This window comes from Podarcis gaigeae (assembly GCF_964106915.1).
Source record: "Podarcis gaigeae genome assembly, chromosome: 5".
NCBI lineage: Eukaryota > Metazoa > Chordata > Lepidosauria > Squamata > Lacertidae > Podarcis > Podarcis gaigeae.
Window position 1 is genome coordinate 49,175,095 of NC_139681.1, and position 72,089 is coordinate 49,247,183.

The following is a 72,089-nucleotide window of genomic DNA, read 5'->3' on the forward strand; positions in this document are numbered from 1 at the left end:
TAGTAGTCAGGTAAAGGGCTTAAAAATGTGCAGAAGGTATCGGGCTACTAAAGATAGGACAGCAACCTTGATGTAGTCATTTTCTTTCTATCAACAAGGTTCAAGCTATTTGTGCCTGCTAGAGGATTTCGGTTTTGGAAGGAGTCGGTTAAAGTGGGAGGTTGTCCTTCAGATACTGGGATAAGGATATAGGAAGAACCTGCTAGTTCAAGCCAATGGCCCACCTAGCATCTTGTTCTCACAGTGGACCTGAGCACAGCAGTACTGGCTTTCAGAGGTGTACCACCTCGACAAAGAAAGTGGAAGCCTTCTTTATGAAGTGGTTCTGGACTGTACCATTTTGCGTCATAGGTGGACATGTTTGAATGCCCCCTTGGGAAAAGCAGCACAGCAGGAAGATAGCAATGTTGAACCCTTCTCCCTGCCCTAGTGGGCTACAGGAGAAGAATTCAGGCATGTACGCTCTTTTCTGTGGCCTGAAATGGCACAGCCTAAGAAAAGCTTCACTTTCCCCTCTGCTGCAAGCCTCGATCCAGTGGGCACAATGCAAGTGTACATAAATCCCTTGGAATTGAGAAGGCTAAGTGCTAAACGTATTCTTAATACCTACAGCTCCCATCTAAAGCCTCTTTAATGTACCCCTAAATGACCTTAACTTGATTATAGAAAATTACAATTCTCTCAAGCAGGTTTGACAATGAAGATTTGCTCTTGCCTGTAGAAAGCCCCATTCACCAGAAATAGAAAATTTACAAACCACCTAATGGAGGCACACACACATGAAGGAGCTATGTCCAGCAGAAAAGTATGGTATCAGCTTTGCATGTATTGTGTAGCTACGAATATAGATATTGTAGATATATAAAATCTACTTGGAGAACACATTGTGCTCTAGTGACTGATATATTCATATAGAGAAGGTCTGGATAATGGTGTCCATTCGGTTTTGATCATTTTTAACAGATATTATAGCTCTAATCTAGTATCAAGTATTTTTTAAAAACTGCTTTCCATAATGATTACAAACTATATTTTGGAATCATTTACGTCACAAGATACACAAGATACAGAATGGTCACTGTGGCTAGTGTCCAACCCAAATTATGATATACTTGCATGTAGGCTGTTCAAATTAATGTGAAGAAGTAGTCATCATGAGTACTTTAAATATCATTGAAGTAAATAAGACCTAGGTGGTGCTGTAGTGTAAAGCACTGAGCCTAGGGCTTGCCAATAGGAAGGTTGGCGGTTGGAATCCCCGTGACGGGGTGAGCTCCCACTGCTCGGTCCCAGATCCTGCCAACCTAGCAGTTCGAAAGCACGTCAAAGTGCAAGTAGATAAATAGGTGCCAGTCCAGTGGGAAGGTAAAAGGCGTTTCCGTGCACTGCTCTGGTTCGCCAGAAGCGGCTTAGTCATGCTGGCCACATGACCCGAAAGCTGTACCCCGGCTCCCTAGGCCAATAAAGCGAGATGAGCACCACAACCCCAGAGTCGCTCGCGGCTGGACTGGACTATCAGCGGTCCTTTACCTTTTTAAAAAAAAGACCTAAGGAAAAAGAACTTGGAAAGGGCTGCAGTTCATTAATGGAGATTGTGCTGTCTGGCTTAACCTCTGGCATCTTCAGGTAAGGCTGGAGAAGGCCCCTGCTTGAAACCCAAGACATCCACAGATTACCAATGTAAATGACCCTGAACTCTGGGATCAATAGTCTGCCTTGGGATAAGACAATTCTCTGTGTTGCATCCAACCCTTTGTGAATCTGGTAATTTGGTTGCTCTTGAGATAAATACTCCACCTGTAAAAAATATGGCAGGTGGATGGCCTGGGGCAAGGTCTGAATACATGCACAAGAAATTTAAATTTGGCCAACAAAGGCTGGAAAAACAAAGGCTGCTTGGAACAGCCTGCTGCCCTCTCTTTGTCCATATATGAGCAACACGCTGCATGGAAGACACAAGCCAGACACATCTGTGGGTCTGGTGTAAAGGACAAAAATTACTTTAAGGTTACATAGATCCGATCCATTATCGCTGTGTCTGCACATTAACACATCAGTACAAAAGTGGGGTGTTTTAAAAGGCCTCTGAGAATGCCACGATGGCAGTTAACAGCTAAAAGGAACCACATGCCATTAGAGCCCTCTCCCTAATAGGGAGAGACATTTATTTTAAAAGAATCCATTCTTTTGGAGGCCTGGCTTTTAAGGCTAATAACTCACTGTGTTAATCTATTTGATCTACTGGGCTGATCTGCTCCAAAGGTCAGAGACCATGCCTTCTTCTGCTTGTGTAGTTCCAAACATTGTTTCTGCTCTGCAAATAATAATGGTACTGATAATGACACTCCATCAGCTTGCAACAGACAGCAGATAAATCTTGCGCATGTACAGCTGCCTGCACCGATTTCAGCTGGTTCTCTGTGGACCACTGGGGCACAGTCAGACAAGCCACCTGACTGCTTCTGAAAGTAAGGCATCCTCTCTTTTTTTGGCCAAAGTTGTGTTGGAAAACAATCAGTCCCGGTTCCTATTTTTATCTGTTTGTTTGAACTTCTTTATTTGAAGATTTCTCTCTCTCTCCCCCCCCCCCCAATTACAAAACAGCAATACCAACATTTCACACATTCGTTTCAAATGCAGCCCCCAATTTTCTAGGATCAGGTTTGTGAGAAAAGTTAAAGCACTTATTCATTCATGCACCAAAAAAGGCATGAAAATTATGCATTCAGGCGCCAGCTTCCAACTTCCATGCCATGTGAGTAATATAGTCTATTATACTGACTTGCAATTTAGGCTTCAGACTCCCACGCTATACATTGATCTTTCAACCCCAACCATCTTTCCCCTGCAGACTGGGGCCGTGGGTCAACCACCTGCAGTCTTGTGATTTACTGAAGGAGAAGCTGCAAATCCCAGCAGCGTCTGACACAAACTTGCCACTGCCACCATCTACATCTCCCAGGTTTCTTAAGTTACTGTGCTGTTACGAAAGCAGCCACCATCTTTAAAAGAAATAGTACCGCAACGCACAAAACCCATGTTTGTTGTGGCATGGGAGCCCACACAAACATTACCCACAGAGACAAGGCTGCTGCTGCAGTAGAGACAGAAGGTACATGAAATGTAACCATTGAGTAGAACCAGGTTTGGGACAGTGGTTCTTGTGATCTTGAATCAGAGCTCAGAGAGCTACATTCATTTTAATATCTCTGGTATGTCTCTTTCATTCTCAGTCAGTGTATCCAGACAATTGAAGTCATATGGAGCAGACATCTAATGATACACAAATCTTCAGAAATGCAAGCCCAGATTGGCAGGAAGGTGAATAAATATTGCACTTTCTCTGAAGGGTTGACACTAGGCCATCTATTGAAGGATATGCTATAGAAAAGATAGGAATCTCCCTGCCTTTTTAATTGGATCAAAGGGAGGAGTTTAATCATTAGGAACTCATCCTGCTTTCATTGTGGTACAAGATAATATCACCAGGGCAACTACAGTGGTACCTAGGAAGTTGAACAGATTCCATTCCAGAAGTCTGTTCAACTTCCAAAATGTTCAGAAACCAAGGCGTGGCTTCCAAAGAACATTCGCAAAGTGGAACAGTCACTTCCGGGTTTGTGGTGTTCAGGAGTCAAAACATTCGACTCGCAAGGCATTTGACTTCTGAGATATGACTGTATCTGTAAACAAACACTAAACGTCCATAAAAATGGTGAAAATAGTTTATTTCCCAAATTGGTTTTATCTTAAACAATAGCAAATGCAGTAAATAGAGAGTTCACTTGTAATATATATAGGCCAAGTTAGTTGTGACAGATTTAAACCTCATTGATTTCAATGGGCCTTAAGCATGAGTTGGATTGGGATAGCTGATTGTGAGGGTCCTGTATTCTACTGATACTGCTTCAGTTTAGTATCTGAACAGTACAAGTTAAAACTTGGTAATTTAATGAAATTAGGGGGCCTTTTACACATCTTTCCTATATTGCTTTACTGCCTATAACAGGGACAAGTGAATAAGTATATTTCTCATTAATATCACTTCTGTATATGTTCAAGTCATGTGTCCATCCATATTAGCCTGCAAATTTTTCTCTAAAAGTCTGCAGGAAAATTCACATTTAAACATGTATTTTTTTAAAAGGGCCTTTCTCTCAAAATGCACATTTTAAATGTTATTTGCTGTCAAAATATACATTTCAAGTACATGTTGTTGATGTATTTATTTTTTGGGTGGTGTTTGAGCCAAGAGCAGTATCAGAAGATTTGGGAACTAAAAAAGCCATTGGTTAAATTGGAACTGAACATTATTTCAATACTTGCATTTCAAAACAAGACCAGTTCACATCAGAATTCAGAATGAATGGATTTCTCCAGCATTCCTAGCCTACTGTAAATAAATTGTGACATCCTTGCTGCTAACACCTAGAATCCAGCTTTTGCAGTAGTATCACAAACCACCCTAAATATGCCAGTGCAGGCTAAATCCTGTACATCACAATGGGTAGACATGATGGCCTATTTGCAAGCTAGAAACCAACGAGGAAAGGTTTATTACCCCAGTTGAACCTTGAAGGCTGAAGTAGTAGTTCAGACAGGCCCTGCTCTTCATTAAAGTAGTTTACATTTATTAAAATGACTCATTATGCAAAACAACAAGTTGATCATACAGTGGTGCTATTGCCTTAGGCTTATTTGTTTATTATTTTTCCATGTCATTGCATTTAGATCTCCACCCACTTTTATCCAAGGAGCTCAAGGGGGTGCTGATCTTGGGCTTGCTGATTGGAAGGTTGGCAGTTCGAATACCCGCAATGGGGTGAACTTTCATTCCTCTGTCCCACTTTCTGCCAACCTATCAGTTTGAAAGCACACCAGTGCAAGTAGATAAATAGGTACTGCTGCGGCGGGGAAGCAAACACCATTTCCATGTGCTCCAGTTTCCATCACGGTGTTCCGTTGTGCCAGAAGTGGTTTAGTCATGCTGGGCACATGAAAGGGAAAGCTGTCTGTGGATAAATACTGGCTCCCTTGGCCTGAAAAGCGAGATGAGTGCTGTACCCCATAGTTGCCTTTGACTGGACTTAACCATCCAGGGGTCCTTTACCTTTTTTACCTTTTTAACATAGTTCTATCTCTTCCTCATTTAATCCCCACAACAACCCTGTAAGGTAGGTTAGGCTGAGAGGTAGTGACAGGCCCAAGGTCATCCAGTGAGTTTCATGGCTGAATGGGGATTTGAACCCTCGTCTCCCAGGTTCTAGTCCAACACTCTAACCCAGGCATAGGCAAACTCCGGCCCTCCAGATGTTTGGGACTACAATTCCCATCATCCCTAGCTAACAGGACCAATGGTCAGGGATGATGGGAGTTGTAGTCCCAAACATCTGGAGGGCTGGAGTTTGCCTATGCCTGCTCTAACCACTATACTGCACTGACTTATTTATACCCACCGCCACCCCCACCAACAACTCTCCACTTCTTCCTTTAACATTCTGCCGCATCTGAGTATTGGAAACAGACAGAGCCCATTTTTGATGTGGTTAGATTCTTTTCAAGGTGTGAAATTGGTATGTGCCAACAACAAAGGGAAACATTTCTTTTAATATTACATTTTCATTCCACTTGAAACAGTATTGCTCATTGGCGCAAAGCCAAAAAAACAGAGTGAGAAATATTTCAGGGCATATGAGTGTAATATATATATAAAAATTAATCCTGGACTAACAATGGATTAAACAAGTGGGACATCGTTTGTGTTAGATCACAAGGAAGGGTATCAAAAATAGAGGTGATAGTTTTGAAACAACAACCAGCAGTGAAAAGTTTACTTCTAATGTAAACCAGACAGTCCAAAATAATTTGTGGTTTGTTTAATTCTTACCGTTCGTCCTGTGTTCTTTTGAGTAAGTTAAACCCATATAACATCCCCAGCTGGTTCTCATTTTCATTCTGGATCTTTAGTATGCTGAAAACTCTAGGCAGTGTCAGGGAGAGTTGGGGAGGGAGGGAGAGAGTCGTTTTTGTAAATAGAAGTAAGTGCTTTATATGGTAGGTGCATTTGGGGAAAAACATGTTAATATATTAGAATAAATTACTCTTCTGTCTTTATCTCCTTATATTTGAGCAAACATCAATTGCAGGCAGGCCATGTGAAAAGAATGCCTTTAAAATGCATGGCAAGTGTGCACCCACACAAAACCATTACTGTAACAAAACCAGCTGTGTGTAATAGAAAGCAAATGATTTATAGTGTTACTTAAGACACTACTTTATTTTACATTATCATAAAAAGAACAGAACTGAGAATTTGCATGACAAACACAAGGACCCAGCAACTTCCAAATCAAATTTATTTAATTTTGGGGGTGGGGGTGGGGAGGCGTATCTGTGCGTTAATAGGTATTAAGCTACAAAGGTGGATTGTTAAGTATTAAAACAGTATTTCCAGGGAGTTTAGTTGCTGGATGCAATTCCAACTGATCTAATGAAAGGGAGGGAATATAAGTAGTCAGTTTGAAAAGACTCTGAGAATTTAATTTGGTCTCATTGAGGGCTTATTTACAGGTCATAGTTCATTAGAACCTCATCAGCTGGAATCTCTTTCCTGTCTTCTGACCAGATACATGGGTATCTTGATGGACCAGGTTAATGGGAGAGCGCTCTGAGCTGCCTAGACTTCCCCTCTTGATCCCACCAAGCTCAACCCCTGTCCATAACTAAGAATGACACATCACCAATAGCTGGTAGTGAACTAGCCCTGCGTAGAAATATTATTATTATTATTATTATCAATTCCCCAGCCACTCTGGGTGGCTTCCAACAAAATATTAAAATACAGTAGTCCATCAAACATTTAAAGCTTCCGTAAATGAAAGGGATCATGGGAATGAAATCTTTTGTAAGCAATTACTCCATTTCCCCTTAATTCTTGAATACTGTAAGATGCCCTCACACTATAAGGAGACTAGTGGCACTGGTACCTTATTTGCTTATTTCTTTCTTGGTTTATATTTGGCACTTTACATGCTCCTTTTATCCATGCAATCTGGGTGGGTGACATTTTTTTTATAAAAAACAATAAAATGGGATTAAAACTATAATATCAAAATAAATACTCACATAAAGCCAACACTTGCAGCATAAAATCATTCTAAAACAGCATTCAGTCCTAAGAAAAATGATTTGTCTCTTAGAAAGCCTGGAAGGCTAAAAAGGTATTTTACCTGGGGCAGGAAATATTTCAACCTAGGCACCAAGGTGTGTGTGTGTGTGTGTGTGTGAGAGAGAGAGAGAGAGAGAGAGAGAGAGAGAGAGAGAGAGCTCCCATAAACACATTTCTGCCTTAACAACAAGCCATCAAGATTGCTGAACTAGTCATTTACAACCTGAAGCTCTTTGGTGTTTGACCTGCAATAAGAACAAAATACAGAGGGGGGTCAGAATGCCTAAATTTAAAGTACTACAAGGCTGAAGTAAATCATAGGGCGGACTATCCAGAACAGTACTAAAAATATTGTAGCCTTTTGTTAATGATACACAAAGAGTCTGTCTGTCTGAATTTGGGGCTTCCTTCTGAATAAACAATATGTCATATTGTTACTCCCCCCTTTTCTTTATAAGAATATTTAAAAACAGCCACCCCGTAAGAAAAATATAACAGCATACAATCAAATCATTAAAACATAAATTTATGATTTTTGTAAGCATAACATAGAAAAGAAGTCACTAACACTGAATCAGATTCTCTAACAGAAACATTTGTGAAACACAAATGTTTTCAGCAGGAAACAAAATATCAAAATTGTAGATGCCTGCCTGGTTACAGTGGGAACAGTGTTCCAAAATCCTAGTGTCACACAGTTCACATAGAAACCAAACAATCATGAGTTAATGGTGAGACAGGCAGGAGGGCTTATCCAGATGATCACTGTGATCTAGGTGGTAATTCAGGTAATCTGGTCTATGGCTGTTTGAAACTTTATACACTGGAAGTTATTCAAATAGATTTTATTCTTCCATTGTGCTCATTCTACATATCATTATAAAACAACTACATTTCAAAACAAGACAAAATCAATGCACACTGATGCACACAGAAGCTATATGCAGACATTATAAGGCTGCAAACCTGTGCCCACATTTTCCGGGAGTAGGCCCGATTGAAAACAGGTTTTATTATTTATAAACTTCTGGTCCTACACATCCAAAGGATTTCACTTTGAGTATGCAGAGCTATCAATGGTAATATTTTTAATTAAATTTTAACTCAAGCATCTATTGGTTTCTCCAAAGGAAACCTATATATTGCCCAATATAATACCTTACTGTAAAGAAAATACGACAAACATAATATATAAAGAAGATGAAAGATTGTCCCTAGGGAACTCAAAACTTTCTTAAATGAAAATCAATTTATAGTGTCGATTTAAACAAAGTCAGGAAGGAATGCATCATATTTCAAAGTATGAAGGTACATAGAACATCCAGTGTGTGCTTTTGGTGCACTTTGGGTCAAGAGGAATAAGTTTGTTTGTGCCATTATCTCATACATGATATAATTTCAGTGCGCCCTCGCCTGCTAACAGAAGTGTCCCTGTTCAGGTTCTGGAGGTTGAGATGCAGAGCATTCTATTCCCCTTCATCTTTATTCCTTCTCCAACAGTCCAGTGAGGAGCAATGAGCATGCTCAGTCCTCATTGGGTTGTTTTGGGGTTCTTCCCACCCCCTATATAGGATTGTGTGCTTTTAGTGGTTGGGTTTTTGAAAATTGCTTTGTATGTATGCAAACCTGAAGAATTCCCTGAGTGTGCTGGTGCCTTCTACTTGATTCTCACTGTCCCTGTTTGGGCTCTATTTCTGTAAGCACTAACTATCTGAGTTTTCTATTGACAATCCTTCTTTATGGAAATAATATATTGGCTTTCAAAGCTGGCAGAATGCAAAAGGCTGAGGGGGTCGCCAAGAAAACGCTGGACTTAAAGTGTATGGAATTGTCATTCTGAAACGGCTAAGGATTAAAGGACAGGGTGGGGCAGTGTACAGAGAAAGAGTTCAGCTATTTGATGAACACTGTTCTTGTCCTGAATGCCACGCTGACAGCGTGTCCAAGTTCTGTACAACGAAAAATGGTTAAGATCCTTGATGCTTCTTCATCCAGAGCCAATTCCTCCTCTGGTGTACTTGGAGCCTTGTTTTGTTATGGTTTACAGATGTTGAGGGTCATCGAATGTACACATATCAGGAACATAGGAAGCTGAGTCAGACCTGTCTTCCCTGGCCCTACCTGGAGATGCCAAGGATTGAACATGGGACTTCCTGTATGCAAAGCAAGTGCTCTACCACTGAGCTACAGGCCCTTCCCCTAATATTAGAAGAGGGTGTGCGTGTTTGGGTGTGCAGTGATACTGGTATTGACATTGCCTGTTTCTCAGTCCAAAACTGTTTTCTCATGTTGGAGTGGTGGAGTCAGCAAAGACCAGGACTGGCTCTTGTCAGTAAGAATGGAAGCTGCTGGTGGTGGAGAGGGTAGCTTTTCATTCATTTTTCTGTTCCAGTTCCAGGATGGCACAGCTGAGGAGCCAAACAGCCAAGACTTCCAGCACTCTGTCTCTGCCCCAAACACCTCAATTGGGAGCTTTCCATTGGGGGGATAGCCCACTGGCAATTCTTTACTACCCTCTACTACAGTTATTCTCCTCCATCATCACAATTTCTCTCCAGGCCTGAGCTACAACTGCCCCCCTTCCAGCACTCACAAAGAAGTGCTTGTAGCATTGCAACCTTGGACTAAATTTCCAAGGCAAGCAATTAAGGTTTTAAGTAAATTTTCTGTGCCATGATGACCAAAAAAAAGTAATCAGTAGGCACTTTAAGCAAAAGGAATGCTTTGACTAGACATTTTCCTTGTTTCTTAACATTCTTAGTCCAATTCAGCTGGACTATTTCAGTTGGATAAACGTAAGATTAATTTGGGTTGGGTGTAAGGATAAATCTCTGACACTTATAGTTTCAGAAAACTATTAAGTCTAGCTATTCACTTAATTAAAGAATAATGCTTTAAGGACTGGACTGCTATCAACAGGGGACAGCCACATGGGAAAGTTCAGATTGTATCTCTCACTCAGGCTAGGGTTTGTATCTCCCCTTTCTAACTGTTGCAATAAAAGTATTGCTACTCTATTTTGCAGTCACCTCACATATTTGTAAAAGCCAAGGTGGATGTTGGATGGAAGAATCTGACAAAACGTGTTATTAGAAGTAGACCAGATACATAGATGTCTGCTTCTGGGACAAGGCAGTTGCCGGTGGAGTGTATCCAGGATTTGGCATGCGGGTGTTTAGAAGAGCAGCTCTCAAATTCACTCCAACAAATTAAGTATAGAACTCTTTTAAGAAAGACAAAAAGTGAATTCTAATGCTCTTTTCCTCCAACTGCAGGAAGCAGTGTCTCTTTTGTATCCATTGTAAAATGACTATTCAGGCTATACAACTTTCCTTTCTGCCAAACACAAGGCCCTCAACAAATGGTATCAGGATGCAGTGCGAGTCACCAGGATCCTGACCCAGTTGGTTAGTCACTTGGGTGAAGCAGCACCTATTTAATTTAGGCTGATTTTAGTCATATGAGGAAACCGATAAGGTACTGCATGAATTGAACCTAGGCCCATTTTCAAGTTCCAGACTAGGCTAGTAAGAGCGAATGGATATCTAATACTAAATTATGATCCCTCAAACTTCATATACCAATCAAAGGCCAGATTTTCCTGGCCTAAATCCATGGTAACTCCAACACTGACTTTCCATAGAAGGTCCTCAGAATTTATAATAATGCAAATGACAAGATGATTTGGCCCTAATGTAGCAATTTATTGGCCTCAATTAGAGTTTCCCAGTTCAATCTCCAACTAATCTGCCTAAAGCTAATTTATATTCATATGACGAGAACATATCCAAGATTTGTTTCCAATATTCTTCTAACACTTGTGAGTGCCAAAGTAAATTCAGACAATTCCCATGGCCCTTGCAATCATTTTTGATTTGGGGGTCAGAAAGAAGATGCTCAACAAGCTATTTGGAATGAGTGAAACACTGAATCATTCTTATCTTGGCAAAGATTGGGATAGTACTTGCCTCCAGCCAGACCACAGCAGCCATTTTATGTACAAATTCAAGAACCATTTTCCCCCCCACCACATACTAAATTGGAATTTTTCTATTTGAAAAATAGTGTATGTATGTACTGTATGTGGGTCGGTGGGGGGGATTCCTCAGATTATCTGGAACCACACCATGGTCCAAACATGTTCTCTTTGTACCCACCCAATTCATTTAGATTCAGCAACATTCTCAATTATTTCATCATTCAACATCTGTATGACTCTGTTTCTGTGCACTCCCCAACATTCCAGAACTGAAAATTGGGTTGAGTACTTTATATATGATCCTTGTTTTCAGAGCCAGGATCACTACTTCAATGCACTTACACTGTCACATATTGCTGAAGGATTGTCACAGGACCGTACATGGTATTCGCTAATGCACATGTCAGCTTTAGAACTCTTGTAGGTTCAGCTGAGCTGATTTTTAACTCGGCTCTCTTAAGATATTTGTTTTTCAAGAAAGTAAGAATGATAAAACAGTATGCAATGGATCTACACATAGAAGAGTAGCAACTCAGAACACATTCAGTAACATTTGCTATCGGGATGGGCAGTTGTGTAGTGGAATGGAATGGAAGTCTATACTCTTGTCCATACGCATACACACACAGGCTAACTTACCATAAATAAATAAATAGAACACACACTCCAAGCTCCTCATAAGACAAAAAGAAGGATGGTAATTTACCAGAGAAAAAAATGGACTAACAGAAACAGTTGGAATATATATGCTTAGTATTTTATAGTGTTTTGTTTTGTTGGGGTTCAGGAAGTAAGCAATGCATAGACAGACCTTCAAATGCAACCTTTATTTCCCAGCAGTTAGAACAAGGAGAGAACTACAGGAGCCCAAGCAAACCAAAAACACACTAACTTACCCTATTAGCTGACACAACAGTATGCTTGCCTAGTTTACATACCTAATGTGTATATTCTCCATTTTTGAGCAACTACATCACAATAGTTCTGACTACTATTTGAAATAATAATTAGAAATATTAAGATCTAGAATTCTGTGAAATCAATCAAATAATAGCAAATAAATTAGGAACTAGCTCATTCACTTCTTGTGAAGCTTCTACGTAAAACTGTTTTGTTGTTTTAAGGAAACAGCATGCTAGGTCTGCTGAAAACTTAAGATGTTTCGTACACCTGTGAATTTCGGCTTGTGTCCTCTGACTCCCATCTTATTAGTTGGAGTTGAGATGAAGGTTTGGAGTTGCACTGCGATGTTTTATCTCCTTCTGACTCATGCATCGCTCTCCCCCCCCCCCCAGCTCGCATTCATGTAGGCGCAACATCAAAAGCAGGCCTGAACCTCTGTCTGTTACCATACTGTGTTAAAGGATGTGTGGTCATTCTGCTTTTGCTCATGCTGTGTTACTAGTATTTCAAAATTGTCCATAATGGGAAAGTCACTCCCCCCCCCCCATCACTGCTCGTGCTAATAGAACAACTGCCATAGTGCCTGTGGTGCGACTTGAACTGGTGGAGAGACTTGGAATCTGGCAAAACAAGGCCATGCCTGGGAGGAGCTGGAATAGCACATGGCTCAGAAGCCATGCAGCAGTTTCCAATACTGTGTGATTTATCTGAACAGTTGCTGCTGGACCAAACTCTGCTTACACAAAGCTGTAAATGCAAGAAAGCTGTTTTACTATTAAGGCCAGTCACTGAATAGTAATTACTGAAGGGCCACTGGGTAAATTAGTAGCTCAGCTGAGCCCAGTCTGCTGGATTCAACTGGTTAGGTTGTACTAGAGAGGCAGGCCTACTTAGTGAATGAATATAGTGGTCCTCATAAACATCCTTGAAATATACTTGGAGTAAAGAGCGGATTTCATGCTCTTTATTCAGCTCATAGTGGTGAAGAGGAATGGAGTTCCCCCAGAATGTTGCCTTATATATATTATTTACACAGTGGGCCCCATGTGATTGGCTAATTCCAGGATTCTCCTGTAGGCGAATCAGGTTGCAGATTCCCTTCCACCTGGAGCTGGATTGGGTGGCTCCTGTGGACCAATCAGACTGCTGCATTCTGGATCCTATTGTTCTAGGACCAATCAGACTGCTGCCTTTTGGATCCAATTCAATTCAGTACATAACACCGCTAAATCTGTAAAACTGAATCCATTCATGGTAATCTAATTCAGTTGTATCTAAAGATTCATCATTTGATCTATAACCTTACCTTTCAAAGCGTTCTTGGTTGGTAAATTGTGAAGGAGGGAACCCTTGCAAGGATCTTAAATCCCTGGGTCTTCATCCTGTTGCTTAAGGTTGGTTGTTGCCACCAGCTTGTCACTTAACAATTCTGCAGGCTAATGCTATGGATTGGCACACAGTTGAGATGAGTAAATCCCATTACTTCACCAAATTGTGCCCAGAACATTGTTAGGCAGATGTGCTTGTGGTTATCCTTGCATACATTTTCAAGTCCAATGCGGCAAACCAGCAACCCCCAAAACATAAACATAGGGCTAGTTTTATATAAGTCAATGGATTTTTCCATATGAAGTGATTTCAGGATTGCAGAAATAGTAGTCTTGTTAATATGAAGATACTCCTGTATGCCTAAATAATCTAAGTTTGTATGGAGACAGATATGTAAATGCGTATGTTTGTGCTCTGGAGACACACATACACAAACACACACACATACATACATACATACATAACGTTAAGTAAATTGAACCATTGCTGGTTTAGAGAGATTAACAGATGGCTTGAATGTCTTTTGATTGTGCCCATACTGTATTGGGGGCAGGGGAAACCCACTCACGCTGAAGTTATTGGATATCTCCAGTGCAGAAGCTTCAATGGCAGCTGAATCAAGTCTTGGAGTTGATGTGCCAGGAATTGCCCTCTCCTACAAACTGGAGCCCCTTTGAAAATCATAATGAGCTCCAGACATGGAGGAAAAAATCCTGAAAAATCATTATCTTTGAGCTGAGTGAGGCTGCTTTCAAACCAATTTAATTTCACATAGGGTGTATATATGTGCAGAATCATACTTTGTGTCTTTATTCCCATGTGTGCAGATAACAATTACTGATGAAAGTATTTACCCACTAATTCATACATGTCTAATTATTTTGATGGGTATTTCCTTATTCTAGGTTTTCACCATAGAGGAAATATGTATTATTATTTTTCATTCATTAGATAATTTCCCTAACTGGATGCCAAGAACACATTTTAATCTGGGATGTATTGCTTGTGAATGTGAAAGTGGAACAGGAAGATAAAAATAATCATTTTCTTGTTGGATGTAAATTCTAGTTAATGTTGATTGTACATCTCAGTTGTAGACACATGACATACAATTAATTAACCAATTAATTACCAATGGATAAGGCCTCCTTGAACAGATAATTTGTTGATGGAAACAGAAAAACAGAGCAAATGGTTTGAGCTTTATGTAGCTTATCTTCAGGCAAAAATTATCAACATGAAGAATAAAGTAAACGGTAAGAAAAAATAAGTCTTGTGTGGTCTTAGAAGTCCTCCCTATTCATAATAAGTGGGTATAGGATTGGAATACTTGCATATTAGTGTGCTGTCAATTTAATTAATTTACTATAGTTTACTATATTATACTATAGTTTACTAATTAGTTTACTATATTAATGCTGTTTTATTGATTGAGAAAAATATAGTCAAATTCTTGCATTTTCATTTTGAGGTATCAAAATAGTAACACTACCTTGATTTTCAAGGATTAAATCCACCAAGCCCCAGTGTTGGGCAAGCAAGATCTATTTGTTTCAGCTGGAATTGTCCTTATTTTTGTGTAATCCTATTGCAATGAAAGGCACATATGCCACAAAAGTGTTTGGTGATCTGTGTTAATGAATTGCACACATACCAGGTGGTGTATGATTTAAAGTGCCACTTCTACTGTTTGGTCTGTGGAACCAAGTACAGTGAGTCCATGGTTTTACAATTAAAAATGCTTATTTTATTGAATAGCTTTAAGGAATAACATCGTTGCTTTAAGAGGCAATGACAAGGTATTGTCTTGGACATACTTAGGCTGCTGAAAAAACCCTGAGTGGCTGTAAAGGGGAGACAAACACTGATGTATTATTTTGTTCCTTGCATTCATTAGATCAGTTGAAGAAAGATCAACCTTGAAAAGAAATGCAATATTTTAAATATTATGTCTTCACTTTAAAACAGCAGAACTACTTGTCCAACAATGGTGCCTGCTGTGACATCACATGCATTAAATAAAAACAAAATATGTTTCTTCTTCTTCAGTGCTATTGCTTTTACACAAATACACACAATTTTAATTCAATAATACATTTAAATGAAATAAGTCAGATTAGTCAACTATGATTTAGTCAGGTGACATTCCTGTTTTCTGTATAATGTCATACCAGCCTCTCTATACCCTGACACACATTAGCAGGCTTTATTATTCTATTCTGTGTTATGGACTGCCATTCCATGGTTATACTGTTCCAGAAAATGTAATTCTGTTTCTGTGCCTAATGTTAAGAAGTTAAGATTATGCCACCAACATCTCACTCCTAGCAGCACTTTTATACCAGAATAATCCCTGTAATACACAGTACCAATCATTCAAAGTTTTGGAGCTCAGCTTGAATCTCCTTTTTTCAGGTGCTGAGCAAGGCAGACAGAAAGGAGTATGCAGCAACTATAATATGGTACAAATGCTACTATCATTAAAACTCGTGGACTTGCATATTTTGGGGAATTATAATACACTAAAACTAGTTTTTCCTCTGAATTTACCATTCTTAATTGCTGTTATTCCATTTGCGGAATTATTGTGGCACTATAATTCTGCTTCAGAACAGTAAGGTAAAGGTAAAGGTACCCCTGCCCGTACGGGCCAGTCTTGACAGACTCTGGGGTTGTGCGCCCATCTCACTCAAGAGGCCAGGGGCCAGCGCTGTCCGGAGACACTTCCGGGTCACGTGGCCAGCGTGACATCGCTGCTCTGGCGAGCCAGAGCCGCACACGGAAACGCCGTTTACCTTCCCGCTGGTAAGCGGTCCCTATTTATCTACTTGCACCTAGAGGGTGCTTTCGAACTGCTAGGTTGGCAGGCGCTGGGACCGAGCAGCGGGAGCGCACCCTGCCGCAGGGATTCGAACCGCCGACCTTTCGATCGGCAAGTCCTAGGCGCTGAGGCTTTAACCCACAGCGCCACCTGCGTCCCTCTTCAGAACAGTACAGTTCATTAATTCCACTTTTTCCGGTATGCTGAGAATCGTTCTGCTTTTTGCTGTTTTCCTACTTTGGGGGATCTTTTACTTCATTGTTCTTGTGGTCATTCCACTGCATATCAATCATGCCCATTCCCTACAATTCCTCTTTGGAGTTTTTCCACCTTTCAGTTCAGGTTTGGCTCTCATTTTCACTGTAGTTTCTCAGGCCATCATGACCCATAAAAATGTAATATTTAATCTATGGGCAATTGAGTAGGAGTTTCTTTGGCACTGAAGGAGATAATTAACAAAGTTTTACTCGGGGCAGATGCACTGAAATTAAAGGATCTAACTTATGTCATGTTAATTTCAGTGGATCCACTCTGAGTAAAATTTAGCAGAATACAGCCCAGCTCTATTGTGGCAGAAAACAGGTCATGGTTTTAACATACTGAATAATGAGTGTTAAAACAAATCTGTTCACACACAATGTAGACTAGTAGAAATCAATGGTCTTTTAAGACAATTAGTTTCAGTGGACCTATTCCCATCATGACTAGCTTTAACTATCACCCATTGACTTCAACCACCAGGGTTGATTTTGTGCAAATCAAAGCTCAAAATTGTGTGAGTCCTGTGCTAGCACGATTAGCATTCTGTGCTTGCTAAATTTCAAGTTATTTCGAAACTACCGACATGTTCTGCCTTTTGTACACCTGCTATTTCCAACATTCTCCGTTTTGCTGTTCTGGGATGTCTGCTGTGTAGTAAGCCGCTTTGGGAACGCAGCTGGTCGCGGGATAGCGGCATAAAAGTACAAAACCGATCGGCTCGAAAGGACTATAAGCACCCATCGGGAGGCTTCCCGCGTCTGCCCCACCATCCGACGGCGGTGTTAAGAAGACCCCGCTCTGGGTACATAGAGAGGCAAGACCGATCTCTCAGTCCTGGGGGGAGCACTGACTTTAAACGCCACGCCAGACGCGCGCAGCGAGAGAGATGTCCTACAAAGGATGCTCAGCTGCGCGCACCCAATCTCGGCGCACCGGTGCCTTGCGGGGAATGCTCCGCTTGCCGAGGAGCCCCGTCCTCCTTCCTCTGTATGCCTTGGGAAAGGATATATATTTTTTTTGGGGGGGGGAGAGAATAAATAAATAAAAGCACCCCCACCCCAGTGCGCGGAGGCAGCTGCGATCTGGGCATGGCAAAGCGGGAGTAGCGAGGAGAGGCGCGGCGGCGGCGGCGGCGTGAACCCTGCCCTCCGCCCTCTGACCGCCCAGGGAAAGAGGCGGCGCTGCTGCTGCTGCTGCTCGTCCTCTCCCACTCAGCGGCGCCGGCTCAAGGCAACAATGGGGAAGGCGGAAGTGGCGGCTTCGGCCCGGCGGCCTCGCAGCCACTGCCCAGGGGAGGCGGCCGGGCAACGCTGAGGGGCCGGCGGGGCGTCTCTCCCTCTCGCTCCCGCGGTAGGACGCGCCGCTGCTTCGCCCCAAGCGACGCCTCCGTGGGCGGGAAGCGGCGGCTTTGCCTCTCCCTCTGCCCCGGCTAGGCTCCCCCAGCTGCTTCAGTGAGGGGGGGGGGAGGCATTAGAGAACCGCAAGGGGAAGCAGCGAGACAGGCCTGGCGCAGCCTCTCCCGGGCGGGCGCAGGTTTCCCTCAGCAGGAGCCCCCTTTGGCCACCTCCCAATGGTTGTTTTTAAATGCCGCTCTCTTGGGGTTTCCCCGCCCCATATCTAGGGCGTTGGGTTCATCCTCGAGGCTGTGGGGGAAGCGCAGAGGGTGTTTGCGAGGGAGGGAGGGAGGGAGAAGTTCCCCCTGGGGACTTTCTCCCTGCTTCTTTAAATCCTGCAGTGCTGCTTTCTACCCTCTCCTCCACCCCGCCACTTTTTAAAAAGCAAAGGGGGTAGCAGGTGGAAATCCCGCTCGCCAGAGTCAGAGGAGTGGGCTTAAGATATAAGCTGTGTCCTGTGCAGGGAAACAGGGCTGATGCTAGAAAGAGGGGGGGGGGGCAGTGCAAATGAATACTGAGGGCATAATCGAAGCTACAATCTTGCCCCACTTGTTGTTAGGAAGCTGACCAAGGAGCAGTTGAGACCCTTGTTTCTGTATGTCCTCAAAGGTCTGTCAGCCTAAAGTGAGCTGCCTTAGTATTAAGTGTACCTGCCTGTAGAACAGGTTACCTGTGTCGCTGTTGCTGCTTAAGGGTCACCGTGGTCGACAGTATGCTGGCTGAGCAAGCCCAGAAGTGGTTCCCAACTCATGTGCAGGTCACAGTCCTGCAGGCCAGAGACCTGAAGCCGAAGGGCAAAAGTGGCACTAATGATACATACACAATCATACAGTTGGGAAAGGAGAAATACTCCACTTCCGTGGCAGAGAAGACCCTGGATCCTGTATGGAAAGAAGAGGCCTCCTTTGAGTTGCCCGGATTGCTGATGGAAGGGAATCCTGAGAAATACGTCCTCTGCCTGATAGTGATGCACAGGTCACTTGTTGGGCTAGATAAGTTTCTGGGACAAGTGGCGATAAACCTGAATGATATCTTTGAGGACAAGCTAAGAAGGAAAACTGAGTAAGTGTTATTTTCCTATATATGCTGGGAACTTGTTTTGCTTTAAGGTTTACCCACATGCTCCAAAAACCAGTTTATATGCAGAGCAGTATTAATAGGTATATGACTGTATTATCATTTTGTGCTTACCCGTGGGCACCTAGCCTTTCCTGATTTTGAAATTTATATACACACACTTCATTACTGATGTGTGGTCATACATAGTAATTATTCCCAAATGGTAGGTAGGGTCTCATCAGCCAATTGGGGGCTGAGGATTGCTAGCCTGTCAACAGAAGGAATTTGGATGTTACAGAACAAGCTGTGCAGGAGTTTCACTTTGGATGAAACCAAAATGCTAATCTGAAATACAGAAGAAAGAAAATCCCACGGGTATACCTCCATACTATGAAGTTTGCTATTTGGGGAATAGCCATTTGAAAGAAATGGTTTATTTTAAAAATACTGTACACCATTTTGGCCTACTCTGTTTTGTAGGTTCACTCTGTCTTCTGTTCTTTCACTCATAAGTTTGGTTGTTCTTCTGTTATTCCATAACACATGAATGTCTGAACCGTTACATGCTTCAGTACAGTACTGTGCTCTTTTACATTATCCCTTAGGACAATAATCAGTTTGTTCCCAATGAAGCCTTTGGTATTGTAATTTATAATGGCAGACACAATATGAGCGTGTGGTATCTACTTGTGTGGGTCATACAGCTTTTGGTTTATTGGGATGGTATAACATCTCATAATAACTAGTTTTCCTAGTTACAGGTAGGTAGCCGTGTTGGTCTGCCGTAGTCAAAACAAAATAAAAAAAATCCTTCCAGTAGCACCTTAGAGACCAACTAAGTTTGTTATTGGTATGAGCTTTCGTGCGCATGCACACTTCATCAGATACTAGTTTTCCTAGTTAACCCTTGATTCCAAACTTGGAAGTCTTAACTAATTCAGAGTTGGTTTTTTGCACTTAACTGTTGCTATTACATATCTGTCCCCATAATGCTGTCATGTGTTTAACATCTCCCTCATTCATGTGTTACATGTTACAAAACAGCCTATATATATAATTTATTATTTAATAGGCAGTGAATTGTGTCTAAGACTCTTGACTGCAATGCTGTTCGTTGTAGGATAGAGTTCTGGGCCTTGAGCATTGCAACAGAACCATAAAGGTTTCATAATATTTACTGTTCAAATTTTGACACCATGTCAAAATAGAATGTCTGGTTGAAATGTCCACCACTTCAAAGTCTAAGATAAAATAAGGTAAAATGATCATTAAATAGTTTCTTATTCACAGATCACTGCTAAAAATGGTTAATGGAAGACTAATGGAATGACATGATGAAGAAATAATGAAATGTCGTTTGTAGTCAGTCAAACAGAAATGTTTCTGAAATGCAAATTAATTCATTACAGGGAAGTGATTCACTGATTGCAACATCACTAGATCCATTATATTAGGGTTGCCAAACATCCAGAATTTCCTGGACATTGCTGGGATTTGGCTAGCAGAATCAGTATCCAAACATATATGTGGCAACCCACGTCGGAAGTGTAGATTTTGTCGAATTTCCTTAAAAACAGCTTTAAAGCTGCTGCTTCTTTTGAAATCTTGCACACACACACACAAAAAGTTCAACAACTCTGCCAACAATGCTCAATAACTTTTGTGCCTGGATTTTCACTTTTTGAAATATGGCAACCCTACATTTTATAAACATGTTGAAATAAACTGACAAGTAAAGCTTGACTGTGATCAGGTCCCCTCCCTGCTGGTCTCTCAGAACCCACAAAGGTATGAAGAGGGTGGAACAGAGACAGACTAGACATTAGTGTCTCAGATTGCTTAGGAAGGACCTAGGAGAGGAGGAGACTTAGGGAGCTGTGGACCTTCAGTTGCAATTCCCCCATTGGGGCAAGACCTGCTGGGAAGAGTTGCTGTGCTCAATAGGCCTGAGCTGTTTTGTTTCCTTGAGTAAAAAATTAACTTCATTGACACCTTGTGCTTTATTGCTGACCGGTTCCTGACTCCCACCTTGACACTTGAGCTTCTTGGAGGAAAAGTGGGCTAGAAATATATAAAAACTTCTGTATATTCCCTATGCACTTGCATTTGAAAGTAGATTCCATTGAGTTCAATGGAACTTACTCTGAGGCAGTGCTATCTAGTGGCAGGCGGGAAAGTGATTCAGGAGATGAACCCCTGGAGGAGCGTGACACAAGAGAGCAGGACCGTCAGGGGCCATGCTGTGTCTCTGGAGCTACAAAATTCATTCTATGCCCTCACCTTGGACACCCTCCTTCTGGAGATGATGGACTCTCTCCTTCATTGGAGGCTTTTAAGCAGAGGTTGGATGGCCATCTGTTATGTAGGCTTTAGTTGAGATTCCTGCATTTTCTGGGTTAGACTAGGTGACCCTTATGATGCCTTCCTATCTACAGTTCTATGATCCTGTGTGAATTTAAGATTTATGCCTAAGCGTACACACTGCATTAGTCATAGTACTGTTTCAGTTAAGTGTTTATTACAAAATAAATGTGAAATTGTTACTTGTAGTTGCAGAAGCATCTGCATGCCTTTTATTCTTTTACACCAATAAGTGCATTTATTAAAGAGAAATTGCTTTTGCTAAGCAATAAACAATATTTTGTTGTTGGAGAAAGGTGATGCACCTCTGCCTACCGCTGTACTCCCCACATTGCAGTTTGGAGTTCTGTTTGTTCCACGATTGCATCAGTATTAGGAGTATCTCTTGGCTAGTATCTGTGCAATCATTTGAAACCATTCACAAGCTGTTTTCCCATTTCTTGCCTTAATGAGTGTGCCATTAAGAAATACCTTTAATAAAGTGTTTTCAAATTATTATTTGCTCTTGGTGGCTGAATACTCCTCATGGTACTACAATCATACACTTCCTCCCCCACCTGCAATTTCAAGCATAATGAAAACCCAGGAAGGCTACTTGTCACCTTCTTATGCAGTGCCCATCCAAGAAGTTCCACTTTCTAGTGCTGAAGTGCACATAGCATACAAAATAGACGAAAAGAGATAGAGGGGGGAAAGAATGAAAAAGCAGCCTGTTCTCTTTTCAGTAAGGCCATGTCTCCCGTTTGTTGTGTTGGGACAAAATATTAGCCACAAACTTCTGCTTCTTGCATATTGGCTTTTACATTTGTGTAAGATGTACACATAGAACACATAGAAGCCATGTGTACGTGTGTACACATGTACACAGAGAAGCCAGTGTCTGTTGACCCAAACCTCAATGCATATTGCTTGATATTGTGGTGTACAGTTTGCACAGTTCTGATCTATATGTTTGAGACTCTGCTTGAGTAAGCTTCCTAGGCAAATGTGAAATCCTGGGCTCTGGAGTGTGTATGGCAGTGCAATCTTGACCCATGACTATGCATATTTTAGGAACTTCAGCATATGGGCTTTAGAGTTACTAACTCAAGATCAGGAATACTCTTGCTGTAGCATTGAAAATAGGGGCGAGATTGTGTTGTTTTTAACTGCTATTTGGAATGTCCAGTACTGACTTTTGTAACATGGAAAGGGCTATGAGTTGGCCCAGAAATCTACCTATACAAGTTATACCTCGGGTTGCGAACATGATCCGTGCGGGAGGCATGTTTGCAACCCGCAGCGCTGCGTCTGCGCAGGCACATGACGTGATTTGGTCTTCTGCGCATGCGCGAGCGCCAAAACCCAGAAGTAACCTGTTCTGGTACTTCCGGGTTTGGCACGGTCCGCAACCCGTAAACGCGCAACCTGCAGTGTTCGTAACCCGAGGTATGACTGTATCCATATCCATTTTCAGTCTGCATATTGCTGTTTACAAGAACTATAGCTTCAGTAAGGTACTACTGAAATTGAATATTCTGTATGTAGTGATTTCAGAACTGTGAGATAGGACAACATAATATTGTGACATTACTATCAGGAATGAACTGCAGAGATGGAAGATGCTCTTTGTTCAGGGGTGGAAAAATTAGGGAAATGTTATCACTGTAATGTTTAGAAACTTGCCAGCACAACTGGGAGGCAGGTAGCCTATTGCTTTTTCAAATGGTATATGGCTGAATTGTGTGTGTGTTGCCTGGAAAAAAAAAACAATTATGGAAATACAGAGTAAAATTTCAGTTATTTAAATTAAAATTAAGGACACACATCTGTGACCGCATAGTTTTAAAACAAAAGTTGATACCTAACAATATAATTTTGATTTCTTTCAAAACTGATGATAAATACAAATTTTATTAAATAGTGGTTTTTTGCTTTCAGATGCATTTAGCAGACCCAGAGCCTTATATCCAAAGTGACTTTTTAAAGTTGATGTAACCTGAACATTGCTTAGTTTGTGGGTAAATGAGATCCACATATTTGATGAAGTGTCTTTATTGGTAATATTTCCAGTTTTTAATATATTTAATAGCTTCCTCCTTCCAACACAGCTGTACATATGGTTCTCCAAGAGACAGACTTCAGAGTCACTAGAGTATTACAAAAAAAGATATTTAATATTCTGCACAATGCTGAACCTTGTCAGCAATTCCCCCATGTGCGTTTTTTCTTGTAAGAAAAATGAAGGCTACCAGCTGATCTAGAATTTCTACGAAAGCTTCAGCGCATGCAACATGCAGGGCTTTCTTTCTTTTAACAGAGAGAAGTGTGTATGCCAGCCCATAGTGACTTTAACCACGTACTAAGCCACAAACTAATAGCCTGCTGCACGTAACACTTTCTAAGTTGCTGGTGGTTGCACCTTAAAACAAACATATGCCTTTAAAAATAAAGGCAGCAAAGTTTCCTGAAGCAGTGGTGTTATGAGAGGGCCTCTGTCGTATATTTTAATATCTTCATTCTGGCACAAGATATAAGAAACTAAAACAATAGCTAATATAGCTTAGCACATAAATATTTTTATTCCAGAATGGCTCTCCCTTTCATGAGTGTGAAAAATCATTAGCTTTTTAAAGAAAAGGAGTAAGGGGTTATTGGAACGGCTAGTTGAGATTTGAAGCAGGTGGTGGTCTTCAAGGCTTTATTTACAGTCCTAGTTTTGTTATACCCGATCTATTCATATTGCCTCTTTCATGATTAGAAGTTGAGCATGGCAATATGTGCTGGCGTAAGGCCTATTTGCTAGTTACTTCCTGGGGAGAAATCGTAACCTGCTGCAGGGCTTGGGCGAACTCATTCTTCTCATTCTTCTTGTCAAGAGAGTTAAGGAATGAATAAGGCTGTACCACTTTTGTTAGGTGATCGGGGTGATGTCTCATTCAGTCCGTTCCCAAAAAGAATTGAATTTATTATTATTATTTTTTTGCAGCAATCTAAGAGATAAGATATCTCATTTGAATAGTAAGTGGCACAGCCTGGTTCATATTATACCCGGTTGGCATTTCTCACTGGAAAGCATTTTGTATTTGGTTTGGATCAGTATCACAGCAGGAGTAAACAAAAGCATTGAACTACTGTACTTTTGAGGGCATTTTGATATATTTTCTAATCCCTGTATTTGGGGAAACTCTTAAATATCTGTAAGCATCAGGCAGAACAAATTTGGCAATTCTTTGGGGTGAGATTCTGTGGCAGAGCCACCGCTACTTCCTGAGCCCTGCCAATTGACTCCGGCAGGGATGGAGGTGCAGGATGATTTTCATTATCTTTTTTGCCCCGTTATTTTTTCTCTCCCCATCCCGCAAACTGTAGTCAGTGGGAGGGAATATACTGTTCCATCTCTCGGGCTGGTCTATTTGAAGGCTTCTCTTTGGGGGGATGTCAGGGAAAGAACTACTCACAAAGGATCCGGTGGATTCTTGCCCACTCCTGACAAGCCCAGTTTTGGCATTTGGTGCAGCAGAACATCTGCGCCTGCTGAGCTTTCCATGGGTGCGTGGGGAGCGGGACTCCAGCGCTGCAAGACTTCCGTCTCCATTAGCAAAGCAGCACTTGACATCACTTCCTACAGTCCCTCAGCTGGCCTTTGGCTAGTTTAAGGATCGTTTCCTAAATTGAACATTGATACTATCATTTATGTGTTGCATTGAAGAAAGCATAATGGAAAATACATTAGTCTTAATCACTTTTGATTTTCACATTACAGATTAAGTTATTTTCTTATGGGCCTTTTACAACTGCAGTGTTTATTTGAAAAAAAATTTTGTTCATAAAGTAACATTTCATCAAATTGTATCATAGGGTGGTTTATTTGGTTGTTTGTTTTAAAGAAGAAGTCATCTTAATTTTTTTTTTGTAGCTTTCCAAATACATGGCTCTGGACAAGTGAATTTTTGTTTTCTGTATTCGTCTACATGGGCATCATTTTAACTGAATTTTGCAGGAGGCTGAATGGTAGATCTCATGCTTTTCATGCAGAAGGTCCTGGTTTCAGTCCCAGGCATCTCCAGTTAAAAAACGATCAAGTACTAGGTAATGCAAATGCTCTTTATAGAGCATTTACCCATATCTATATAGGTAATGCGATGAACTTGCTGCCAGGCAGCATTGACCTTACTGGGCTAGGTAGACAGGTGATCTGCCCTGATTTAAGGCAGCTTTTCTTATTATGAAATACATATATTTAAAACACCAGCCCAAATCTCTGGTTGCAGGCAATTTTTATTTCTTGGATTATTTGTTCTTAACAATTACATGATTTATCTGATAGGATTAAAGGGAGATCAAAAAAGCAGCAGTTTAAATAAACTTTTTTTGATACAATGTTATACAACTTACAGTGTGTTGTTATCTTATCTTGAAGGTGGTTTAGCCTGGAGTCCAAACAAGGAAAGAGAACTAAAGACAGAGGAGAAATAAAGGTCAATATTCAGTTTATGAGGAACAATATGACAGCAAGCATGTTTGACCTTTCAATGAAGGACAAAACTAAATCTCCATTTGCTAAACTAAAGGACAAAATGAAGGGTCGGAAGACTGATGGAACATTTTTGGATACATCCTCTGCAATCATTCCAAGCAGTCACATGCCAGAAACTAACACTGTAACTTCCCTTGGTGAAATACAGTTAAAATCTAAACCAAAAAAGCCTTTCCTGTTGGGACCTCAGCGACTATCTTCAGCTCATTCAATGTCCGATTTAACTGGGCCCCAGGTGACTTCGGAAAAAATTAAATCGGGCACAGTTGCCAATGCATACCTCTTCAGACGTCAGCTTGAGTCTGTTGGTTCTGCGGATGAAAGTGGTAAGTGAAAATTGTTGATGCTGTTTGATGTAAGAAACTTCGACAGACTCTTGCTCGTTGCTTCCAGCCTGTTATCTTTTTGCTCTTACTTTATAGAAATGTGTGGTTGCAAAAGCTCACAGAGCAGTATATATTGACTACACTGTAAGGTAAAGGCAAATGGGGCACATCAGTAATGTACCAGCAGCAATCCTGTTCAAGCAGCTTATCACCAAATATTAGGTGCAAAGGTTTCTGGAAACAGCTGACAGGTGGGTGATGTTTTTAGGAACGCTTGAGAGATAAATAATTCCAGGACCCACTCAAGCTGCAGCGTGCCGTTCAGTTAAAAATGTTCAGGCTGGTAAATAAAATACCGTCAAAGAACAATACAATAAAACACAAAATAGAAATACAATAAAACAATAATTACTGGCAGTATCAAAACATTAAAAGGAACCAGCTGAGATACAACAAGATTAGTGACTGAAAAGCTTGGGGAAATCAAGAAACCTTAGAGCTCTGTACATCAGAATTGTTAATTTTTCACGTTGTCTGTTCCCAATTAAAGTTACATTCTGTTGATGAGATATAAGTTAGCTTGTTGGACCAGTGCAGCACTAGATTATAATACTGTGTTGACCATTTGGCCCACTTTGCATATTTTATCTGGTGGTTCATTGAGTCTTAGGAGTTTGTTATAATATTGTCCTCTGATTTCATAGCATAGTAAACATAAAGTAGATACTGAAACTAATTGTACATATATCAAGTGTAGCGTAGTGGTTGGAACACAGAGGTAAGGAATCTTTTTTTTAGCCTGGTGGATCAGATCCTTATCTGACCCCCCCCCCCATCCCCAGAGTCCATCTTTAGGCAGGCAGTGTAGCTGTCATTATGATGCCATGTGATTAGTTCCACTCCCAAAGTTTGTTGTGCAGAGCTTCCCAAGCGCTCATAATCCAATGGGTTGTTTGTGTTTTTGGGTAACCACAGCACAAGAGGCTTTGCTCCTCCAGTAGCACCAAACATTTTGTGTTGAAACCACTGCTGAAATGGAACTTCCCCATTCTTTTTTAGCAGGAGTTTCAGTGCAAATTGCTTGGTGCTATTGGCGCATGGTATACTTACCACACCCATCGGCTAATCGTGTTGTCGTGTCTTGCTCCCTCAGTGGAAAAATTGGGAGCTCACTTTAAGCTCCTGATTGTTCCTTTTTAGCCACATCACCACCTTCTTCACACCTGACATGATGTCAGGGGAGGGGGAGGTGAGTGTGGTTTGGTTTCTTTCTTTTAACTGTTTGTTTGTGCTCTTACCTTATTCTTACTCTTGTGAACCATTCTGATATCTTATAATGAAGAGTGGTGAAAGGTAAAGGTAAAGGGACCCCTGACCATTAGGTCCAGTCATGGCCAACTCTGGGGTTGCGGTGCTCATCTCGTTTTATTGACCGAGGGAGCCGGCGTACAGCTTGCGGGTCATGTGGCTAGCATGACTAAGCCGCTTCTGGCAAACCAGAGCAGTGCATGGAAATGCTGTTTACCTTCCCGCTGGAGAGGTATCTATTTATCTACTTGCACTTTTGATGTGCTTTCAAACTGCTAGGTTGGCAGCAGCAGAGACCGAGCAGCTGGAGCTCACCCCGTTGCGGGGATTCAAACCACCGACCTTGTGATCGGCAAGTCCTAGGCTTTGTGGTTTAACCCACAGTGCCACCGGCAGCCCTAATGAAGGGTGGTATATAAGTCTAATAAATAATAATAGTAATAAATGGGGAGAAGTGCTGGGCCAGAGGTTCCCCAACCATAAGTTAGTATGAAATTTACGGCATGTAATGCCCTAAGAGAGAACATTATGGAAATGATTTATAGGTGGTACATGACCCCAGTCAAGCTTGCAAAAATTTACCACTTGCCTGATAATAAATGTTGGGAATGTAAAGAAAATGAAGGTACATTCTTTCACCTTTGGTGGACGTGCCCAAAGATTAAGGCGTTCTGGGAAATGATATATAATGAACTGAAAAAGGTATTTAAATATACCTTTCTGAAGAAACCAGAGGCCTTTCTCTTGGGTATTGTCGGCCAACTGGTGTCAAAGAAGGATAGAACATTCTTTATGTATGCTACAACAGCAGCAAGAATACTCATCGCAAAGTATTGGAAGACACAAGACCTACCCACCTTGGAAGAATGGCAGATGAAGGTGATAGACTATATGGGACTGGCAGAAATGACTGGCAGAATCCGAGACCAGGGGAGAGAGACAGCAGAAGAAGATTGGAAGAAATTTAAGGACTATCTTAAGAAACATTGTAAAATTAATGAATGTTAGAATGACGTTGGTTTAGAAATTACGTGGTTCTCAGCTGTAATGGATAAGTAAAAAGAAAAGAAAAGCTAAAAATTAAATGAAAATTAAGGGAAAGGATTTGCTGAATTAATAAATTAGAAATTGGAATACAGAAAGGGGAGGTACGAGGAAGTCGGGGAAGTAAATTATAAGAAAAAAAGGGATTGAAATTATACTTGTTTTTAATTTTGTCTGTTTGTATTATTGTTTTGTTTTGTTTTTATATAATTTTTTGAAAACTTAAAAATCTTAAAAACAAAACAAAACACAAGTTAGAGTGTCAAGCCAGGATCGAGGAGTCCTGGATTCAAATTCCCACTCAACCGTCAATGCCTCAGGAAGATCTTGATCCAGCCTGTGTTTTCTATTTTCTCTACTTTTTCCTATGTTCCTTGAAGGAAGTGTAGGAAATTAATAATAATAACAACATTGTTTTGCCATTTTATAAAAAACTTGAGTCAATAATATCCACTTTTCTTTTAAACCATGACAGCCTTCCAGAACCTTTTGTAGTGCATATAGAATGTTACAATAAATCTTTAATACAGAAACATTATTTCATACCAAGTACCAAGTATGTGCCCAAATCTCTTACTAAATCAAATGGGACTTGGACATCCCTGTGTTTGGGTGGATCATGCCCCTCCCCTTTTTTTAAAAATCAACAACAGTTTGACTGGTTATTGTAATAATGATCAATTGAATACATTCAGAAATGGGGATGGGAAATCTCAGCCAGCCGGGTCAAAGATGATGGGAGTTGTAGTCCAGCAATACCCAAAGGGCCACAGGTTCCCCTTCCTGTTCTAAATGCAGTTATGCAAGCTTTTGTGTGGGTATTGCCAAATATGATGTGATGTCTCTTGTATACTAATGACTAAATGATTTGCAGGAAACGTAAAATCTCCGCACAGACGGACGTTAAGTGCAGATACAACTAAAGTGAGTCAGCCAGACAGCACAGTTGATGACAGCGACTCAGCTTTTGGAGCACAAAATGACCCTTTTAAAAATGTGAGTGCTTCGTTGCCTCAGAAGTTTGCCACCCTGCCAAGGCAGAAGAATCCATTTGAAGAAAGCCCCATGTCATGGGACCAAAACGTAGGTCTGTTTTCAAAACCTGCTGAAATAAAAAAAGACATTAAGAAAGAGAAAAAGGAGAAGGTTAGTCTCTTTGAAAGAGTGACTGGGAAAAAAGATAGTAAGCGGTCTGACAGACTTAGCAATGGAGGATCAGATGCTTCTGCTGATTTGAAATCACCTAGTGCACTCGGCGAAAATCATCAGGACAGTTTTGATTTTGATTCAACTAATCCCTTTACAACAAGCTTCAAGCCAACAAAAGTGCTGCCATCTTCTAGGTAAGCTTTACTGTATTTGAGATATGATGTCTTGGAGTCAGTTTTATAAAAATGAAAACAGAGTTTGGGCAAACCTTTAAAAAAAATATTCATCAAGGTTATCATTTTTTTTCTTCTAGACGTATATTTCAAAAGTAATATTTAACCCCAGATGGCTACTGCTGTGCTATAAAGGAGCTCACTCAGCTGTTGTGTAGGAAGCTCTATCCTTTCCTTCCCCCAGTAACAGCCTTGCATAGCTCAGCATGCAAATGCCAATTCTACCCTTAACTGATTAGATAGAATTCTCTGAGCACTAAAGGAATATGCCCCCAAATCCGCCTTAAAATAATGAGATCCTGTTCAGTGTATCCTTATTATCAAAGTTTTGGACAGTGCCTGAGAGATCAAGCACATTTTGCAGTGTGCTTTCCACCCAGAGAAGCTAGCCTGCCTGATTCATTGCACAGTTGTTGTTTTTTTAAAAAAAGATTTACACAAACTTTATTCAGGAAAGCATTTTGGCTGCATTGTTTGAGTTCTGTTTTATTGAATAACCGGCTTGTTTTGTTTAGTTTAAAAAAGGTTGCATTGTAACTTTTTATACTGTGTTTTTTTAAAATAATTATTTAACATTTTTAGCTACTTAAAAAGGCTCAGGGCTAAGAATGCAGGATTTAAGTCAATTAAATCTAAACAAGAAAAACCTCTTATTGTCCTTGAAATGCTCCCTCCTTTGTAGGGTGGACCTTTTTAGAGGAACAGACTAGAGATGTAATACTGACCCATGTTTTGGTCACTCTCACTTTCACACATGTGTGCTCTGATTTCTCTTGCACAGCAAACTGTAGTTTGCTATTACAGTGTGTAATAGAGAAGGTTGTAATGCACACAAAGCTTGTGAGCTGGCTAGCATTAAAGCATGGTTTTGGAATTAGATCTGAATGGTCATACTGTCTTTCTTATGCTACTCAAAGTAGTAAAAAGTAGATGTGTTCCACACTTTATCTATCTATGATTATTAATTATTATATTTAGTTGCCCCCCCAAATGAAATTAAAAGTGATTTACAAAATGTACATTAAAAACAGATCTAAGCTCACCCTACTGATAGGTAAGCAGAAAATTAAGATCCAAAGGCCCTGGGTGAAAAAGATGCATTTGCCTGGAGCCTAAATTTTTAAAAAATGGATTATATTTTGAGAACATGAACAATTCAGCTGACTGAATCTTTGTCATAATTTACTAGGTCTTGCTGGGGCACAAAAAGAATTCAAAGAGCAAAGGCCTTTGCAAAAGCTTTAGGAAGAAGCTTCTTGCGTGGATTTGCAACCTACAAAATGTTGGACTGACCCCCCCCCCATGCTGCTAGCAGCAGTTCTCAACCTGTGGGTCCCCAGATGTTGTTGGACTACAACTCCCATCATCCCTGAGCTCTGGCCTTGCTAGCTAGGGGTGATGGGAGTTGTAGTTCAACAACAACAGCTGGGGAACCACAGGTTGAGAATTTTAAAAATGGGTGCTACATCAGAGCATCTGAATTATTGCCTAGTTACCTTGGGCAGCAGGCAATTTCTAGTCACCAGTGGTGACAAGGTTGTATGTTAATGACCAGTCTGTGTTAGGCTCTGGTAGCTCCTACCTGTTAGCATTTGGTGGTAAGAGGGTTATGTTGTTTTTAAGCCCAATCCACATCTTTGAAAGTTTGCATTTGCTTTCATTAGTCTAATTGCAATCATTCATTGCACTGGCTTTCAAGGGGTTAATCTGCAGCTCTCTGTCATGGCAGTCTTGTACAGTGAGCATACCAGAGGACAAATGTCAACTTAATATACAAACTTCCCATAAAATAGCCAGCACTATGTGCAACATTTCCGTAAAAAAAATGTTTGTTTTTTAAAGCTACGCTACAGTAGGCTAATACACTGATGTGAAAATTTCTCAATTTACAGCACTTGACAGGTGCTAAAAGAAAAGCATCTTTAATTTTAATGTGTTGTTAGGCCCTCTTTAGAGGGATTGTGGAAGTTATTAACAAGGTCCTTTGAGACAGGAGACGGGTAATTAACAAGACCTACAGAAAGAGAGTTTGGGTAATTAACAAGCTCTTAGGCACTGGACACAGGGTAACAAATAGTCCAGTAGTTAAAGGGGACAGGTTGTTACTAGCATGATCAAATGCCAGATTTGAGAATGTGAATAGATAGGTGTCTCAGTGAGGTGTCTAATTAGTATTTTTTTATTATATATAAACTCCTTAGATTACATTTCTGCAATATAACAGTTAGGGTAATAGCAACACCCACCCACCCGTGAGGACTCTTTTAAGATCGAAATTTCATTTAAAAATTGGCAATAAATGTAGTGCCCTTTACAATGATTACTAGGGAGAAAAGAGAAAAATAAAAATGGCATATTAAGAAAATAGTATTTTAATGAGGTAATTTATCTTCGAATGAGACACAATTCACTCTTAGATAGCAGCAAGAACGAAAGGTGCCAAAGTTGGAGTAGACGTCACTTGAATGTCGGTGGTGGGATTAGGCTGAAGAGATTTGTTGCCCTTTGTCCTCCAGGATAGGTAATACCTTTATTCTGTGCTGGTTTTGGGATACATAAAAGGTTGTATCCCAGAGGGGCAGCCCTTTCCTGTAAGATTTAGGAAACGGATCCTTTTCCTGCCCCAGGTAACATTCAAGGCCCTTTAGTAGTGGGCATAGGAGCCAGTTTATAGGGGCCAAGGTCCCTTTGGCTCCTCCCAGTAAAATATTTGAGGGGACCAGGGCCCCCCAAAGTGGATGGGCATTGCCGTTCAAATGGTGTGTGCACACTGCATCTTGTGATCGATTATGCGGGGCGGGACTTACCTCCCCTCCCCAATAGTTTGTTCAGGTTGGCACCCCTAGAAGTGGGTATCAGCTGAAATGGGGGCAGCACTGAAGGACGTTTGTGCCCCAACCCACCTTGAAAGTGATCATCCCTAACTGAAAGAGGGTTCTAGGTGGAACTCATAGTTTCACTGAAATAAATGGGATTTATGTCTAGACAGGGTAGATCAACTTAAAATTAAATCATTAATTTAAATCAGAAAAATGTCATTTGGAATCATCAGTTTTAATAAAGTTTCCAATTGACACGTCATATTTCCTTAAATGATGACGAAAATCAGAGCACTAAACCATATTACTTTGCAACTAAATAAGAATATTGTTTATTTATTCTTGGAAGCGGGCCTTGCATCCCTTTGCATCCCTATATATTTTTGCATGCTTTCCCTGTTAAATATTTCCCTTTTTGGGTCTTTCTTGCAACTAGCACTCATGATGGTTGTGAGTTTAGTAGTGCAGTTTTATCTACTCCTATTAAGTTCTTAGGCTCCAAGACTGTACCCACTTACATAAGTATGGGGCTGTAAATAACATGCACACTGGACAGTTTTGTCATTGTCACTCATTTTTGTTTCACTCTGCCTTTGGCAGCATAAATTGATAATAACTGGGCCAATGAGAACAGTTATATCATTATCATCTTTATTGTTATTTTTATACGAATAGGTAGAAGGTTGGTTGGGTTGAGGTGTTGGTGAAGGAGTCTCTGACATTGGATTGGCCTTTCCAACATTAAATCTCTGTCTTCAACATCAGGTGGCAAATCTGATTTATCCTCTGGCCCTGGAATGCCCTTCCAGGGACCACTGGATTGCATCCCAGCAATAGGGCTAACATGCTTATATAACCATCTAAGCTATGTCTCTCTTGTGTCTAGGCTGTGTCCCCAAATAAATAAAAATAAAATAAATGTATGAGCACTTCTCTACTGAAAAGTTCTTCTTTTACCGTGAATCCTTTGCAGTTGGGGAAGGAAGCTTTCTAAATATCTGACTCCAGAACAGTCAGGTGTCAGTATGACCTTTCTGTAACATTTTTCAAATGTTCTGTATTAAACTTGTTGCTTAAATGCTAGTGCTGGAGTAGCTATATTCCAGCTTTATCTGATCTGTAGCTGTAATGGGAATTGGGGTTGCTTGTGCGTAAATTCCAAACTGCTCCGAGCTGGTTACGTAGCTGGACCTTTTCCCGGTTTGACAGCCCTAAAAACGCGACTGTCTCAATCACTGGCAGAATCCGTCAGTGGGCGTTTCCTAAACTTCCTCCAACATAAGAATTCCTTAACAGATAATCTCCTCCTCGCTTCTCTGCGCGGAAGCCTTCTGCGCAGAATGGGTGTACCAAGGGGTGGTCCTGCACTTTCCTCACTGACCTCACTGGAAGAGTCTCGGAGCCTCCCCTCCAAAGTACTCTCAGCCCCTCCTTTCTTCCTGGTGTCACCTTGGTTTCCTTCCCCAGCGGAAGCTCTCTCTCTCTCCTTGCTGGTTCCCTCTCCGGCATCATTAGGGAGCCTTGCCTCTCCACTCGGCTCCGATGTCAGTTCCCTGACAGTAGCTTTATTCACATGTTGCATTATCATGTATTTGGCTTCTGTTCCAGTAAGCTCAGCCTCTTGTGGAAGTTGTAATCTTTGTCTCTTTGATATCTCTTGCCACCTTTTCCTGCATTTCTAGAAAAGTAAGTTCATTTGGTAGTTATTTCCCATTAGTACAGGTTGCTGCTTAGCGCATCACCTCCTTCCTTCTGCTTATATTCTTTCACAGAAGATGAGCCAGCTGTACTTCATAAAACAGAGTTTTAATAAATTTAATAAAATTAAAAGTCACAAAAACCTAGTGACATTATAAAACAGTTCTAAAACCTATAAAAACATAACAGAATGCCCAGGTAATTAAAGTCTTGGGCTGGTGTTGAAAAGACATTAAAGTTAATTCCAGGCAAGCTTCTCTGAAGAGGGCATTCAATATCCAAGAGGGACTCAACTGAGAAGTCCCTCAACTAGCAGAGAGACTCAAAAGAAGAATGTGAGAGGGTTTAGGCAGGCTTATGTGTGTAGGGGTGAAATAACATTTTTTGATTTACTTTCATGTATATCCTGCTTTTCTTCCATCGTGGAACATGAAGTGGCATTCACATGGTTCTCAGGTGGTCATCCATCCAAATGCTGACCAAGACCAAAATTGATGGTTTAATGCTTGGGACATTTTCAGTCATTTAGAGGGAGAGTCAAGTAGCCAGGCCGCAAGCTGTTTAGGGTTTCAAAGGGTAACAACCAGCATGTTGAAGTGTGCTTGGGAACAGTCCCAATCAGTAATCTAGCACCTGTATTTTGTTTCCAAGAAGTTGTCAAAGGCAGCCCCACAATAGTCCTGTCAAAGAGTTACTGTGGCATGAATCCCAATGAAATAAATGATTTAAGATGTACTGCTAGGGATGTACCCGTTAAAGTGAGATTGATTAACCACAGATCACATCTGGAGTTCGTTGCATTTTGGGAACAGCGGAACAGAAAACTGAGATAATTGTGTCACAAAGTAACATATATATATATGCTGCATGTTAGTTTAGTCAGAAGGGTGCCCCTTCTTCCTTATGAAGTAAAATTGTGCTTTATTTATTGGTTTTTTTTAAAAAAATAGTAATCATAAATTGCTCTTCCTTTTTTAAACCTCTTTTTGCAGTAATATAAATGATTCCTAGATTACCAGAGTTGCGTTTTGTAAATCTGCCAATATGAACTGATGAAGTACATATACTTCATAATGCAATAAAGTTTTTTTAAAAAAAATTGTTAATGTGTTTATTGGAAAGTGATTATTGTGTTTTTCAACTTTTGTTTCCTAATAAATTGCCCCAGGAAAGACACTAATTGATTAAAAATCTTCTAACTCCTGAAAAAGGAACTAATTACAGGCAAAACTAACATTCTGAAGACAAGAAGAAAATAACAAAATTTTAAAGTGATTTTGAGCAGATTGACATTTTTTTTAGTCTGCTGTATCATGGTAAATAGAAGCAAAGCAGGTTTGACTTGTATCTTGTAATCTATATTTACAGCTTATGTTTTGAAATGTTCTTTTGCTACTTCAAACATTTTTTTAAAAAAAATCACAGCTTAAGGAAAAAATTAAATATTTAAGTAATCTCCATCTGTTATGTTTATCTTTCTGCTTTCTTGTCTGTCAGTCTCAGCTGCAACATTATTTGCCTCATCTGTGAATTTTCATTCTTCTGCACGCTGATGAGCTTTAATGTTCAGGCTTGATGGCTTTAGGGTGTTGGGCATTAATTTGGAATGCATCTTGTTGACAATACAGATAGTTGTAAAGTTTCAAACAGTCTTAATAGTTCCATTGTTTTCTGTCTTGAGACTTACTGTTTTTCCATATTTGCAAAGTGTGGTTCTTTTCACTTTTCCTGAACTATTTTTTACGCTCTCTGTGTGAGAGTGAGTGTGTGTGTTTAATAACCCTGAATATTGGTAGATACTATAGAAATACTGGGAAAGCACAAAAATGGTGTCTGTGTGTGTTATATTTCAGTGAAATTAATTACAAAGTATCCCTTGGTTTTAAAATACAAAAAACACCAACTGTAAAATTACAAAATTATCCAATTTGCAGTTCAATTACGAAATAGCCAAACAGAAGTCATAATGAACAGGAACCCAGAAGCCAGATGAAATGGATATGTCTCCCCTGTTTCAGATGGAATGGAGAGAGAGAGAGTAAGGTGTCATCTGCATATTGATGACACTGCACTCTGAATCCCTGGGTTACTTGCAGTATATGGGTAAAAATTGTAGGAGAGGTAAACACCACAGGCAAGGGAAAGCTGAGTGAAGTTGGACATGCACTCTGGACTTTCAAAAGGCTGAAATATTGAAGGCACAATGGTAGACAGTTCCAGCAAGAAAAAAAAGTGGGAGGCACCTAAAGAAACTGGTGTGGCTGCATAAGGAGCTTACGGATGATCTGAGATGTAAGCAGTGCATATATAATAAATGGAAGAAAGGAGAAATCATAAAGAGATGTTAACAGCTGCAGGGAGAAGGTAAGGAGGGCCAAATCTCTGAATGAACTCAGGCTTGCAAGGGAGGTTAAGATAATTAAAAAGGTTTCTTTGACTATGTTTGAAGCAAGAGGAAGAACAAGCAAGCAGTAGATCCCTTGCATGGAGATGAGGGAGAAATGCTATTGGGTGACAGGGAGAAGGCAGAACTGCTGAACGCCTATTTTGCCTCTGTTTTCACTCTGAAGGAAAGCAGTGCCCAACAGAATAAATGATGCAAGGAGGGAGCTGCAGCCCAAACATAGGGAAAGAGGTGTTAAGGGAACACCTAGCTGCTTTAAATGAATTCACATCTCCAGGGCCTGATGAGAATTCCTGGAGACTGGAGGTGGGGAAATGTTGTTTCCCATCTTCGAAAGGGGAAAAAAGAGGACCCAGGTAACTACCAACCACTCAGCTTCACGTCAGTATCAGGAAAGGTCCTAGAACAGATAATTCAACAATCAGTCTGTGAGCACTTAGAAAAAGATGCTATGATTACTAATACCCAGCATGGGTTTCTCAAAAACAAATCATGCCAGACGAATCTCATTTTCTTTTTTGATAGAGTTACAAACCTGGTGGATCAGGGGAATGCTGTGGATGTAGTATTTCTTGATTTCAGTAAGGCTTCTGACAAAGTCCCCCATTATATCCTTTCTAAGAAGCTGGTAAAATGTGGGTTGGACAAGGTAACTGTTAGGTGGATTTGTAGCAGGTTGACCGAACCCAAAGAGTACTCACTAATGGTTTCTTGTCATCCCTGAAAAAAGTGACAAGTGGAGTGCTGCAGGGTTCTCTCCTGGGCCCACTGTTGTTCAGTGTCTTTATTATTTACTTGGATGAAGGTGTTGAGGGGATGCTCATCAAATTTGCAGGTGACACCAAACTGGGATGACACCAAACTAGCTAATGCTGTAGAAGACAGAATTGGAATTCAGGATTACCTTAACAGTTTAGAGAACTGGGTCCAAACTAACAAAATGAATTTCAGTTGGGACAAATGTAAGGTTCTACACTTAGGCAAGAAGAACCAGCTCCAAAATATATGATGGGGAACACCTGGATTGCCAGTAGTACATGTGAAAAGAATATAGGGGATCTTAGTAAACCACAAGCTTAACATGAGTGCCCAGTGTGCTGCTGCAGCAGCAAAACAAAAAACTAACCCCCCCCCCACTAATGCTATTCTAGACTGCTTGAAAAGAAGTATAGTGTCCCAATCAAGGGAAGTAATAGTCCCTCTCTATTCTACCTTGGTCATACTGAGGCTGTTCCAATAGCCTCCTTACAAAAGGGTTAAAATGTATTGGTTTTAAGAATTGGCAATAAATAATCTTGATTTTCGGATCTTTAAGTACAAAGTCAAATGAATGTCACGGACACACAAATTATTTAGATCTTTGAACAGCAAATGTTGAAATGGATCTACTAACACATACTAAACTGTAGGGGCTTTTAATCTGTGACAATTAAATTTATAATCTTTTGATCCTAGCAATTCTTATTTTTTAAAAAATTGTACAATTAAAATCTTGCCTTTCATAAAGACAACTTTTTGTTTCTTGTATAAACTGTTTTAGAAAATTATGTTCCACGAGGGCATTTTTATTTTTGAGATTCAAAAAGGCATGTAAGTTATCTTATAATTATTGCAGTTGCACAATTAATAGCAATACAGAGATAGTGGTAATTATACCAAGGAGTGTATCTGAGGTGCCAAAACATATCTTAAGGCTTTTATATTTAGAGTTGTCCCTGTGAATTTTCCCATAGTCATTCTGAGAGAACTAGGAAAAATTATCTACTGTTCCTTGTTTGCTAGCTCTTAAGAAACTATTTCTTGCAGTTTAGAGTTGATGATGCATTGAATTTAAAAATACAACCCTTGGTGGAGTCAGTACAGTTTCATCATCATCATCATCATCATCATCATCATCATCATCATATTGATTCATAAATCCCTTTTTTCTGGTAAGTGGAGGGGATAATTTTTTCATCCTTCATGATTGCCCCTCCTACACAGTAGGAATGAAGGTCAGCTTGTTAATTGTCTCCTCCAACGACAGACTCCTGCACTTTAGGGTAGGCCTTGCCTCATTGGTGTCCTGAAGAGCTTTCTAAAACATTCCCCCTTCTTCTTCTTCTTCTTCTTCTTCTTCTTCTTCTTCTTCTTCTTCTTCTTCTTCTTCTTCTTCTTCTTCTTCTTCCATCATTGGCATTTCAGCCAAGCCCATGGTTGTATAATAATAATAATAATAATAATAATAATAATAATAATAATTATTATTATTATTATTATTATTATTATTATTATTATTATTATTATTATTTGTACCCCGCCCATCTGGCTGAGTTTCCCCAGCCACTCTGGGCGGCTTCCAACAAAGATGAAAGATACACTAAAATATCATATATTAAAAACTTCCCTGAACAGGCTGCCTTCAGATGTCTTCTGAATGTCAGGTAGATGTTTATCGCTTTGACATCTGATGGGAGGGCGTTCCACAGGGCGAGCGCCACTACCGAGAAGGCCCTCTGCCTGGTTCCCTGTAACTTGGCTTCTCGCAGTGAGGGAACCGCCAGAAGGCCCTTGGAGCTGGACCTCAGTGTCCGGGCAGAACGATGGGGGAGGAGACGCTCCTTCAGATATACTGGACCGAGGCCGTTTAGGGCTTTAAAGGTCAGCACCAACACTTTGAATTGTGCTCGGAAACGTACTGGGAGCCAATGTAGGTCTTTCAAGACCGGTGTTATATGGTCTCGGCAGCTGCTCCCAGTCACCAGTCTAGCTGCCGCATTCTGGATTAGTTGTAGTTTCCGGGTCACCTTCAAAGGTAGCCCCACGTAGAGCGCATTGCAGTAGTCCAAGCGGGAGATAACCAGAGCATGCACCACTCTGGCGAGACAGTCCGCAGGCAGATAGGGTCTCAGCCTACGTACCAGATGGAGCTGGTAAACAGCTGCCCTGGATACAGATTTGACCTGTGCCTCCATGGACAGCTGTGAGTCCAAAATGACTCCCAGGCTGCGCACCTGGTCCTTCAGGGGTATAGTTACCCCATTCAGGACCAGGGAATCCTCCACACCTGCCCGCCTCCTGTCCCCCAAAAACAGTACTTCTGTCTTGTCAGGATTCAGCCTCAATCTGTTAGCCGCCATCCATCCTCCAACCGCTTCCAGACACTCACACAGGACCTTCACCGCCTTCACTGGTTCTGATTTAAAAGAGAGGTAGAGCTTATTAAGAGGTATTAAGTTTTGTTGAATGAGTTTCAGAACACCCCTGTTGGATGGTGCTTTGAAGAAGGCTGGGAAGGATTACTTCTTCACTGACACAAGAGTAGGCTTGAAAATAACTATTTTTTTCTTGTGTCATTCTGTTGGATTGATGACACACTGGGACTGCCCCATGGTTGTCGTGGTGACTGTGAAGGCAGCTTTGGCAAGGATGTTGAAGTCCTTCAGAGTCTACATCATGGGAGTCCTCAACACCAAACCAGATACATGCCACCTCTGTCAGCTCATGCTGGGAAACTATTAGGCAAGATGGTACTCTAACAGAGTCCTCAGTCCTGACTGTCAAGTCTGGAAAGGGAGATCAAATCTTTATAGATCGTAGCAAACCAGTCCCCCTACTTATCAGGCACAGTTGGGAGAAATGTAGTCCTAGCTCTTCCGCACAGATCTCAGTAATATAAATTGTGCCAGCTTCCTTTTGCAGGATCGAATCATGGATAATTGATGTTTTGTTTTGGACATATTTGCCATGTAACAGTAGCAAGTCATTACTTGGTGCCTTGCGAACAACAACAGTTTGCAAGTGTGGCAGGTGGAGGTCACTGAGTTTGGAGAAGGAATCACAAAATGGTACACCCACCACTGGGTCTCTTTAAGTTAACAGCTGGATTACATGTGACTAGCATTTTAATTCTCTAACACACTTCTGCCTTCCTTCCGTTCCCATGTATGATTGTAATGAATAAAGACTTCCTCAGTGACAATAATGGGGCAAACCTGATTGTAACATTATATGTTGTTATTTTGTGGGTGATAAGGCTGCTGATGGGAATTGAAGGTGACTCTGTTCTACCTGTATATGAACAAAGGAAAGAGGAAAAAGGAATTTATTATACAATTTTGTTTGCTTCCATAGTTTTAATGTGAATCCTGCGCATATTGAAGACCTCAGGAAAACTGTGGTAAGTTACTGCTCAATCAATACTCCACTTGATGTCTGAGAGTTGTTTTAAAATAAAACAGGGTAAATTTTATTTAACCATATTTAAGTGTTTCATAAATATTTACTTTATATTTACTTATAAACATAAGAATTACCTTACTGAATTAGGCCCAAGGGTGTTGCATGTCCAGCATTTTGTATCTAACTTTGTCTATCCAGATGCTTCTAAGAAGCTCATAAGCAAGGCAGTCTTTCTTTGTTATTCATCCCAACACCTGATATTTGCGGGTCTACTGCCTCTGAACGTGTGGACTCAATTTAGCAACCACCATCAAAGCTAGTGTGGTAGTGAGTTTCAGTTAATTATATAAGAAGATAACCCTGCTCGGTCATCAAAGCGCCCAGCATTCTGTTCTCCCAGTAGCAAATCAGATGCCTATAAGAAGCCCAAAAAAAGGACATTAGAGCAATAGCGCACTCCTGTTCATGAGTCCCAGCAAATGGCATTCAAAGGCATACTGTCTCTTGGTTTGTCTTGCTCCATACAAACTTTCCAACTCTACATCTTTTTATTTTTTAATGCAGCTGCTACAACTGAACACAGTTTTCAAGTGCGATCACACCACAGATCTACATAAGTAGATTATGATAATGACATATTTATTTATATTATATAAATGTTTTTGTCTGTCCTAAACTGGCTGCCAATCAATGTAATGTGGTGATTTTTAGTTCTGTGGTTGTTATGAAGAATTCTAGCAAATGGAGCATTGATTTGCTGCACCAGCTACACACCCACCCACCCACCCTGACCACCACCACCAGCTGTTATAAGAATGTGCTCTCCTTTTATTCTGACATACATGCGTAGAGCTCTGCCACATGTGAGGTGGGGGGTGGAAGCATGACTGACCTATGATCCAGCTTTATGTAGAGGGGTTGTACACATGTCTCTCTTGGAATTCATGTAGGGATTCTTCTCAGACTTGCTTAACATGCAGCTGGCAGTGCGTCTGACTGTTTTGCTGGTGTGCTCACCAAAATAACCCCACTTCCCCTCTTAGCAGGTGAACATTCCTTACATGAAAGAAAAATAAAATCCTTCATCCATAATTTTAAGAGCAGTTACCATGTCCCTCCCACATCTAGCTCTTCCCTTTTCTAGAATGAACAGCCTCATCTCTTCTTCAGCTTTTTCTTGCAGGGAAGTCGTTCGTCTCTTAGTCATGTTAACTGAGACAACCAGAGCAGTCAGCATGCAGTACCATAATGGCGTTATGGTTAATAAATTAGCTGCAGCAATAGTCTTTATTCTGTCTTTATTCAGTGTCCTCAGTGGAATACACACTCTTAAGGAACAGATTTACTGGAAGACAATGAACTCAACTAGTCTTTCACAATTCCAAATCCTATGAATCTTTATGAGATGTTTTAGGAGGATTTAACAAAGTGAGTGTGCTAAGTTGAAGAGTAAATATATCAAGATTGCTAATACAAATAACAAATGAACTCTCATGATGATCAAAAATGCTCACAAAGTGTAATCTGTTTTTGTTTGGAATATTCAGCTGACCCTGAAAATTCAGGAGAATAGCTAATGTGGTGAGAATAAAAACAAAACAAAAACCTTCCCATTGCTTTAGAAATATACTAGTGCTAAGCCTATACTATGAGTTAGGTAATATTTTTATTAAAAATGTTTTAACTTGTTTTGGGGTGCATTCTAGTGAAATTTAGTCATAACTTAAGTCCATAGGCATATTTTACATATATATATATATATATATATATTTAATATCCAACATTAGTCACACACAATGTATACCCATTGAAATCAATTATTTTAAATGGGTCTACTCTGAGTATGACTAATATCACTCACTGAATTCATTTGTGGCTTACACTTAACTGCCAGTAGGTGTGTGTAGGATTGCAGCCTTAGAGATGGTTTTCAGTATATTGTCTGGAAAATGCTTAATTGGCTTCTATTTATTTTAATAACAGCCAACATTATGCAATAAATTGCTAGCAAACGTATTTTTTTTAAGAAAGCAATTAGTTTTCCTTAGAGAAATTAAAGGTGATAAAATAATCCAGTTTTGGACTTGTTCCTCTCTAGGAATGAGCTAACCTTTGTTACTTGCAATGCTGATGCCCAGTTCATTTTGGGCAAAATACAGTTAGAGTATGTTTTTATATAGTAAGTTTGAAACACAACTATTGTAAAAAATCAAATGTTGTAAGATTATTCTGTAAGTAGTTTGAAGTAATTTAAATGATGTTCCTCCAATGAAATATTTCTTTTATTCCCTTGGAAGTGGTGTTTGGTAATTAAGTTTATATGCCTTGTGCTCTGGTGATGCCAACACCTGTCTTTGAATGAACAGTATTTAAACAGGAGCAATAGCCAGTTGAAAGGGCAGCAAGAGCTCTTTAAAGCCTAATTAGGAACTGAAAGGGAGATGAAGCAAGTAGGACAAGAGATGAGAAAGTGGTTTAGATGATATTCCCAAAGCAAAGTTCCTCATTAGAACAATAAACAGATGATCAAAGTATGCCAAGTTGTCATTTTATCTCTCCGTTTCCCAGCAGTTGTGACTATCAGTTTGTACCCAAATAATATTTGGTTATCAAGGCTTTCTCAACATGTTTACACATTTGAAATCTTACCCTTTTCCTTGTTCTTTCCTGAATGATAGGTATCATAGTCTGTGGGATTCTTTGTTGTTGTTGTTGTTGTTGTTTAGGAAGTTACAGCAGAATGTTTATTTTCCAGCAAGATTTGTCCTCAGTCGTTGAACACATGTTTTCATTTTACTTGAAGTACTAAAATTGTAGTTTTCAATAGCTATGGCACTTGTATGCATATGACCATTTTCCTTGAAATAATCATATGGTCTGTTTTATAAATGAACATCTTAAAGATACATCACACAGAACCATCTGGGATATATTATATAATTACAAACTATATGACTGCTACTAGCTTTTTTGTAGGTTAGAAGTACATCAGATTTTCTTACTTTCGTTTACAAACATGGTTTTAGTTTTAGTTTGTGTACATACACACAAACATTTTTGACTATCCAAACCCTTCATTTGTATCGCAGAGATAAAATAACTATACATGAATATACTGAATTGGCTTTGAATTCAAATCCTTAAGACAAAAACTTACCACATTGTAAGTTTCTCTTAAACACATTAATCTACAAAATATTACCTCGAGATGTAAATATTCTTAATTGTGGTAATTGATAAAGGAAAGTTGGCTGAAGTGTAAACCAGTCAAAAATTCTTCTGTTTGCAGTTATTATCAAGAGCTCAAAAATTTAACAGTTGACTGATGTTTTAACTTGTAACATTTATACTGGCTCACTAGCTTGCCTTTTCTAATCAGCTATATTTTACACACTAATTATATATTTTTTAAAATACTTCCATTCTGCACTATTATCCAAGTTATTATCAAGGTCTGGGGAAATTTGGGGTGGAGGGAATGTTTGCTTTTTCCAGGGATCCACCCCCACAATTTTTAGCACAGCCTCTGACATTTCATTATTCTTACTTCTAAGGCTGCAGTGCTAAGCCCCACTAAACTGAGTGAGTCTGAATAAACATCCATAGAATCACACTGAAAATATAATAAATTTATCAGATTGTACAATTGTATATGTTGAGTTATGAATTATGTGTGTCATCATAGTGTGAAACATATATAGATTTGATAGGGATGCAAGCACTGCATATATTTCAATTTGCGCCTAAAAAATTTCCACCCACCCACAGCTTCACTGCATGCTTACCTGGGAGTAAGTTACTGAACTCAGAGGAGAATCCTTCCCAGTAGACATTTATAGGATTAGACTGTAAATCAATTAAATTTGCCCATCAGTGTTGTGAGTTTCTAATTTTATTTTGTAGGGTAGCTCAAAATTCTGTATGCAACATCAGCAGCCCTGTAGGTCAGTTTAAATAGGTCTTCCTTTCCAGCTAACTGCTGTCTCATAATTGTAGTATATTTCTTACTTTGTTCAAACGTTGCAACACACATTAAGCAGTCTGGAAAAAGAACATAAGCAGCCTGATCCATAAACTATTTAGTCCCATTGAAATCTGCTTAAATCCAAGTGCTCTGATTTTTGTATCACAAACACAGGAGGACTAGAATGGGTAATTAGACAAACAAGGCTTAAGAAGCTACATAAATCCTTGGCTGCATTCCTAAAGGTTGAGTTGTGAAAGAAAGGCAGTTCAAACAGTAGTTTTTGGATATGCCTTGGTTTACACAATTCCATTCTCCACATTCCCATGGTAGACGAGGCTTGGCATGTAAAGTGGCAGAGAGGAGCTACCAAAAGAAAGGAAAAATGGAGCACAGAGAAATGTGTTCTCTCTCTCTTCCACACATAGGATTAGGGCAAGCGGTCAGATTTAAAGAGGCCAATAGATAAATATATTGGGGTGAGATATTGGGGTTAGCTGGGACTCAGAAGGTTCAGCAAGCTTTCAGCTAAACAGGGATTTTTCAGATGTCAGTTCTTCATTGGCCATCCATCTGCCAAAGTGCTTGGGATGCAACTACGGAATCTGGCAAATTTTTGTAGAACCGTTGTCCAGTTCTGTTTGTCTGACAGTGCTGATGATTCTGGCTGTTATACTTTTAAATAAAAAACCCTATTTTGTGTTCCTGATACTAATATAACTGCTTTCAAAAGGCAGCAGTATTTTTATACATATTTGTGATTTGATGACTTGCAACTTCAAATGATGAGTTTCACTTGTGAAATGGTCATCGCAGACAAATCACCATACCAGACATAACCACAAATACAATACTTCTCAAAGGAGACAGTTCACTCATTGAGCCACAGGTTTTTGAGCAGTCAGTGGTATGTGCATATGTGAATTATCCATAACTTGCTATTTAAATATAGAAAGTGATAGATGCAGACAAGTCTTAAAATAGCGCCTGGATTCATTAAAAAGCAAGAGTGCAAAAGAATTATCTCACTGTTGGGAAGCAACCAAGAAATGTTTTTGAACCACATCTATTATCCATTTTAATCGTTTTGGATTCTTTTCAAATATAGACTGGTTCCCTTGCAGCATCTTCTGCCAGGAAAGTGGGAAATGTTCCAGAGAAATGTTCACTTAATAATGCTGTACTGTGGGTCCCAGATGGAGGCCTGTTTCCCTTAGATCTCAATTACAATCTGCTCCTGCTTTTGCTACAGACCAACAGTGAGAGCTTGAAAAGTTGGTGTACTATAAACTCCTCAGTATTTATATTTTGCTGCAACTTCTCTTTCCTTTCTTACTGAAGTGCTGCCAGAATTAATCAGCAAAATCATTCTGATGGTTGCAATATTCTCTTGGGACTGTGATTGCTTAATGAATTAGACGATATGTAAGCAAATGCTCACAAATCAGAAATGATCTTGTTTGAGACTGACTTCATTATATAACATAATCGTTGTTAGAAAAAGGAGAATTGTCAACCGGTGGTTCAACCCATGTTTTCGTGTGTAATGGCGAACTGACTGAAAAACAGTACAGGGGGTGCTGGCACAGGTGGTGTTGTCAGTTGTTGTCCTGGCTATCAGAGCCTATTCCAATTAAACCACACAGAAATACACCGGGTAAACACTTGAAATAACTTACATGTAGTTTTCATGCTAGCATGGGTTACAAAGTACCATGTAAAGCTTGTACTACACACAGTGGGAGATCCCTGTAGTGAATATTCTCAGATGATCTGACCACCCAGTAGAAATATTTCCAGTGGCTCCACATGGTAGGTGTAGCCTAAGAATCAAGTCCTTAGTCCATATCAGTCCATTTGGTGCAAAGGATATGTACTTTAGTGAGACAGTATTCCTATATTCTGGTGCTCCTTCAGCATTTCTTTGTATAATGATTCGTGAGGTATTAAGAATCTGGGATTCTGTTACAGCAAACTGCTCACTAATTCATGAAGTTTGTGACCCACTGGGTGTTATCCTCATGTTCCATGAAGATGAGAGTTACACAGCATCAGTGGCTGATGTATTACAGTCCAGTATTTAATGATTGGGTGGAGGAGTTAGGTTAGACAAGATTTGGCTATACTTTTCACATTTTTAAAGAATTTGGCATATTACACTTTTAAACCAGCATGAACTTGGAGCATTGTAAAAATGCATTTACAAGGTATACATAGACTTGATGAATCCTCTAGCTATGCATTAGCTGAACCAGATAAACAGCTTGTTCAAGGTACCAACGGCTGCTTTTCTCTGTTCCTCTTTATGTAAATAGGCTGTTATTGTGCTAGTCAGATACTATGTCAAAGGGGGAAGGAGTTGCTATATGTGGTTTCCGATTCACATCCTCTCTTCTAGTACTAGTACTGGTATTAATGTGGTTTGAAGTTCTGTAATGTTCCCCCTCAAAAAAACCCACCTCTCTTTATTCTAGGATACAAATCCTTTTGATGCTGCTGCAGGGTATCGTAACCTTACACATGAAGAGGTCTTACAAGAATTAGTGAAACATAAAGAACAACTGAAGAAGAAGGACACCCATATTCGTGAACTTGAGGACTATATTGACAATCTTCTTGTGCGAGTAATGGAAGAAACTCCTAGTATTCTCCGAGTGCCATATGAACCTTCTCGGCGAGCTGGCAAATTTTCAAAAAGCTAAGCCAGTGCCAACACCCGATGGTATTTCTTCAATAAGGTGGACTGCTTATTTCAGTGTTTTGATATCTTCGCTTCCCTTTTTAACTCTTTACATCCTGAGAGAGTTTTACTCCAAATACTGATTAGTATTGTCAAAACTGGCAACCCACACGAGCTGCTTATCGCTTTTTGGAAAAGTAAGATTTAAATTCCATTTGCTATGAAACTTTCCTCTTAACATTTACATGCAGGTGTCTTTTGTTTTGTTTTTAAATTTTGTAGTAACTTGTATACCACTATGAGCTATACAATCCCAGACACATACTTGAATATTTATTTTGCACTTCAGTCAGTCTCTTTGATGTTACAGCATGCTGTCTATGTGTATGCGCACAAGCGGGATGTGTTTTGCAGCTCTAAACACGAAGGAAAATCTGAAGATGTGAGATTTTATTGTTAGCATTTTATGACCAGGAATCACCAGTAGAGGATTATCAGTGAGGAAGTGTCATGTGTTTTTACATAAGGATGCTGACAGCAATGGTTCCTGAATGGAGTGTATTTGAAGCATTTGTGCCCAATAAGAGTCAGGGGCTTTTGAAATGGCAAGTAGCAATATATTAAAATTGGTATGGATACTAAATATGAGGATATAGCATGCAAATATGCATTAAGTAAAGAAAGCATAGGAAAGTGATGAATGAATACCTCATTTTCTGAAAGTTTATATGAATTATGGGAGATAATGCTGATGGACATGTCAGCATTTACATCTTTCCTTGGCTTTTGCCAAATTTGGGAAATGGAAATTGTGTGCTCACTTGTGTTTCCCAATCTAGGAGAGTGCTTTTTAAAATTGGGAGTTGTTGTTCTTTTCTTAAGTACTATATTCTGTGTCCAAATCAAATATTGACCTTCACTTAAGAGTGACAGATGTATTTGATTAAGCATGTCTCTTGACTAGGTGACATTTGTGTATAGTGTTGTGTGCCTGTTGCAAAGTGACAAAATGTGATTCTAATGGGAAGCACTGCCACGACGAGAAAGATAGTTTGCCATACCAGTAATAAAAACTTTGTGTTGTTTTAGTTTGCTTTATACAAAACTTTAAACAGAATGTTTGCTAACATGAAGTGAAATATAGGTTTTAACATAAGGTACACGAAGTGTTAAGAAGAGGGTTTCTTTTTCTTTTCAGATTTTCATTTTTCTTGCTTGTAATCTGCATTTCTCAAGCATGGACATAAAGAGGGTTTCCCCATCCTTTTAGACTGAAAAAGAATACTAATTGAAATAGCTCTAATTTTTTGTTGTTACCATGTCAAGAACCTTTCCTTAATCAAAACATTCTTTTAACTAAAATAATAGGGCAGAGCTGTCATCAGAACATGATGGAAAGGGGAGTGTTTCTATTATTGAATATCCTCAGCCACATTAAGCAGAATATTGTGCCATGGACAGATTCATTTCCACTTTCCTATAGCAATTTTGTAATTCCTAATACATGAGTAACTCTAAATGTTGGTACTGTGTCTTAGAAGAACATGAAAATCTTTTTCTGTAAGTCTACGTACTTTCACTTTAGATGAATACCAAAGGATGCATATTCTAAGCTATTTTTGTGTTTTAAGGTTAACTACTGTGTTTGAAACAGATGCTTTACCGTCATCATTTATACCAGAATGTATTTTAAAATTCCATTGCTCACTTAAAGCTTGCAGATCCAAAGTACCATACTTAATGACTACCATCCATGATATTGGAAATTACAGGGCCACTGATGTTTAACTTGAACTTCCATTATATGCAAGTTCATTATGTGTCTTCATTGAGCATTCCTCAGCTACAACAGAAGAGTATAAACCACAGAATTCTGAACTCATGTTAATTATTAACTCTTTTATTTTCAATCACCTTTCGAATTACTTCTGTTAGCATCTTAATGTGAAAGATCAAACTGTCTGACTATAGAGCTTTTCTCATACACAGAGTTAACAAGAACTTTAGTTAACATTTTGTGAAGGGTTGTCGTGTGCTTTCAATCTGATCTATAAGTGAATTCAAGCACCTTTGTATTTCCAATATTTAAGTGCAAATATCAGAAACAATGGCAAATACATTCGTAAAATTATTATAGTTAAAACAGAAAATGACAGTGTTTATAAGCAACAAAACTTCTTCATAATTTGTGACAAAAAGTGACTACTGGAAATATAACTTTGAATAGTGATCCATAGTCTCTGAGCAATTCTGAGCTACACTATCACAGAAATTATAGGGTAGGCACAGGACTGTCCTGTACAAATATATGCTTCTAGGAGCAATGACCAAGGTTCAGCTATAAGCAGAAATTAGGAGAGGCTGCTTATGAAGGAGGGTGGTTGTTCCTGTACCACCTCGGCAATTCGCAAGGCAACTCTGGCCTGAGAATAACTTTGGTGAGAGCACACTCCAGTATTTGTATGTCTTCAGATTCTATGTTTCTATTTAAACTATATACAAAATTCATTTTATAATAAAACACTGCCCCCCAATATTTTTTTATTTACCTGTAGCATTAAACAATTTCTGCTGAGTTGTTTTAGGAGCTTCAAAACCCACCCTTTCATGCCACGTACAGTTCATCACCAAGATGGACAGTATTGGGAATTCCCACATTTTACCCATCCTTCTATTCTCTGTCTTGTGAAAAATTAGCATGAAGGGCTTTTTGGCAATCGTACTTTATTCCTTTTCAAATTGCACCGCCTAAGACCAGAATGGCTAGCATTTCTTGTAAAGTATATGAAGGCCATTCTTAGGGTTGTAGCTATCACGTGAAAAGTTACTACCAGAAAGAATGTTTAGTGTTTTATTACTTTTCACTGCTGTATTTTAAATGTTTATGTTGAACTTGATTGCCACTTTCCAATGAATGTAGACTTATTCATAGATTATGCGTAACTACATCTATTGTTGTTTGCTGTAAATCAAGGGCTAGTTGTAATGTTCCAGCTGTTAAAACCTTGCCTTGTATTTGAGCGCTTTATGAATGGGGTCATATCCACAATTAAGCATTTTAACGAACCGTTATTCCCACCCCAAGCTCTTTGCTCAATTAAAAAGGAAACGTATGTCTTAAAATATATTTACTGCTGCAGTGGAACATTATTTACAACTATATATTTTTAAAAAATGTAACTTAGGCTAAGGGTTTCCCCACAAGCTGAGCTCCGTGTGTCCTTAAAAGCTGTAGAAGTGGAAGAATTGAAAATGTATGTATTCTAAAATATGTTTGTTGTGTGTCAAAATTCTATGCTCCCAAGCAACTAATGAAGGATTACAGCACTGATAGATGAACAAGTCTGTTGTGGGTTCTGTTAAAATATTTTTCTCCCAGGCATTCTAAGGGCTGAGCAGGAGAAGCAGGTTGTGCAGCAGTATGACTTGCATTCTGACACCCCCATTTATGCATGTCCAAATTGACTCTAAATCTAGGTACCATTACCAGCAGTATTATGCAACAGTTACAGCACTTTAACCGATTGACTTCTTTGGTGAAGATTCTCAGATTGATATCTATCAATTAAGGTACCTCTGCCAGCAGCATTGTTGGCCATCACTTAGTCCTTTAGAATACAGGCCTCTTCAGTTGTTACCTGCTATTGGGAGCTCAGCTGTGACAGCAGAGAACCTTCTTTATTCATGGTGGCTCCTTGTGTGACTTTACAAACTGCTCTTCCAGTGCTTACATCACAGATAAATTTGTGTGCAGCCACAAGTAGTGCAGCAATGAGGTGGGACCACATGCACATCCCCACAACCATTTGTACATGTCCCTTTTCACATGAGTAATGTCTGAAGAGCATTTCCATGTTCCGGGAATCTGCAGCAAATACAGCACATTCTGTTCTGAATTGGTTGCAACTGTATTGAGTACAATAAGATGCTGTACTAGAGACTTACAACAACTATACAAAAGATAGGCGCGTGTCTTGGATAAAAGAGGGTTCCTTTGTTTTTGTGCAATGACTAATCATTTGTATCTTCCCCTTCCAAAATTAAAAGTCACATCTTACGTGACACCTGTATATATAGAATGATGAAATGCATGAACTATCATTTTGATTGCTTTTGTAAACTTGAACATGTTTTATTTGATCAAAATTGTAATCTTAATTTTAGAGATTCATTCCAGTTATTGTTGCATGTCAGACATCAATAAAATGCTACTGTGCACTCCATAGCCACAGCCATTTGTCTGGTCATTCTAAAATATTCAGTGCAGCAAGGATTGAAAATCCACTTCAAGGTTTGTAATATTCATACTTTGAAAAATTAGCTAATACAAGTTTGATGATCAGTGATGCAAGTGGGTGGCATAAATTGTCTGGGAATTTTGAGAGTAGTATTTGTACTTAGCTTCTCAATCATAAACCTGAAAAATAGATAAAAGCAGCAATTTTGTAAGAAAATAAAAAGAGTAGTCATGAAGTAAACAAGTCATTTCAGTTCATTTTAAGCAGTAGGTCTTCTGTTGCTCCTTGCAGTGTGTGTTTCAGTTGCATTAATAATGTGATTGATGTGGTAACTTCAACTGTAGCCTACACCAGCCCTGCATTTTCTGATGTCATGATTTCCAACACAAGACATTCGCTGTGGTCTAAACCACTGAGCCTCTTGGGCTCGCCAGTCAGAAGATCAGCAGTTCAAATCCCCGCATCAGGGTGAGCTCCCGTTGTTCTGTCCCAGCCCCTGCCAACCTAGCAGTTCAAAAGCACACCAGTGCTTTCAAATCCCCGCATCAGGGTGAGTTCCCGTTGTTCTATCCCAGCCCCTGCCAACCTAGCAGTTCGAAAGCACACCAGTGCAAGTAGATAAATAGGTACCACTGTGGAGGGAAGGTAAATGCCATTTCCACACACTCTGGTTTCCGTCATGATGTCCCGTTGCGCCAGAAGCAGTTTAGTCATTCTGGCCACATGACCTGGAAAGCTGTCTGCAGACAAACACCAGCTCCCCTGGACTGAAAGCAAGATGAGCTCCCCAACCCCATAGTCGCCTTTGACTGGACTTAACCGTCCAGGGGTCTTTTACCTTTATATTCCTGGAGAGTTGCCCATGTTAGTGTCCTCCAGCAAAGAAAAAGTCTTCTGGCATCTTAAAGGCTAACACATTTATTTATGGCATATGTTTTCATTCGCAGTCAGGGTGAAGGAATTGTAAACCAGGAAGTTAGAGAGGAAACTTAAGTGCAGAAAGGTACAGATGGTGTCAACGCAGAATGTTTTTCTGAATTATCTGGGCTGCAGAATTATCAACCCAGGTAGGAGATAAGGGTTGCTGTCCCCAGCATCCCCTCACACCTACCCCACCTTGACATTCTTATGCAAAGGGAGCTAGCTATCTTCCCACATTCACTTGAACATGGACAGAATAATAATAGTAGGACCTTTTGTGATCAGAAGCCTTGATAAAGCAGGTTCCCCAATCACTTGGAGGCAATTCATAGGAGCCCCATTCAGACTTAATCCGTTCAATACAGGAAGGTTTGGTCCACAAGGTGGTATCCAGTGCTCTCATTCTGCCCAGAATTCTGCTAATGGAATTTTCCCCACCTCTGATCCCTATGTGCCCTCAAAATCAGCTTTAGGGGTGGGTTGGGACACTTCTGGAGAAGATTTTTTTTTTTGGGGGGGGGGGGAATGTAGTTACACCTGTGGCTGATCTTAAAGCCCAGGAAGACTTGTACATTTGCAAGCATTCCTTTAGAAAACCTGGTTCAAACCAGGATAGTAACCTGTGCTTTAAATTGTGCTTGGAAATGCACCTGCTTCCCATGCAGCCATTGTAGATAATCATGAGCAGGATTGTACCCAACTGCTCATCCTCCATGCCTAAATCTGTGCCTTTTTTTTTTTTTTAATCCTGCCTGGAAATTTCATTTGAAAAAGTGCCTCAAGAGAAGAAATGTTTTTGCTCATTCATTATTAAATTGATGTCCCACCTTTCTTTCCAAAGGAGCTCTGGACAGCAAAAACACAAAAATAAAATAAAATATATCATCTAAGAAATAAAACCACAATAAAAACAGGACAACTACAAATAGAATGAATGCCCATGTTCCCATTGAATGTTAAGGTAATTCACGGCTTAGCGTAAGTGCACTGGCTCATGGGAAGAGGGTTGCTGCTGGGTGACTCCTCCCCAGTCCTTTTATTTCGTAGCTCAGCGCAGATTGTGTTACAGATTGTGGTTAAGGAGACAGCTTAACCGCATCCCCCGTTCGGACAACACCCTGAAACAAATCTTAAATATAGTTCAGCTCAGTTGTGGGGTGGGAGGAAGAGATCTGTGTGGAGCTCTGATTTCCAGTGCAAGACAATGACAAATGTTAGGAGGTTTAGCAGATGGGTTAGTAACTAAGGGGTTGTCTGTAAGACATATGTCAGGGGCAAATGTATTGCTTCAGCCTGCTGTCGCCTCCATTTTCTAGGTCTCTAGGACACTTTTATAAATCTTTAGGGATTAAACTAACCAATATCAGCAGGGAACGTCTTAAGAAATCTGGTGTCACAAGGCTGACTGTGGCAGACCAGATTGCTTCTATTGTTGCCCTGCGTAGGTGCCTGTCGCTTGGTGCCAATAGCTTTAACAAGGAAAAACACTGCAATGTGTCATGTCACCTCCTCCTCTAAATGATTCATGCAGGCCTTGTTAAGGTGATGTGGGCCTCATTCTCAGATATCTGCGGTTTCCATTAGGAATTCCTTGAAAATTGACTCCCCAGGACACCTTTAGAGGTAACTTCAAAGGGTCTCATTAATGAATATCATGCCATTTATACAAGAGAGCGAACAATAGCATTAGAAAAACCTGTGTTCTCCTTGCTCTTTGGTTAAGTCAATGTATTAGCTCCATAGCAAGATAGAAAAGACAAAGCAGAAATCTGCTTTAACCAGATGTGGAGCTGATCAGTTATCAGTCCTGCTATTCTGTGGTGGTGAGATTTTACCATTAAAATAGCGCAATTAACAAACAGCTAGTTATTAAAATTCACCTAGAGAGTATATTTTGTATGTGTGTGTGAGAGAAAGAAAGAGAGAGAGCGTGCCTGAATACTTTCAAAATAGTTTGTGAACAAGATCATGCATAATTTCATTCCTAATTCTTCCGAAATACAATTTGTTAGAAACTTTTTTGCTCCAACAAGGAGTACATAAAGTGATGAACAGGCATATCAACAAGCAGGAAAAGCCTTTGCAAATCTTCTCTTTAAAAGCCTCCATATTAGAAGAACATATTTCTTACGCATAGTTTGGAGAACAAGGATGGCCCTTCCAGATCAGACCAAAGGTCCAGCTAGTTTAGTATTCTGTTTCCTATAGGTAGGGTTGCCATATTTTGAACAGCAAAAAGAGGGGCACATTTGCCAACTTCTACTTTTAACTATGGATCGCTAGGCCAACTCTACCCATGAAAAAGAGGGTGTGTCCTGGAAAAAGAGGACATATGGCGACTCTACAAAGTGTCCAAAAGAGGCAGTCCATAAGTGAAGCATGAAGATAATAGCCCTTTCCTGCTGCTCCCCAGAAGCTAAGTTGAGGGACAAATAACCCATTTTCCTTAGGCTGCTTCCCCTATTTAAATTGCCCATGTTGTGTATGTCATTAATATGACACAGTTAATAGTGCCTGAAGCAGTGGCAGCCATGATGTAAACTGAAAAATGAATGGGTAGACACCCAAACCAGTTCTCTAATTAATATGCCCCATGGCTGATATTTTACGGAAAATTAATGCTTATCACAGATATCCCATGGCTCATGTAGCTTGGATCTTGGATTTGTTTTGCCAGCCAAACATTTCACTGTATTTCAGATCTAATGTTACCAACAAACTAATGCCACTTTGCCAGAGCTTCTCCATGCAAGGAATCGGGCAGGCTCCTGTCCAGAAAAGGGCTAAGTCTTAAAACATGACATTAAAGAAAGGCTTCTCATTGTTCTTTGTAACATTTGGTTCTGCCCAGACTCAGAGCCTCTGTTAGACACCTGGTGTAACTAGGCTGAAAGAAAACTGCAGACTTGGAGCTATCCCAAAACCTAGGGTTAATTAGAATGTCACCCTTCTTGATGGTTTTATGTACGTTATTGCATAAAAACCTCAACCATAATCAAGAGAATGTTTATTTTATATATCCAGACACACACATGCATAATATATTACTTCAGCTTCCATGTTTAGGAGGGCGTCAAAAAGTATTTCAGTTTCAGTTAGATATGAATTTTAGGACTACAGTTTGGTAAATTTCAATCTATCTGGATTATTGGTATGATAGACAGAAGGATGTTTTTCATGAAGACAGAAGTACAGTACCGACTGTGTTGAGACATGTTTTTCTACATTGATAAACAAAACTACTGAACATCACGTTCAACAAAAAAAAAAGCTATCTGTTCCGCTGAAGAATTCATACAATGCTCAGGGCAAGTTACAGCTGGCTTAAAGAGCAAAATCTTTTCTAGTTAAATGACTTATAAAACCATTACATCAATGAAGCTTTTCAGCAAATTTATTCAATTAAAGGGGATTTGTGCCATTTCAACAGTTACTGGATTATAACACACAAATTCTTGCAATTTCAAAATTTTAGAGAATCCAAGGCATGGTTTAAAACACACGCACACACTGCTTTCAGCTAGTAGTGTGGTGGAAGATGGAGCAGCAGAAGCAGGAGTCCAGCTAAAATGGCCAGTGCTTAGATCATTTTTATTAGGTGATATCCTGTGCAGCAGCAACATCAAAAGTACAAGAATGCAAGTTGAAAAAAAGAGAGTGATCGTACCAATAGATGTGGCCACTCCTACAGAGTCTCAAACAATGTTATCAACAAGAAACAATCAAAAGAGTCGTCCTGGCTCCATCCCATATTAGCTACATACTGAAGGCCCCAATCAAAAGATGACAACTATGGTAATACCATGCCAATGTTGCCTAATTGTGCCTTCCACCCATAGGAAGCAAGCACACTACCAAGAAAAAGTCTACAGTTCTGCCTCCACTACAGATCACTAGGAGCTGTGGTCAGTAGGAACTAAGCTAGTGTGGTATAGTTCTTAAAAGTGTCTCCAGCCAGCCATGAAGCTCACTCAGTGACCTTGGATCTTTTCTCAATTACCTACATCACAGGCTTCCCATAGGATAAGACGTGTCATGGGAGAACAACTAATACCATTTGGAGAAAAGGCGAGATAGAAATGTAATTAACTAAGAACCACATGGCTAGGAGAGCAGCAACTACATTTACAAGCACCACAATGACCCCAGACAGCGTTAAAATCCTTCAGCAACACTAATACAGCCATCCTTTTGCCAATGAAAACACTACGGTCATCTAGAGATGGACTGCAATTCCAATCACACAGTTGACAAGAGGCATGCTTGGAGAACCCAAGGACTCTCCAGGAAAGAATTTTACATTTTGCCTTGGGATGAGAAGCTTTGCTGTAGGACGCTATGTGAGAATAACCAATTCGTCTTTTTAGTGAGGAAGAGAGAAGTGTGAAATATACAATGGAAAATGGAAGGTGCAAGAAGAAGATCAAGGAAGATACCTCCTGGAGCTGAAGCAGGAAAGAGAGTCAAGGCCCATGCTAGGGAGAGAAAAGAAAATTCAGGCTCCACAAGGTAAACTTAACACGTGGAGGTATTTTTAACAGGCTGCATCCCTCTCTAATAATGATAATTTTTCTTTCTTAAATTTATGCTGATATGGAAAGTAGGTCCCTGTGCAATCTGCTTCTTCCCATTGAACATAGTTAAGAAAGGTGCAGGACTCCCGTCAACTTAAAGGTTTGATGTCATAATGGCATTGCTAAAACACGATAACCTTATTATTCCACGCTTATGCTGGCATAAGATATGTATGTCCTGGGCAATTTTGGAGGAAGGTGAGTGCTATAAACTTAATAAATAATAATAGCAACCCTATCTTTGTCCACCCAATGAAATGCAAGAAGGTTACACATTAGCACTTCACATAAAAGGCAAATGATGTTTACAAATGTTTTTGGGAAGAGGCAACTGGTAAAACATAAGACGCAGACCAGTTGTGATATATACAAGCCTCATCCTGCTCATTGATAGAAGCACCTCTAAATATGAGAGATTTGTAGGGAAAATCAACATGTCTGAAAGCGACATGTATCCTTGATTAGAAAGTCAAAACCATAGTAAATCTCACCAATCGTTCTGAGATAATGCTCGCTCTTCGCTGGATTTCTTTATATATATAAAGAGCTTACTCTGTGTGAAGGCAAACCTGTTGATCTTAATCTTTCAAGTTCCACATTACATTTATAGATGTTTCATTAAGTTCCATGCCAGCTTTTGCCAGGTAAAGTGGATGCTGAAATAAAGAGGGATGGATTTCAAACGATGTAGCTTCACAGGCACCGACAATTGTCTGACTGTTTTCTCTTCAGCAATGCCCTTAATGAAAACAAAACAAAAAACGGCTTTTGAAACTTCCCACGACCACATAATAATAAGAAAACAGGGCTGGAATAGAATTAATAAAACAATAGACAAACCTACGTCTACCAAAATTCTACTTGTGTTTTATATTTTCATAGTTATTGATGAGAATTTTGCATAACAGAATGTGGTTTGTTTGTGTGTGTTTTTTTAAAAAAAATTACTTAATTTTCAGATAAGTAAAAATTTTAGAAAAACAAAAAATCCCCCAAAGTTGAATACAAGATAATGATATAACAAAATGATATAACAAAAAGAGAGAGCATATTCATATTATACAGATTTCATATTTATCAAAGGGGCCAACAAACACCAAATAAATTAGAGCGTCCCCACATAACAAAGATTATTTTCTAACTAATATTTCATCATAAAATATTTCATCATAAAATATAGAGTTATTTTAACTATTTCCAAAGTATCACTTATTCCATTCATTCAGACAATTTCTATCCCACTTACATTTCATGGAAATGCAAAAAAGGTGACTAACATATTACATAATGATGCAATATAAAAACAAAGAACATTTAAAACTAATTCCAGTAAAATAACACACAAATGAATAAATCCAGCAGACACTAAAACTCAACCTAAACCAAGCCAAAAGTTATTTAATCAGCCAAAGCTTTATTATAAAGCCACATCTTCAATCATAGTATACAAATTAAAATAAATGTGTAATAATAAACACTTCAGTAATAACAAAACAAATTTTGCAGAAGTAACTATATAGAAAAGTATTTTAAAGCTTGTTGTGTAATATTGTGATAATAAAGTTGTTTAGATGGATTTTGAGAGCTGCATCTTTTCTTTTGCTATTCTTCGAGAGTTAAAGTCTACAGCCGGGTGCTTTCAAGAAATATACAGAGCAAATGTTGCTACAATTCAGTAACAGATCTGGAGGCAATATCCTAAGTTAAGCAGCCCATTCGTGGGGCTTTTGAAACCATGCCTTACACTTGGGGGATATCAAGTTGAAAAATATGATATTATGGCAAGAATGTTGGAAGAAGGGAATCAGGATCATAGAAGTCTTTTATCAATAGAGCATGTTGCTGAATTTCTGAGAACCAAAAACCCAAGTTTGGCTGGGCAGATAATCAAGAACAAAGTTGGGAGCGGCTGGAAGCATTGTCTCAGATGTTCACTTAGAGTTCCACCCACAGTCAGTGTTGGAGCTTGAAAGGTAATGGAACTGGTTGGGGATTCCCATTTGATCTCCAACATGCATTCTTTTGTATGGAATTTATCATGTGCAGTTGAATCGATACAGCTGTTGAAAGGAAAACTTGCCGGGAAATGGAGCACAGAGTTTAATGAGAGTCAAAGGAAGAAAGTTGATTCGCTCACTGTGGAAATGGTTCAATTTTGCAACAAGATATTTGACACTGATGTCAGTTGGAATTGTGTGGTCTGCTGATGCTAGATAGATTTCTTAAATGGAACTACAGTGAATCTTGTTTATTTTTGCTGAGTTTTAGAGAGAGGTTTTGCAAATGAAGTGCGTGGATTATCCCAACTGAGCAGTTGAAACGGTTTGTAAGGTGCCTCGGCATCTGTGCAAAACTGTTAGGAACTTTCTAAAGCAGCTAGTTGTTGTTGTTTTTACAAAGAAGCTGCTCTTGTCCGTCCATCACACCTCAAGTTAAAAGCTCTCTGTCAAAGCTGGAGAACTCACTGCTTTCTGAACTGCTTAAAGAAATGGGTGTGAGTGGCAGAAGGCAGAGTGGATGCAGATGACCTTTCCCCGTTCATTTCTCCATGCATCTGCTCCTGATGTGTAATAACATTCCCCTTAGCCCTTGGCAGGATGATAGATGACCCAACTATCTTGGAGTGAGAGGGCTTAGCCTGAGGTACTTTGTCCATCTGTATGGACTAAAGGAGGACTAGGATTGCAGGAGTGCTCCCTTTCATTTTGAGATGCTGGAAGGAATGCTTTACTCTCGTGAGCTAAAGCATGTTTTTGATCTAGTCATCAGTTAAATAATTGTATGGCTGGCATCCAGAAGTGCCTAACTGAAGCCAAGTTCAAGATTAGCGACTGGGAAAGATCTCAGTAATAAAATGTAAAATAAATAAAAAATCTTCTTGCATGTGGCGATGTTTGAAGAATTTCATTTCTGTGTGGATTCCAATGCAGAATTCCAGTGCAACTCCTGGACTGCAGTACAGAACTAAGGACAATTCTCCTTCAGAGTTTGAACTTCTCTAAACTTTGCAATATAGTTCTCAGCTCAAAAATGCATCAAAATATGTTGATATATATAATTTTGAATGAAATACATTTAGAAATGTATACTTTGAAATAATATGAATGCATTTAAAACATGTATTTTGTAATAATATCTTTAGTATTTTTGTTCCACCTCTCCTCCAATGGACTCAGTGCGGCTAGAAAGTTTCCCCCTCACCATTCATCTTCATAATGTGCCTGTGAGGTAGGTTAGACATAAGAGACAGTGACTGGCGCAAGGCCATGCAGTGAGCTTCATGGATGTTTTGAGATTTAAATCCTGGTCTTTCAGGTCCTAGTAAAGCACTCTAAACACTGCACCATACTAGCTCTTAATATGTATTTGCATGCTAATTTTCATGTGGATTCAGAAAACAACCTACCATTTAATGCATTAAGCATATACCTACCTGGGTTCAGACTCGGGTTCAGGACTGAATCTGCCTTGGTTGCCTTGAAGCATGATCTCTGTTGGGAAAGGGACAGTGGGAGTGAGACCCTGTTGTTCTTACTAGATCTCTCATTGGCTTTTGGTACCGTTGCCTATGGTTTCCGCCAGAACCATCTACAGGAGATGAGTATTGCCGGCACTGTTCTGCAATTGTTTTGGTCTTATTGGAGCACTAGTGATAACCAAGAACGGGGAGGTGAGGGGCTGGCAAATACATCTGGGAGCATTTAATTGGATTAACCAGCCTGTTAAGTGAAAGACACAGAGAAGAATTCAACACCATGCTATTAGGATCATTCCATCAGAACAAGCATTTCGGCTTGCCAGATGTAATGTTCAACCCTCTCTTTCTCCCATGCATTGTTATGGGGTTTCTCCTGACCCTCTGGAGAAGATTTGGGGGAATGTATGAGGGAGTGTATGGAATGTATGGAAGTATGGAAGTGAGAGCTGGACCATAAAGAAGGCTGATCGCTGAAGAATTGATGCTTTTGAATTATGGTGTTGGAGGAGATTCTTGAGAGTCCCATGGACTGCAAGAAGATCAAACCTCTCCATTCTGAAGAAAATCAGCCCTGAGTGCTCACTGGAAGGACAGATCCTGAAGCTGAGGCTCCAATACTTTGGCCACCTCATGAGAAGAGAAGACTCCCTGGAAAATACCCTGATGCTGGGAAAGATTGAGGGCACAAGGAGAAGGGGACGACAGAGGACAAGATGGTTGGACAGTGTTCTTGAGGCTACCAGCATGAGTTTGACCGAACTGCGGGAGGCAGTGGAAGACAGGAGTGCCTGGCCTGCTCTGGTCCATGGGGTCACGAAGAGTCGGACACGACTAAACAACAACAACAACGAGGGAGTATATGAGGGAAGCCCCATTTTAGTGGGAGTCTTTGAGCTGGCTTCTGCTAGCACACCAGGTTCATATTCTAGCATGAATGAGTTAAGAATATAAGAATAGCTTTCCTGCATCAGACCAAAAGTCTAGCTTCCTGTTTCTCTCAGTGGTCAGCTAGATGCCTATGGAAAGCCCACATGAGGCCAATAGCACCATCCCACTGTTCCACTGTGACTGGTATTCAGATGCATTGTCTGTGATACCCGAGGTAACATATAGCCATTGTGACTAGCAATCATTGATAGCCTTGTCCTTCATGAATTGGACTAATCCCCTTGTAAAGCTGTTCATTGGTGAGCATCACTATAGCCTGTGGGAGTCAGTTCTGTAGTTTAGCTATGTGGTGTGTGGAGAAGTACTTCCTTTTGTCTGTTCTGAATCTTCCAGTCTTCAGCGTCATTGGATGGCCCTTAGTTCTAGTATTACAAGAGAGGAAGAAGAACTTACCTCAGTTCATTTTTTCCACAGCGGGCACTATTATACACATTTCTAAATTGTGTCCAACTTACTCTTTACCCCCACCCTCTAAACTATGTAGCTCCAAATGTGTAACCTTTCCTCGTAAGGGATTTGCTCCAGCCCCTGAACCTTTTGTTTTCCCTTTCCTAAACCTTTCCCAGCTCAACAATATTCTTTTTGAGGTGTGGCCCTCAGAACTGGACAAAGTCATCCAAATGAGACTCTGCTATCACATCTTTAAAGGCTTTGTTCATAAACCTCTCTCCCATTTCTGCTTCTGTAGGACAGCTATCTTCATCTTGAGGGAACAAAATTGTTCCCTGAGAGCCAGAAGTTTTTTGTACCAAGAATACACCAGGCACCCAGTAGGCAGATGGGACATTCTGTCTACTCTCAGTTGGCAGTAGATACATGGGGCATTCTGTGCTCTATTGCCCTCATGCATCATTTGGCTTTCTTCCTTCATAACTGTTTGTTGTTGTTGGGCTTTATCACCTGGGAAGTTGGGATATGTATGATCTCAAAAAGAGGAGGGTTGACTACCCTGGCTTCTTTGCCCTGTCCCTGAACTCCCATAGGTGTTTTAACCAACCTGTCTGCTTAGCTGTTTACCTTTGTAACTGGGGATGAGATGCTTTGTCAGCTGGGGTTCAGTTGGGAACACACATCTTAGCAATGTTTAGCACCAGAATAGAGACTGGGGTGAATCAAGGTAAAGGGGGAAAGCCTTAGCTCTTGTGACCATGTTAATTTGACTTTTGCATCTCATGTTCCTCCTCTCCTCAGCCATATGCCTGTGAAGCTGCCTACAGGGGCTGGCACTACTACCTTATACTTATGTGATATTTTAACTTGCCTGTACAAATGTTTAGTGTTGAAGAGTGGTGCCTAAAGGTTAATTCTGATTTCCATGATATTCTGCCAGTCTTAGCCCTGAGTGCAGAGGGTGCCTCCAAACATTTGAACACTGTTACTTTTGCATGCCTAATGCTGCCAAAATTGTTCAAAACAAATGTTTATAAATGTAGCTCCCCCACCCCCCACATCCGCTGCACTAAGCCTACGGTTTGAGAAGTTATTCTAACAACTGCCTAACCCCAGTCTTGGTTGTGTGATCTTTAGTCATTGATGTGGTTGTTTATGGCAGCTTGATAGTCTGTGTATGTTGTGCAGGAATAAGACAGCATATGTCAGTATTGAAAATCCCACATCAAGGTGTCAGTGTGCTTGGCAGCTAGGCAAAGATCTCATGAAACTTAATTTGGGAATCCCTGTTCTGAGATGCATGATGTGGCATGCAGTACATTTGTCTCTGAGGCATCTTGTCTACAGCGGTGCATTTCTTGTTGCTGTTGGAGCCTGCTTGTTTGCAAAACTTGAATGTGTTATTCTTGGAAGCTGCCTTCCATATACGAACATATGGGTTGGCATCCAGAATGTGAAGTTCTGCAACATTTTTGTGGTGCAGAAGAAGATCTTACCTGGAAAAGACAAAATGACTTCTGTTAAGGATAGCAAGCATTGTCTGTGCCTGTCCAGAACCCCACTATTTTATTTGTGTTAGGTACAGACCACAACTGAAAATACCCATGCCTTCTGCAGGAAGGTGTCTTCGGGGACTAAAATGGGAATAAGAGGCAGTGATTGCTGTGATATCAAATGGCTCACCCTTTAGCATAGTATGTTGTAAGCTTTCCATTTTAAGCCTTTCCCCCAGCCTTCTGTACAATGTTCGGGTACAATGCAAATTTTTTCATGCAGGAGATGCATTACACAGCTCTGTGTAGGTTGGTAGGACACGGCAAATGATTAAAATTCTGCAGTCCCCATGGTTTCATTAGCAGCTCAGCATGTGCCACGATGAAAGCAGTGCCATCTGACAAACCTGCTTCTTAATCATATCTAGAGGAAGTTCTAAAACCATGCCAGAAAGAATATTCAGCTCTGTTTCCAACACACAAGTTCGGATTTCAAATCATAAAATAAATGTCTATCCACAACACTTTCCCACTTTCCTTGTGGTATTTGTTATAAATAATATTAGCGTACAAAACCCATATAGTTCTGATGTGATTCAAAATGCTTAGATTGTGTACATTAAGGTGGGCTACTAGATAAAGGACCAAACAACTAGTGTTAAGTTTGCTAGGCACCAGAACCAGTTTTGATTGGGGCCCCCCTTTTGGGAGAACAGGTTAAAGTCCACCTGTTTTCCCTGCCAAGAGCCCAATATGTGTCAGGGGCCATGCTTTCTAACAGTAATAGTAATAGCAGTGCTTCTTTTATGGTGGTACTCACCAGTACACAGTACCGACACTCCCCCTCCAAAAAATAAATCTTGGCTTCTAAAGCGAGTGTGTCAGAAGGGTGCACCCTTTTTCTCGTGTCCATGGCAGTGGGCCCCTTGGCACTGCCAGCCCCAGCGGTGGCGCTTCTCCCTTGTCTTCCTCCTGTGGCGGCACAGCTTCAGGAAGCTTCCAGGCTGCTGCTGCACCTGCTGCCACCATTCAGCCAGCTCTGAGGTCGACAGAAAGTGCTTGGCAGGCAGAGCAAGCAGGGTGGGTCCTCTGTGGCAGCCAGGCCGGGCAGCACCAATAGGACTCCAACTACCTCAAAGGCCTCATGGATGGCACAGAGGAGGAAGGCCACATCTCCCGGCTGTGGTGAGTCCAGCTCTGGGCACTCAGCAGATTCTCACCCTGCACCAAGCCCAGCCCACAGCCCAGCCCACCCAGCAGCACCCACAGCTGGTTGGCCGAAAAGGGTACTTCATGGTGAGTACCGGCACCATTTTTTTCTAGTAGAAAGGCACTGAGTAATAGTAATAATAACAGCAATGCTGCAATTGGTAATTGCATGAATGGTGTCTTATCGCGTTAGGCCCTTAGCCTTCATGTAGCTATTATGATGAAATATTTAACTGAAACTTTGCTGCCAAGACAATTTTTCCATGGGTGAGTTATGTCTTGGCTAACCTCTGTGTTGTCATAAAGCATCTTCGATAATTATTGCAGTTCTGTTCAGTTTGCAGAGGCTGTCATTTGAAAATGTTTCACTTGAAGTATTTATGTGCAATTAGATGCAATAATTGTAATACGTTCGGCAGTCTTGGATGCTACACGGCTGCGAGTCTGTTGGTATGTGGTGCACTGTTGAAATGGAGCCCTTGTGATCACCTGCCATTTGGCAGTAATGTCACTTTCTGCTGGAGTGAAAGCATTTCTCACATTTCATGTGGCAATAAATATTGAATTTCGGAGTGTGATCAAGCCTTAGGTTGCAGGTGAATGCAAAAAGTTTGCTCCCAGGGGCACGTGCCGAAAGCGTTTGTACACTTTTGATGCTGTTCGGCATGTTTGCAAATGTTGCTGCTCTTTCTCTATCCCATTGGGGCTTGAAATGCTGCAGGATTGTCAAGGTTCAGGACATGTTAATAATGATCTGCTGCTGTTCAAACAAAACAAAAGGCCCTGACAACAAAAGCGACTAGGGCTGCCTGCATACCATACACGGAAAGCACATTATTTCATCCAAGGAATCCTGGGAATTGTAGTTTGCCCCTTGCATTAATACAATTCCCAGAGCGCTTAAGAAACTGGTTTCCTGAATTCTTCGGGGTAAAATAATGCTCTTTAAATGTATGGTGCGTACGCAGCTGAAGGCAATTTTTCAGTTCTGGTGTTGCCTCAGACAGATTGGAAGCTGGGAGAGGATAGGGTGGTCTTGGTTTTATAGCTGGTTAGCCATCACATTTTATAGCTATGTGGGCAGTTAATTCTGGCTATGGGTAATGCCTACAGTACTCAGATTTGATATGGCACAAGTTTTCAGGCTAGCCATGTCTACTTCATAATCTACAGTGGTACCTCGGTTATTAATGTCTCTGTTGACGAACCGTTCAGAACCCGAACACCAAAAACCAGAAGTAAATGCTTCCATTTTCAAATGCTCCTCAGAAGTTGAATGGAGTCCACTGCGTGTTTTTCAATTTTCTCAGTTGAATTTGCAGACAGCTGTTTGCGCCTCAGTTTTTGTTTGTTTTGGAACTCGAATGGTCTGCCGGAAAGGATTACGTTTGAGAACCGAGGTACCACTGTACTTAATAAATGTAGGCTGGTACTGGGTCAGTGCTTTCCAGTGAATTCAGCCACCTCTTTCATATGCTACAGGAGGCAAAGTCTTGGATACAATGCCAGCAGGTTGGTAAAGGGTTAACCCTCTGCCTTTTCCACATGGGACTCCTCATGTTCTATGTGTTTATCATCAGAGGCCTTGCTCTGTGTCCCCATTCCCATTGATTATTTGTGTGGCTGGGACTTAGGACATGGCCTTTTCCATTGTGGCACCCAGACCATGGAACTTCTTCCCCTGAAAAGTCCAAGGGGCTTCTGCTATGATGGCCTTTCAGTGAAACATAAAAACATGTTTCTTCAGTGAGGCCTTTGGTTTGACCTGAGGTGTTTTGCTTTTGTTGTTTGCTCCTTACAATGAGTTTACTTGGCTCTTATTTTAGCTCTCTGTTCTTAGTTACTGTGAATTGCATTTTGTTTTGGGTTTTATTGCTTGCAGTTATTGCAAGCTGCCTTGGGAACCTGTTGGGATAAGTAAACTACTTCCAAGAGGTAGAGATGTCAGAGAATTCCAATGGAAATGGAAACAGGAGCGGAAATTGCTATGTTTGCTTATTCATGCTATGTCCAGAATAGAAATAATCCATACTTATTTGCTGTAGTTATTTTCATTCTGTAAATGATATGTAAGATATGTAATGAATGACCCTTTCCCCCAGTTCTATTGTGTTTCCTTTACATTGAAATGGAATGGAGTGGAATAATGTAATGATTATTGATAACATAATTAATTATGTAAAAATTCTGCCACAGCAGATGGAGAAACGAATAACATAGTTTTTGTTTGAAGCTGAGCTGCAGTGGAACAGAAATAGTGTTGAATGCAACAGGTCAGGGTAGAAATGGATGTCTTCCTACATCCCTATGAAGAAGCCAGAGGATGATATCTCTCCTAAGCCTCTGATCTGCACACTCCATTCCCATATATCCTATCCTCCTGCCAATCATTCCTTCCCTTACTCCCCTCCTCTTCTGGCATGCCACTGTCTTCTCCTAGTTTCAGTGGTTACTTCTAGTGCTCATCAATAAGTACTCATCCACCTACCTTCAACAGCTATGTGCACCATTCATTGATAGGTGAGTAACTGTTGCCCAAGTTTTTCTTACTCAGCCCACCAGTCACCATCAAATCCAGAACTGGAAAAACTCAGTTAGTGTTCCCTGAACAGAAGTGAGTAGGATGAAGACTGTGCATTATGAACTCATATGCTGCATTTCCCAATTCCAAACAAGGTTGTTGTTGAATAACTCTTTTCTGCAAACTATTAATGCAAAATGGTTGGGACACAATAAATACTACACAGCTTTCAAGGTCCTGCTAACCACAATTTTGCTTTTCCAGTTACACCATCTAGTCCAAAATCCTGTTCACACTGTGGCCAACAAGATGCTTATGGAAAGTCCACAAGCAGAACCTGAGCTGCTGCTGCTTCTCTTCTTCTTCTTTCGCAATCACTCGTGGCCAAGTAAGATTGTCTTCCATAAACATGGTTTTAACAGTGAGTCCGTAAGTGACTGTGGAGGCCAATTCTGGATCCACACGTCCTTCCACAGTGGGGACATAGGTTTCCAGGCGGGAGTTGATCATGGTGAGGGTTTGCCAAACATGCCTTCCTCTTGGTTCGTTTCGTCCTGCGTCCGAGTGTCTTCAAAGCCCATGACACCTTTGGAGCGCTCGCAGGCCAGTGTTTCCCAATTGTTGGTGAGCTGAGCACAACAACTTTAACCATGCACTGTATGAAGAAGTTCTTTCTTTTGTCTAGTTGAAGCCGCAAGTTGGATAGAGCACCCTAATCTGGCCTTCAACTTCCATTAGCGCTAGCCAGGATGGGGTTGACTTGGTTTTCCCAACCTGATGTTTCCCACATGCTGTGGTCATCATAGCTGACATATTTCTTTCACCAGGGTCTCATGGAGTAGGATGGACCTTGTGTTTTCATTTTGAATTCATGTGGTATTGCAGAATATTTAGTAGCAATCAAACATGGTAGATACTATTTTTAAAATACTATTTTTACTGCAGCAAAGTTTATATGCACTATAAAAAACTGTCCAAATTCAGATCTTTGTGGTTAGTTAATGCTACTCATGTAACATGGAGTAACACCTTTAGAATCTATAGTGCTACTTCAGATTTACTCTTGCACCTGTTGGGAAACAATGCTCTCATGTTTTTGCTCGACAAAGCTGTACAGATGGGCTAATTGAAGCTTTACTCAGTCTACTTAATTGGACGAATGGCCCTCAAAGCTGTCAATAAATGGTGTGTTCACAGTGAGGTAATTAATAACGCCATTTCCTTCTGGTAGACATATCATTAGCCATTATTTCTTGAATCACGACATTGATGTCTTTATTCCAAGAGGTAATTGCAGGTTTCTGGAAAGGGTTATGGTTTGCCCACCAATTCCCTAGAAGTGACATCAGCGCTGAAAAATTAAAACTACCCAAATCTGTTATTTTTGAATTAATAATTAGGAGAAATTTTGAATAGCAAATATGCCCTTTACTGAAAGACGTTTTTGTGCCCGTGTGGACATTTACACGGAGAATAACAAGTTCATTTGATGGAAGAACATTTTGAAACTCAGATAGTGACTCTGAATTGCTTCAGCTGAACATTTCTTCATTTTGCTGTATCGCTGACTTTTTCTGTAATTGCTTTGATACAATACATTAACTGTGCTATGATGTTGTTTTCTATTAGGGCCAAACTAGATATGACGCATGTCACAGTTTGGCATTGCTTAGCTGATTTTGTTAAACAAATAGCCAGCATGGGGGCGGGATTGGGACTGTGGTATGCAGGGAGGAGAATTTCACCCCCCTCCCCAGGCAAATGCAGTCCTAATCAGAATCTTTTGCCCCGCGCCAGCTATTCACCACAGGAGGAATGCTCTTCCCATTGCAAATAGCAGGAATGGGTGATATTGCGATGGCAATTTTACTCCCCAAATACAGCTGTTCCAATTTACCTTGGAGTGGCAATGGATAATATGCCAGATGGGTGGGGTATAAATAAATTATTATTATTATTATTATTATTATTATTATTATTATTATTATATCTGGCTTCTTTTAGTAAAATTATCACAGAGACTGCTCAGGATGCAAATGCTACATAAGTGTAAATGCATACAAATGCAGCAATCTTAAACGTCTCATTTTTTCCACTGGCAGGAGGACAGGGACCTTAGTGATCAGTGTTGTGTGGTTTGATTCCTTTTCTGTTTAGTAGTTTCAGATGTCAATATGGTTGAACACAGATCTGGATGCAGTGTGCTACCCCAACCCAGCAGTGATTTGAATCCAGATATCATCTTGGCCTTAGGCACAGAACACTGGCAATTAGGTTGAGATGTGAGATCAGTCCTCCAGGCAGATGTGCAAAGGTTTCAAGCACCACTTTTTTAGGGGTCAAGTGAGTGCCTCTTCTCTTTGCTGCCCTGCCTGTATAGATATGCTGGGCAAACTATGAAACACTCCCTGCAAGGGACCCCTGTTGTGCACAGAAGAACACTAGCTCAACTTGGCAGCATCTTCAAAGAGATACAGTAACAGAAGGGAATATTGTAGCCCCTGTGAAGAGGAAGTCCCAGAGAGGATTTAGATTTGAGATTTCTTCCCTTGGAAAGAGAGAAAAGGGCTTTTCAACATCATGGAAGGTGGGGCACAGAAGTCCCCAGGGAGGAAAGTGAAGGAAGGCCAAAGGAAGTCCTATAAAAGTGCTATAAAAATCAGCAGATGGATGTGCATCAAATTCAGCATTTCCAACACTGAAGCCACCATATCAGTAGCTGCAGATGCAGAATGGCGAGTTGTAGCAATACAGATGCCAGTCACAGAGGAGGGAACGTTTTAATTCTTCTTGCATGGCAATAAATTCTAGGAAGAAGTTTGCACACACGCAATCTGCCATTCAGGTTAAGTGAATCATTTCCTTTGACAGGATGGCCTCTGCCAACCAGCTGGCTTTGGGAACACGCTTTTCACGAAGTTTGGGTGTCCCAGGTGCAGTGCTTGAAAGGTTGTGTTCTGCCCTCTAGCAACAACTGAGTGAACATCCTTGACAGTCCCGAGAGTACATGGCTTTGCGCAATGCGTCTCTTGCAAAATAATGATTTAAGGAATGCAGTGTTTCCTTGGGATTAAGCTGAAGATATTTACAGTCAGGGGGGAAAAGAGAGGACTGTCCCCAAAAGCAGAGCAAGTGGGAGAGAAAGAAATCAGTTTATTGTGGTATGTTCAACACATTTCACACATGAAACCTTTCTTCAAGGGCAACTAAAATAAGCATGCATTCAGTAATTCTGAAAATGCAATGGGGAAAGGATGTAGCTCAGTGGTTGAGCATCTGCTTTGCATGCAGAAGGTCCCAGGTTCAATCCCTTGAATTGCCAGTTGAAAAGATCAGCCAGCAGATGATGGGGAAGACCTCTGCCAGAGATCTGCTGTCAATCCAAGTAGACAGTGCTGACCTATGAGGATAAATCATCTGACCTGGTATAAGGCAGCTTCCTGGGTATACCCTTTAAAGTCAAACATAGTCTGTTGCAATCTTCATATAATAGTATTGCAGATTGAGCACAATTTTATCCATGTTTGCGCAGAGATAACCCTGGAATGTGTCATTTGGTGTGGCTTTTTCTCTTATCAGAAGATAGATTTGCATAGGAATGAATTCCTGTGAAATCCAAGGTCTTTGATGCCATAGGATAAGACTGTACTTCTCTAATGAATTATTCCTAAGTAAATATTAAAATTATTTAAAAGTAATAAATAAAACTAACTCATGATAATATGTTGTTGTTGCTTCGTTTAAATTTCACACCTGGGATTGTGCCTGTCTAGAATATCCTAAAACATCCTGAGAAGTCTCCATGATTATTACACTAAAAGATGTTAAAGTATGTTTTTATGCATCCTCGTCCATTCACCAGCTTCTTATGTTTTGAAAGGTTTTTTCTAGGGGCCTCACCTGCATTAAATCTATTTCATGGGCATCAATGGCATAAAAATTGTGGAAACTGCTGCAAGTGGCAAATTGTCTAAAGCACAAACACAAACTTGTACACAAACACAAATTCTCAATTGGATTCTCAAAATTAACTTAGGAGAAACACACAAGAGGAACAATCTTGTGATAATGCAGCCTCTAGTAATGTTGGTTGTTTTGGCACTTGACAGGCCTGTGCATTGCGGTCAGCCAATCAGTCCTTAATATTATGAGTCTTTTTACGAGCAATAATGGGCTCTTCAGATCACTTCCAACAAATCTATGTTCTTCCACAGAGCTTTGTTGGTACAATTAAACATGAGATGCTGTGTCCTTTGATCTGACCACAATGGAGTTAGAAGTATATTGTTTCTATCTTAGTGTGCACTTCCTCTAGGTCAGTGGTGGAGAACCCACAAGTGTAATTATGACCACCAGGCTCCCTATTTGGCCCATAAAGCTGTTTCAGCCAAGCCACACCCACTGCCACATACCTGACATCACATATGATGCCTTCTGTAAGATCTATTGCAGGCATAGGCAAATTCCACCCTCCAGATGTTTTGGGACTACAGCTCCCATGATCCCTAGCTATCAGGACCAGTGGTCAGGGATGATGGGAATTGTAGTCCCAAAAACATCTGGAGGGCCGAGTTTGCCTACACCTGGTTTATTGTGGGGCAGTTAAAGATGCAGCTGAGCTGCAAGGTGGGTTGCAGGCAGCTGTACAAAGCTCTGTGCACCCAACCTTGCAAGCTCCAGTGATCAGCTGATCACTGGGGCTTTGCTAGCTTTCTCAAGCTGTGATGATCAGCTGGT

The 72,089-nt window shown here is 40.3% G+C and overlaps 1 protein-coding gene across 1 annotated transcript; it reads left to right on the forward strand.

Moving 5' to 3' along the window:
* The first annotated feature begins 17,284 nt into the window (after positions 1–17,284).
* Positions 17,285–51,803, forward strand: RAB11FIP2 (RAB11 family interacting protein 2). Its single transcript, XM_083741418.1, has 5 exons — positions 17,285–18,917; positions 25,678–26,120; positions 29,347–29,815; positions 40,889–40,934; positions 47,375–51,803. Exons 1-5 carry the CDS (start codon positions 18,568–18,570, stop codon positions 47,600–47,602), a joined length of 1,536 nt encoding a protein of 511 aa, XP_083597544.1. The 5' UTR covers positions 17,285–18,567; the 3' UTR covers positions 47,603–51,803.
* The last annotated feature ends 20,286 nt before the right edge of the window (positions 51,804–72,089 follow it).

Excerpts from the sequence above, each read along its gene's own strand:
- RAB11FIP2 (XM_083741418.1), top strand. The coding sequence starts at position 18,568 with ATGCTGGCTGAGCAAGCCCAGAAGTGGTTCCCAACTCATGTGCAGGTC. Across the intron at positions 18,918-25,677 it reads AAGCTAAGAAGGAAAACTGA|GTGGTTTAGCCTGGAGTCCA; the intron begins GTAAGTGTTATT and ends CTTATCTTGAAG. Across the intron at positions 29,816-40,888 it reads AAAGTGCTGCCATCTTCTAG|TTTTAATGTGAATCCTGCGC; the intron begins GTAAGCTTTACT and ends TTGCTTCCATAG.